General features: G+C 29.7%; 3 protein-coding genes across 3 annotated transcripts; 2 read left to right on the top strand and 1 right to left on the bottom strand.

Moving 5' to 3' along the window:
• Nucleotides 1-11,595: 11,595 nt before the first annotated feature.
• LOC124371451 (THO complex subunit 4-like) lies at nucleotides 11,596-17,368 on the bottom strand. The gene is made up of 5 exons (XM_046829779.1): nucleotides 17,171-17,368; nucleotides 14,692-14,847; nucleotides 13,412-13,559; nucleotides 12,882-13,010; nucleotides 11,596-11,714 (listed from the first exon to the last, which is right to left on the bottom strand). The coding sequence occupies exons 1-5, from the start codon at nucleotides 17,366-17,368 to the stop codon at nucleotides 11,596-11,598; spliced, it is 750 nt and encodes a 249-aa protein (XP_046685735.1).
• Nucleotides 17,369-31,545: 14,177 nt separating this feature from the next.
• Nucleotides 31,546-38,894, top strand: LOC124371452 (THO complex subunit 4-like). Its single transcript, XM_046829780.1, has 5 exons — nucleotides 31,546-31,743; nucleotides 35,223-35,381; nucleotides 36,831-36,978; nucleotides 37,383-37,511; nucleotides 38,776-38,894. The coding sequence occupies exons 1-5, from the start codon at nucleotides 31,546-31,548 to the stop codon at nucleotides 38,892-38,894; spliced, it is 753 nt and encodes a 250-aa protein (XP_046685736.1).
• A 14,549-nt stretch (nucleotides 38,895-53,443) lies between these two features.
• Nucleotides 53,444-59,151, top strand: LOC124371453 (THO complex subunit 4-like). Its single transcript, XM_046829781.1, has 5 exons — nucleotides 53,444-53,641; nucleotides 55,962-56,117; nucleotides 57,251-57,398; nucleotides 57,800-57,930; nucleotides 59,101-59,151. The coding sequence occupies exons 1-5, from the start codon at nucleotides 53,444-53,446 to the stop codon at nucleotides 59,149-59,151; spliced, it is 684 nt and encodes a 227-aa protein (XP_046685737.1).
• Nucleotides 59,152-72,089: the final 12,938 nt, after the last annotated feature.

The raw sequence follows: 72,089 nt of genomic DNA on the forward strand, positions 1-72,089 counted from the left end.
AATTCAGAAATATTTTTAATTTCTTTACAAAAGTAACAATTTTTTTCTTCTAAAGTTAATTTGTCCATTTTAACGTATAATTCCTTACAATAACAGTCTTTTCTATTCTCTTCTTGACACTTTGTACATTTCTTTTGAGACTCCATTTATATAGAACAAATTATTACACGATGAAAATGTTAAACTCTTGAATTATGATATTTTGTTTGTAAATGTTTTTGATAATTATTTAACCATTTTATAGTTCTTCCACATTCACATTGAGTATCTTCATAATATAATCTATGGTGATTCTTCTTTACACAATCTTTACAATAGGAGTCTTTCTTATCTCTACTATAGTGATCACTATTAAACTCTGAAATTTTTTTAGTTTCTTTACATTTAAGACATTCTTTATCTTCCAAAGTTAATTTTTCTATTTTATCATATAATTCTTTATGATATTCCCTTTCACAATCTTTGCAATTATAATGCATTCCATCTTTCCTATTTTTATCTTTATAAAATTCATTTAAATCTTTAAATTCTTTGCACTTTGTACATTTCTTTTGATGCGCCATTTATATATAGAAAATTTATATTACAGTTTTGACTTCTTCAATTCATATTCATAAAACTTTCCGGTTATTTCTTCATTATTTAAATCTTTTATACTATAAGTTACAGGATCTGTGTTATTAATTTGATAAATCACAAAGATTTCTCTTGACCAATTGTTCTTATATTTGTTCGAAAATGTTGTTTTTTTACTAACAATTCTTACATGATCATTGACTTTAAATTTAGTTTTCGTGTGAATTTCAGGTGGAACATACTTGAAAACGGTCTCTAATAACTCCTTTTCTGCATCCTTATCTACGTCTTTCGGTTTCATTTTGATTGTGCTGTGAACTGTATCGTTATAATTGTTTACGATTTTTTGAAGAATATCGATCCATTTAAAGTTTTTATTAATCTCAAAAATTACTTTAATTCTCTCATTTTGAGTTCTGTTATATCTCTCTACAATACTTGATTTCTCTTCGTTTTCAGTATGATAAATCTTAATGTTGTATTTCCTCAAAACATCGTTAAATTCTTTATTTTTAAACTCTAAACCCTTATCTGTATGAAGTAGGTTAGGAGGTTTGTGATTGATCCTTATGGCATCTTTTACTATATCTTCGAAAGCTTTTGAAATATCCTTGCCGTTTTTTCTTTTGATAGCTCTTGACCAAGCATATTTTGAGAAAGTATCAATAACATTTAACATATACTTAAATCCATCATTTTGATCTGAATAGTTAGACATTATAACTAAATCTGCTGCCCATAAATCGTCAATTCCTAAAGTTATAATTTTTCTCTTTTTAAACTTTTTTCGTACTGGTGCATGAATTTCTCGAGCTTCAATCTCTATCTCATCCTTAGTCTTCAATTCTTGCTTAACAGGTTTTGGATTTGGATTCTTTATAAACTTACTCTTGTTTGTCTTACATTTTGAACATTTTGCAGCAATTCTATACAATCCATTTTGAGTTTGAACGATTTTTGAATCTATATTTTTCGTTTTCTTTTTACACTTGTGACAGTGAATTAAATCATCTTCCATTTACATATCAAAGTTTCCAAGTTTATTTAATTCGTCTAATATATCAGATTTTGCTTCATAGCCATACGGTACTGTATCGATCTTATTTTCTAGGACAATTCTCTTATCATCTTTAGCGTTTAGTGCCAGTTTGTTTATGGTGATGGTATACAATTCATGTTTATAGCTTTTGATTACTGTCATCTCCCTAAATTCTTCTTTATCTTCGAACAAACATCTCTTCAAGTTTTCGATATTTATTGTTTTATTTACAACGCTTCTCTTAATTCCTTTACACCTAACTGGGTTTTTGTCTAGATATTTGTACGAGTACATCTTTGATCTTAAACCACAAAATTCTTCTAATATCTCGCCGTTCAATTCGTCTTTGAATTTCCCTATTACCTTCTTATTTTTAGTAGTGAAACATTCATGATCTTTTGGATAATCACTTGTATCAAAGTCATCTATATTTTCTTTAATAATTTTAAAGGGATCTCGTTTCAATTCTAGGAAATAACTGTCTGTATCCATGTAACACAGATTCAAATCTGGATCAAACTTCTTTAATTTGTTGTAATAAAACTCGTACATTAGCAATTTTGAGAGGTCGAGAACTGAAAATCCTATGTAAATCGGTTTGTTAAATTTAACCTTTTGTTTGTACATGTGACTCGCTATACAGTTGTCGTCAAAGATGTTAAAGCATTTGAAATTTGTTTTCTTAGCTTGTTTCATTGAAAATTCTTCATTTCCAAGCTTAATATCACATCTGTTTCTCACATTTTCCATAGATTTTCCAAAAACTGAGTTGTTCATCAGCTTATAAAAGTCCTTTTCAAAGTCGCTTGTAGCTTTGGTTCTCATGTTTGTGTTAAAATCAATGTATTCTTTCATAAAAGGCTTCTGATCGAATGCAATAACTCTATTCACATGTTTCAAAATCATACCTTGTTCCAAATAGAGCTTCAAATTTCTCGAATGAACAACGTATTCAGTTTTATCCAGTAGAGTTGTGCAAAGTTTGTTTTTAAAATGTTCTGGAGCAAGAGGTAAATCTTTGTGATGTTCATGCAAATTTGTTGGATATTCAAGATCGACTTCGAGAATATATCCATAATCTTCGTCGCCAGTGAGTTCCAAAATTGTTTCTTTCCATTCTGCTGTTGTATACGTTTTAGGATCCATCCACTTGATTTCGTTATATGGTAAATTTTGCATAAGCCCGTAACCATAAAGGTTATTGGCATCGACGTACAACAAATAGTTTTCGGGCTTTGTCTTATCAAAATCTTTTAAATATTTGTTATTTGCTTTCACATATCGTTTAATACACTGAGAAATGCCTCCGCGAATACCTTTTTCAATCATCAAATACATGTTATAATCGTTAATTAGCTGAAGCTCAATTTTCGTTAATTTTAACATAGCATCCCATGCAAGACTGGGAGCTGTTAGATAGTGTGCTGGATCAAGTTTATAGCAATTCAAACAAATGTTTCTGAAATTTTCAAAGATATCAGCGAGCAATAGAACATCTTGAATGTTATAGAGATCGGAGTAATTTCCTAGATTTTTCTCTTTTAATTTGTTCCATACATTTAAGTAGTGTTGAAAATCTTTCTCAGATATTCTCTCGTCTGTCAAAAGTGAATAGAAATCTTGAATTCTCAATTCTTCTGTGTAATCAAGTTTTTCAATACTGTCGATAAATTCATAGGGAAATATTCCTTTTCCAGATAGAATTTTAAAGATTTCTTCTTCGTCATTTGGTTGTCTATCTAGAATTGCGTTCAGACCATCTTGTATAAAATGATTTGTATGTTTGAAATCATCTTTTTTGAGGTTTTTAGCTAACTTTTCTATAGACGATGCCATAAATCTGAACGTATCTACGAAAGAAAACTTGATGAACTTTCTTGGTTTATCATCTTCAAACTCATACCCATATCCTGAATTTACTGAATAATTTATATATTTTTCATCGGTGTTTGCGATCAAATCAACATTTCCATATTGTTTAGCCAATTCTTTTATGTACAAATGAGTATCGTAACATGACATATTGTGGCAGAAAACTGGAATATTCTGAGGAAATTTGAGATTCAAGTTACAAGATAAATGAGCTGAACCTCTAAATTTACCTGTTAAATGACAATGATCTCGTACTTTTTTTCTTGTTTGATTATCAAAACCCTCACATTCACAAATATGGCAAAGATTTGAATTTTGATATGCAATTTCTTCTTCTTCGGTCAATTTCATAGGTATTTTATTCTTAGAATTATACTTTTTAGCTATGTATTTCGATAATTTATTAAGTTCTTCAAACAATTTTGCAGGAACATTTGGCAAATCTTCTTCATTTTTTGCTCGATAACATATCGGCTTGTACATACGATTGGTCACATTAGACACTAAGTATAGAGTAAAACCATATGGAATGTGCTTCTGAATCTTGGTTGTGATCGATTTTTGCGGATTGTTTTTGCATGTGGGAATCTTCTCTAATATGCTTTCAAAATCCATATAAATAACGTAAGGATGAGAAAATTTCTTTTGATAATTAATAAATGTTGTTGTTTGACCTGGAAACGGCATAATTGGCTTACAAACTTCGTGATTTTTACAAATTTCTAAATGGTCTGTTAAATCTCCAGATTTGTAGAAATGGCTTAAACATCTTCTGCATAGAAATTTTTTATTTTTACACTTAGATAACTGAGAAAATACAAGTTTGTTTAAATCTGTTATCAAAACATAATGAGATTTTTCATCTTGTTTTACATACAATAAATTGATTTCTAATTTGGCGTCATAAACTTCTGAAATTTGCAACGGAACAATATTGAGTTTTTCATCAAAACTATAGACATTTACAGACATTTTCGGATAATTATACTTTGCTTTACTGCTTCGTTTTTCAAAAAATTGTATATCTTTTAAAGACATTGGATACTCGAAACCTGAAAATATCTCGTCATTTACAAATTTTTCATATTGTTTTGATCTTTCGCAGTCTCTTTCGGGTTTTTCAATAGCACATCGGATAGAATAAATAAAGCAATAATCATCTTTATTTTTGATATTTATACAAGCTTTCTTATCTTTGATTTTCTTTGGTAAATCGATATATGATCCTGCGTTCATAAATTCGTGTTTATTAAGGCTCAAAATCAGTTGTTTACAGCGTTTTAATGTCCATCCAGAACCTCGATTTGGATGATTTGTCTGTTCTCGATGTGTTAATTTATTAAATTGTTTAGAAATAAAGTCGTTTACAGCAAAGATCTCGTCTGCTTTTATAGTAAAGTACATTGGACAAGTTTGTGTTTCACCGTTCACTAAAGTACGTTCGTATTCGCATTCTAAAGAGAGATAGCCCTTCATATTTTTAACGGTTTCTTGAAATTTTTCGATTAAACTTTTAATTTCTGGACGCAAAATAGAAAGATATTTGTAAATTGACATGAAATTTTCATTTAAATTCGTTAAAATGTATTGCTTGAAAAGACCATGGATAGAGGATAAAACTTCGACATCAATGATATTTTCTGGTTTCTCATTAAGCGTTTTGTCAATTTCTTCGATCATTTCAGACTTAGTTTTATCGTTTGTTTCAATGAACAATTTTTCAGCGATTGATTGAATTTTTTCATCTTTAAATAGATTGAGATCTTTTTTAATTTCCTTAAAATTTTTCTTTAGTTCACGCAATTTTTCTATATTGTACATCTTTTCATGATCGACAATTTGATTTTCTTTAGCCCAATTCCTCAAATAATTTAGTTCTTTCTCATAAAGTTCTTTGTTTTTTAGATGATTCTTCGAATTATAATGCCGAGTAAAGTGATGTTCAAAAACATCTTTTTTGCAGTATGGGCACTCTATCTTTTTTCCGCTCCATTTAAATAGGGAAAATTTGAATGTGCCAAGTTTTACTATTTAGTGAAATATCTTTTTATTAAGCTGAAAAATAGCAATAATTCAGTAGATTTCTAAGGATTTTTATCAAAATTTGATAAAAATCAGCACAATTTATGGTTAAACAGCCTTTGATTCTTCTATTTAAAGAAGAAAAATTTGTTTAACTAACACTTTGAAAAGTGGAGAATTTTACTAGAATTTTACACAAATCAGCACAAATTGTAGTAAAACAGCTGTAGATTCTTCTATTTATTATAGAAAAATCTGTAAACTAAGACTTAAAATTATTGAAAAAATAGTATAGTTATAGTAATAAAAGTACTTTTATTACTATATTGGTTTGTAGGGGGTAATTTAAATTCTATAATACTATTTTTTCAATATTTTTTTCTTTAACTTTTCCAAGATTTTTCATTAAGATTTTAATATATTTACAACAGAATTTTCGAGAAATATCGTTCACATTATCAACTTTAAAGCTAAAAATTCGCAATAATTAGAGAAATTCAGTAGATTTTCAGGATTTTTAAAAAAAACTCTAGTATATGCACCTTAAGAGCTGTGGTTTTGACCCTAAAAAACCGTGTTTTTAGGGTCAAAACCCCGGTTTTTTGTGTATTTTGGAAGTATAGTTTTGATTTTTCACCTTAAAAGTGTAGAAGTATTAATTTTTTTCTATGTAAATGGCGCTGTTACAAGAGTTGAATAAGGTTGGTGATTTAAAGTTCAAAGAATACAAGAGATTAATAGAATTAGAAGAAAATAAGAAATACAAAATTTTGAATCTGGAGAAAATGAAAGATAAATTCGGGTTTACAATAATTGCCGAGTTGGAAGATTATAAAGTACACTTACCGAACAGATTTTTGACTGTTTTGGATGAAAAAAAGATTAAAGAATTGAATAAAAATGAAAAATTACACTTGGTTGTTACTGGAAAGAAGACTATTAAAGATAAAGACTGTGTTACAATTAACTTCGTGGAATAAAGATTTCGAAGATTTCTGGATTTTTTCATTAAAACAGCTTATAAATGTAGAAGCCTACAATGAACAGTAAAACAGCTATAGATTCGGTTATTTTCCATTCGTGGTTTCCTGTTAGATTTCTTAGATTTGTTTATGGTTCAATGGACAGTATTTTACATTGATTTTCTGACTGTCCCAAAAGTGAGCCAGAATCGGCATATTCATATCTACTTATATATATATATATATATTACATGATTTTTACTCTTGTGGCTCTTTAAAAAAACGCGCTTTATGATAGGCTAATCTACACTATATATATATATTAATATATATATATATATATATTAAACACATATTATCATTACTATAATTAATATCATTGTTATTGCTATATTTCAAAGTGTCTTAGGTGTATGAGAAGTTGTTATATAGTTAATTACTATTCAAAATAACTAAAAATAAACTTTAAGTTCTACATTTTTCCAGTATACTTGTGTCCCAGTTTTAGGAGGGTATTTTATACTCGGTGTGTCAGCTTCTTCTTGAATTAATATTCTATGTACACATCCGTCTGAAGGGGCTTGGTTTTGGTTTAGGAATGCGTAGAAGTAAAAATTACAAAGGATTTACTCATGATATTGTTTTAGAATTCTATTAAATAAACGAATGCAATATAGGCTAGTTGAAAATTATTAAATGTGTTAGTAAATTAATCCTTGAAATACGACTATGATTCTTCAAACAAATATTTTTGGATCTGATTGTTTTATACAGGGCGTAAAAAGGGTGTGTGCTTCCGTCGTCTTAGTAAAATTATGCTAGATTCTATGTCAAAGTTACATAAGACCATACTATGATTATAAGAGTCATCTCATTGCCAGTGCTCGGTAAAATGTCCATATTAAGAGATTGATTGTATTAGTTTATTAGTGAGCTACATGCAGTGTTTCAATTAATGCCCACACAAAACTAATGTCGTGATTTCAAAGAACAATAAACTCAAAAGCCTCCAAATTTCATGTGTCATAACTATTTTAATTCTGGGTGTATTTTTTTCATGTAAGCAAGAATAAAAACCAGGTATATTAAAATGGCCTTAGGTTACTTTATATTTAAAACCTAAAGATTACTAATAATTATTAATGCAAGCGTATGCAATTTAATGTTGTGGAATCAAATTATAGGCAATGGGACGACTCTTATACTCTTAGTATGGTCTTATGTAACCTAAAAAAAATAAGATTATTCCAGGAAGACACTACAACAATATACATAATTCGGCTCCTCACCCGTTTCTTGTACAAAGAGATAAGGTAACCAGAAATAGCTTTCCCTGACCAAAGGGCAGACAGGTCGTTGACTTATTGGAAAAGATTGAACTTCGTTGTTGCGATCATTGAAGCATATGACAGGTGACACGGAAGGTAAATAGAACAAAGTCAAAGCGGCCTGCCATAAATTGTATTGTCTGCTAACGACGTTATTATGAGAGTCACCTCTACCCCGACCAAGGCCTTATGTTGGAAATCCCCACCCTTACTGACTCTCTTTCCTTTCCACAAGGAATAGTTAAATTATTTAGTAAAAAACCACATGTAATCATCTTGAACTATTTAATTCCTAATTACAACTAACGGATTTTCACTAATGGAATAAGTACTTTATTTTGTTACTATGTTAAATATATTATAAACAAATTGTACACACTGTATTTAATATAATTCACTCACGGAGAGACTAGAAATTTAAAAATGGGTTTAGAACATTAGTTAACATTTAGAAGACATAAAAGTATCTAAAATATACATACAATTTCGGGTTGGTTACAAAATATTTGACCCGAAGTCGTTTTACCGATTATAATGATGTCTGATTTATTTATTCGTTTCCACTCCAAATAAGAGAAAAACTAATTAAATATAGTACAAGTTACGGAAAAAATCAGGTAAATAGAAAAAGAAAATTATATTTCATATAATACAATAGTAGCCTACATTGAAAGAGATTCTAAAATGAAATACGTTTTATGCAAACATTGTTTTATGTCAACCCAACCATGTTTTTAATTAATACATCCTCATTCTGTTTACAATTATAAGCTTGAAAACAGTGAAAAATGTATATAACTAGTTGGAATTTAAAATTATCTTTATAAATTAAAATTTTTTCCAGTTTTCTTAAGTCTTTTATCAGCATTTTCAATATAAGTAATTAATTCAAAGAAATAGCCTATTGAACAATTATAAAATTATTATAGCACATTAGAAACGAATAGACCCCATGTATCACATTCAGTCTTTTATCCTCATGCCTTTTTGGGCAATACGTGTAAAACCAATGATTTAATCATACTTATTTTTAAAGTTTACTGATTAATTAATTGTATAAAATTGTACTAAAATCTATAAGTAACGTAATAAAATATATAAAATAGTAAATTTTCATTTTCAAACTCATTATTGGCCCACTACCTACTACCAGTTCATAGCTATTTACCCAATCCTCATTTTTACTTTTACTTACCAGCAGTTATAAAACCCAATCCTTGTAGCCAGTAACATTATTTTGTGATTGTCATACACTAAGATTGTCAATGGTTATATATTAGCAGTAAAACCACTAGATATTAAAGCTCTCTAAACTTAAAACTTGGTTTATAAGTTTTTTTTTTAATTTATACCAATAATCAGAAAACCTCTCATTGTACTTAGTCCTAAAATATTTTGCATTTGCCGAGTGACGGAGTAATCAACATGTAAGGTAAGAGGTAAGGGCCATACCATGTCGGGGTCCACAATGAAGGACCTTAGGAATTATACTTCTTTCATCCTATCTCCTTACAAGGAAAGCTTTGTACCTGCGCATCTACAGTCATAGCAGGGAGTTATACCAACTCCAACACTCATCCTACCCTGTAGGCCTATCAATATAAGCTTAGGCCCCAATGTCTCAACATTTTCGACATTTTCTGCAGCCAGTGTAGGTTTGACTGTAACGTATAAACCATCCAGAGGTTAAACATTCCTGGGGAAGCAATTAATGTTCTCTTGATTCAAGGTAGATCTGTATTGTAATTCCAAAGAACAGCCAGCCCGGCAATTATTTCGTTACTTTTGTTTAAAGTTTACATAAATTCAGCAAATAAAAGAGGAAGTACCCTACCGAGTGTAGGCTTCAATGGTCCTATGTATGGACGTGTAGAAATGAAGATTCATACAAAATGTAATGTTTTAAGTAGAATATTTTTGGAAATACCTTCCGGATGGTTAGGAACTGTCGTGTCACAATCCTTCAGAACTGGTTACAGAACGTTATAACGGAAAATTAAACGTTTCACTGAAAATCCTGTAAAACATGACAGCCTAGACAAGTACTGGTACAAGTGCGATAGTTAGAATAATGAGATAACCACGATTGAATATAATGGAATTATTGTAATCTGGCTTACTTGCTAATCTTATCCTCCTTCTGATCTTAACTTCTATCGCTGGATATTTTATTCATATAAAGCATTTTATAACCATTTAATAACAAGGGTTTAGTAATTTTAGTGATCTGTAATTTTTTTATCTGATTTTAAAACCAACGATGTAATATTGTTTCTGCATTAAGTTAATATTAATATCAATATTATTAATTAAATTCTGGATCCAACTGTCTTTTAGTAGTTTCAATATGCCATACTTGTTTAGTTTATAATATTGAACCCAAAATAAAGTAAAGATTCCATTATTCAATATTTTAATTCCTAATTTTTATTTTTTATAATACTCACTAATATGTCATCATTATTCACACTGTATAAAGAAATATCGGATGTACGCAGAGAGACGTAACAAAATGAAGATGGCGTTTCAATGTAATAGAACTGTTAGCCAGGATTACTCTACTGCTGTCGGCAACTCTATGTAACGGTTCCACAACTGGAACGGCTTGGCGTACGTCTGTTACTTAGGCTATTCGTATTATATATGACTAAAGTTAAAATATGAAGTGATCTTATTCTCAAAAGAAATAAATAATATTTACATTTGTTGAAACTATTTAAGAACTGGTAGTATTTAAAGAAAAGTGTTGTTAATTTGAAAATCCTTATATTATAAAGTGTTCAAACATTGAGTACATTATACACAGGGTTCAAAGAAAACAACATAGTTTATGGAATAGCATTTTTATTACTTAACATTTTCAAAATTGATGCTCCTCTCTTTTACAAATAATACATTGTTAATTAATAAGAGACTATGCTGATACATTTCTTTGTCAAAACAATTTATGAACAAATATGATCTAAAATAAACGAATATTAATATATATATATAAATGTTCGTGTGTTCATGTTTTGTGTGTAAATGCACAAATACTGAATTACAGATATTTAACATATCGGGTAATGTTCAATATATACATACATAAATCCTACAGGTACCAATAAAATATTGCAAAGGCAAATTACTTACTACATATTAAAGAGATATAATAGACATGTCTTTAGCCAGAATGTTTGTTTTGTAGCAAATAATATATAAATATTACGTAGGCCTATATTTCAACGTAATTCCTAATGCAAATTTTTTAGTGTATTAGCAATATAACTAGTTTATTTCTACAAACACTACTGGAATATTAAAAAATTACACTTAGAGCTTACAAGTGTAATACTGGTAACTAAAAAAAGTGTAACTAAAACAAATTTCAAGCTGTCACATCGACCAACAGGTTACCACATTTTTATTATATTATAGGTCTACAGGTCGTCTTTAATTGACAGCTAAAAGGGGTTAAGTCTACTAATTTATTTACAAAAAGTTACTAGAATATGACTGTCCAATCACAATTTACACACAGAACACCGAACAACTTTGGTTGGTAAATTAAAGATCTAAACAGAAGAATATATTGCAATATGATTTAATTATAGTAACAAAGATTTTTTAGATATATATACATACACACATAGTGAATTAAAATAATAATAAGTCTGCACATATTTCATCAACAAGATGTAAAAACATCTGTCTTTATCATAAGATCATAACAATCGACTAAATTAGTAATAGACCTATAATTTTTACAAACATGTTCTATATACAATATTTACACTTCATTCACGTTCAGGTTACACTACTTTCTTTCGCTGATGTACGCATCTAATTCTGCATCTAACTCTGCAGCAGTTGGGACTTTGTTTTTCACTGTTCGTCCGTCACCTCTTCTCTCGCCTCGACCGTTTCTTCTGAAACCTACAACATGATATATGAAACATGAGCGAACTGCTGTGGATGCAATTTGAATTAACTTCAATGTAAGTTTTATAATTTGTACAATTTAATTTACTTATAATAAATGTTTAATTAAATGATATCACAGAATGTGTTCGTAAAAGGTCCCCTAACTTTATTTTAGAATTTCATGAACTTTCAGAATACGTTTATTAGAACTGATTCATTCCATTGCCTTCTGCTAAAAATGAACGTGACATACATTAAAGAAAATAAAGTTGCGAGTTATGAAACAAAAGTTTATAAATTTAACTCAATTAGTATAAGAACCTATTAACACGTGTTAATAAATTTGTTCTCATTGTCCTCTGGGAACAGTGACTCGTATTACTCCAGGCTAATTTGGGCATTTAAAAAAGTCTCTTTCTTCTTTCTAAAATTTAAGTGAAAACATGTATATTTTTTTTAAGAGATAAAAATTTTCAGTATGTAATATATAAAGTGAGAGACCGCGAGAGAGAGAGAGAGAGAGAGAGAGAGAGAGAGAGAGAGAAGAGAGAGAGAGAGAGAGATATGGAGAATGAGTGAGTGAGGGGGAAAAGACTTCCCATGTTTAAACGGACCAACAAATTAGCTAAGTAAAAACTAATAATTTGTTTACGAATTTATCTATTGCCATTTTTGTTTATTTCTAAACACAGCCGATTTAAATTTTAAGGACAACGTAAAACTTTTTCTCCTTAAAAAAAATGTTTTATAATTTCCCCCTACAATTGCACATCACTTGATTTCATAAATAAACATAACGTCAGTATAAGAGTCGTCTGGTGGACCTTTAAACAGATAAAAGTTTAAGTACTATATGAAACATAGCGGAAACATGTAACGTTTACACTAGACAGTTATAAAAAGACTTTTTTACAAGTATGCCTGTTACAGAAGTTGAGTGGTAGACTAATTATTTTTTTTGTTATTTAATTATTATTTATTATTATTTTATTTTTATTATTATTTTTATTTAGCTATATTACTTATAGTTTTCAATACAACTAATAGGGTTACTAATGTTTATTTGGATGCAAATAAGGTGTTCTCAACAGTGCAAAATATACGAAAACCTATCTCATCGTATTGGTACGGAAAACCAGCAGTTAAAAGTAAAACAGTTTTTATACTAATGTTACTCACCTCTTCCAGTAACTCGGTGGCCAAAACCTCTAGCACTAGGTCCGCGGGTAAAGCCTTCGCTGACTCGGTTGGCTTGCTGGATCGCAACTTCAACATCAGACGTAGTCAATTCAATTTGCATTGGCCGACCTGTAAATAAACACCATAAATACATTCGCAATAGAGTGAAACATTTGATGATTACGAATACCACAACTTTAAGACAGAGGAAGTATACTGGAAAAATACACAAACCATTTGACGAAAAATAACTGTGATATACTAAAGAACATTAAAAAGTAATTGACTAAATTTGATGCTAAATAACTGTTTTGCCTCACATTATTTTTAAATTATGTAAAAATTAAGTATAATTTAGTTATTGTGTTACTAGTGCACATTCAAATAATTAAAAGGAGCAAGAGGATAAATCTAAATCCTCTAAACATAAGTATTTCATTAAACCTAACGATGACAAATAATTGACTCCTTTTCATTTTATTCCCAATTCGTTGTAACAATGAACTAACTGTTATACATACTGAACTCACCATCTAGAGGAACCCTGTTGTACTGTTTCATAGCCCTGACAGCATCTGCTTTTCGGTCAAATACGACGTAAGCCGAGCCCATGGAGCGACCAGACTTTTCATAGTTCACCGTTGCACTGCGTATAGGACCAAATTCTGAGAAGAGCACCTGGAAAAGGTAAAAAGGATACACTGTTAGGATATTACATTATTATAAAGCACGGTTTGGAGGATAAAAATATGTCTCCCTACTTTTCAAAGGGGGTCAGATGGAATTCATTATAATTTTTCAATATGCAACACCTATGTTGTTACATGTCATCTTAAAGATAAGTTCAAAACAAACACAGTGAAATAAACAAAATATCTTTTTTATGATCATAAAAAAAGTTATGGGCAAATAACCCTTTAAATCTAAGGGTGTAAATTAAGTCCTTATACGTCCGGATGTATTCCAAACGGATTGAGATATTAATGTGCAACTTTCACTATACTATAATATTACTTTTTTGATTTTGTAAGATAAAATAATATATTTTATCCTCTTTTTTAAATGTAGTAGAAGGGTGTAACATATAAGTTAAAAATCCGTACAACGATCTTAACAAAAGTTAAGGGCAAATAACAACTTACATTACAGTATTATCTAGGAAAAATACAACTGCTAATATAAATATTTACACCAGAAACATTAGATACTACGTAAATGGGTAACCTGAATCCCTCAAAAACTAACTAAATATATCACGTATGTAATGTTAGATGTGCACAAGACATTAAAATTTTGCAATGAGATTATTTTGTTTGCTGTATTTGGCAAATAACTTTTGCTAGAAACGGCACTGATATGTTTTCTTTGTGTCACTCTGATTCTATTAAATATATACCTTTAATATGACATATCACAAGATAGGGTCTGCAGTTAAAAATTTTAAGCAACCCCCTCTAACCCCATTAAAGAAGGGGACAAAACAAGTTTACCCACCTAAAGCTCAAAAAAAGTATTTTAATACGTATGATGATGTTTCACATCTATAAATCAATACGTTAGGAAAATATCCAGGCGTACCAGGACTTAACTTCAAAGTACAAATGTATGTGGTATTTAGATAAATCTACTATGACTCATTTACTTTGACAAGAGTACAAGAAACTTAATGACACTGAAATGTCTCATGTACCAAAATATACCAATGAGTACTTTACCTAGCCCTTGAATAATGAAATTTGACTTAAAATTTTACATGTACATTAATTTGAATACATTTTTTCTTAGGTGTGACCATTATACTTTCTCTTACCTGTATGTCTGAACTTAATACTCCATAGTCCAGGTTTGAGACGACCAGTTTTGTAGGACCACCTGTTATGCTTAGACCTCCTGATCTCCTCCTCTTGTTGAGAGCCGGGCCATCATAGAGATCATGCTGCCAGCGGCTGTTGATATCGCCATGAGGCTGAAATAATTACACTATTTTTTTAAAATTTTTATAATCACTTAAATATAAAATAGGCCAAAGTTTAATTGTTCTGTAGAGATAACCACAACTAGTTTCTTACACCTCGGTAAAAAAGTACCTGTACATATACCTGTAGTATTACAATATATATAATCTTCTTAACTATTAAAAAGTACTCATGGCCTATTTTACAGTATGTACTGTGGATCTCTGTACTTTCTGCCACTAGTATAAAATTGTTTTACTTTTATCATACTTATATTTATAGTTTTACTTGAAACTTTGAACTTTAATGATTTAATAACTAACGTTCACCATGGAGCAGTTCGTAGTCCTTTAAATTGGTTTTGTCAAGGTAACTTTCCACCATTTATTACGAAGAAAAGCTTTAACAAGAAATATGCTAAGTATATCTATTTGTGAAAAACTTAATAATCATTATATTTAAAATTTAGTTAACAGATTTAAGTGTACTCGTTGAGCTAAATAACAAAGTTTATTGATATAGAACAACTATATTTAGGTAAAACTTTATGCGCTTATGATTACATTATTATATATATACATATATATATATATATGTGTGTGTGTGTGTTTGTATATATTTGATTTTATTTTATTTTAATAAACATTGAAATACAAACAGTAGCCTACTTGCTTCGCCGGGACTCGAACCCGGATCTCTCACTTGCCAGGTGAATGTGTTACAAGAGGGAGTGGGAAGGTGTTGGATTCAATGTTTATTTAAATAACATTTGGCTATTGCCAATTATACAAATTATATATATATATATGTGTGTGTGTGTGTGTGTGTGTGTGTGTGTTCGGCCTAGGCTATTCTATATTGTCATAATACTTAGAAACAAATGTTTTACACATGTAAGTTGTAATAATTGACTTAATTTATAAAATAAGAGTTGTAAACTAAGAAAGAAAACAAATTATGTCCACCATAACTGAAGTAATTTATATTATTAAATTAAAACCAAGGCATGTTTAGGTTTTTTCAAGGTCCATTATCGAATGCTTAAAGTTCAAGTTTTTTTATTTACGTATTTAAACCTACCCTTTTTTATTCATACCTAAAAATTAAAATTTTATCAATTTATAAGAAATTTGTAATTTATTAAAAAACAATACTTTGCTTTCTGAACAAAATTAAGTAAAATTTAAAATATACACTACAATACTCACATCTTGCCCAGTTAGAAGTGAGCAACTGTTTTTATGTAATAGTGGTAGAGATTTGGCCCAGATAGACGCACTTTTCGACGGTACCAAAGTCAAAAATAAAACAATCAATTTCACTATTCCCTATTCCCTTTGACCCTTTGACCAATCACAGTTTTATAATTCTAAAAAAATTAGTAACATTTTGTTGTTTATATTAAACATATTGATATGTATTATTAATATAAATTCAGGTTTTAAATTAATACATTTTAATTTCGAATTATGTTTAGAGAAAAACAAACTAAAAATTCTATAAAATACCGAATAACAAGTGTAGGCCCGTCATTAAAGTCTATCTCAGAACTGAATAATCAACACCCCCTACTATGTTATTTTGGGTTCCCTATCATAAAAATAATAAAGTTATGTCCAGGTGTAGGCTTCAATAAGTCAAAACTATTAAAATCTAGCTAATACCTTTACTAATATATATCAACTAAAATTTTTAAATATATTATAAGTTACTAGTTTAAGAAATCTTATGTTGACAAAAGTATACATTGTCCTAAAATAATTTCCAATCATAGACACAGTAGTCTCAGCCTAATAAGTTAAATACTAAATAAACCCAATGTTACAAACAACACTAATTTTTCTTTAAATTTCAATAAAGGATATAACAATATATATAAACATACAAAGAAAACAACAATAATTTCAAATTATAAAGTTGACCAAACATACTTAGAGTGGTCTTCCAAGTAATGCTAAATTTAAAGTGAGATACCTTTAATCTCAATCGCTAAGGAAACTAAATTATTAAATTATTTTAAATTTCTGATAACCTGAACAACTGGCTTTAGTAACTAGTGTTGTATAGACACTTAAAATACATAGGTACATATTGTACTAGCATATCTTAAATTAGAAACCAGGTATTCAAGTAACTATTATAATTGAAAGACCAAGTTATATTATAGTGATACCTCTACTTAACCCCCATAAAAATTGGGTTTAGTCCCCGAAACTACTCTTTAAAGATAACATTTATTCTATCCCTACAAAAAAAGACTGGACATTAGAATTTGTAGGGAATTCTAGTAATTTATATTTCTTCAATAAGCTATAGCATAACAATTGTACTTACTCGAGAATAGGGAACTCTCTTCGATGAATCAAATCTGACTCTCCTGCTTCTCATGGGTCCACCACCATCTCTGGCATTGCTTTGGGTTGCTCTACCCTGAGGAAAACCTCCACGTTCACGACTTCTTCTTGTAGAGTCCTTTACTTCCTTGCTCTGATTAATTATATCGTCTAAACTCATTTCTAACTTATCCGTCATGATGAACTAAGTACCGCTCTCCTACACACAATAACGAATAAAGTGCTTGGAAAGTATTAGTTATGCTCAAAACAAGCTTTAATTTGAGAATATTAAAACGCACTCAGATGTAATTATTGTTCAAATCACTCGCTAATATAATCAAAATTAAATTGTACAGATGTTCAATAACAAACCAGAGGCTCCCGATGTTACTTAGGCGACTGTCAAACAACGAATGAACTGAATGAAGGAAACGCAGCTGAGTGGAGGGGGGTGCCCAGAAGAGAAGGTGGCGCGCGCATCGCTGCCGTGACATCACGATAAGAGCAAACCAGTTTTCCCCCTCCAGCATGCACACGGGCATCTGTGGTGGCGGGTAAAAATGACACTGTATCAAATCTGTATTTTGTACAAAATTTATAGACAATGATTGCAAATGATAGACTACCACATTATAAATATTTAATGTCTATTAATGAAATAATTTTTTAAAGTATAAAATTATTACTCAAAACATAAAAATACACTTCTATGAATAGTATTACATTGTATATGAATTGTAAAAAAGGCTACGTTTTTTATTATTGCCTGTAAAATAAATTAAAACGGTGGTACTGCACGTATATACTAATATTATATTGAATATTACACAAAAATAATAATAACGCAGGTTAAATTCATAATAGGTTTCTATTATTAGAATGTACTAAAAATACAAATAAATAAAAAGGTATGACTAAACAAGTTTTTTTTGGATTTGTCGTTACAGTCGTTTAAGAAGTTTATAAAGTTGTATTCTAAAGTAAATTTTTTATCAAACACTGTACAAATCTTTTTATGTACTTTGAAAAGAATTATCATTGGAATATAAAACTGACTGGTTAATAATACAAGTTGTTTGTTCATAACTAAATAATCTAAATAGTGTTTATTTAAGTAAAACCGACGTTATTTAGACAAAATTAAAAATGTTACCTAATATTTACTACAGTTATTATCGGAAATTGGAAGATTTTTCTTTGTATGTTTATATCAACCAGCTATAAATTGTACGATGGAATAGGGGGGAAAATTGTTAATAGACCCCTTCTACAACTATTTGTTTTTGTAATTGTAAAAGTATATCAGTCAAGGGTCGTTGCTTCAAATCGATATTTTGAAAACCTTGTGTCTATGTTGTTATCACAGCTGCCTTTTAGCGAGATAGGATCTGGTAAAATCTGGAATTTGGTCTAGTAAACTATTTCACAAAATTTAATGCCGTGATTCTAAAGCGTATAACATCGATACGGTTTCAGGAAAAGGGTGGAAATAAGGAATCAACTGAAAACACAAGTAATGCGTTCAAACTTGTCATGCTATTCTGTGATCACATTGAGAATAATACAGTCTAAGGTAAAGTTTTCTAGTAATAAAGTTTATATAAATAATGCTACATATTTTTATTTCTCTAAGTACAATATTATTGAACTCTAATGAAACTAATACTTTTACAAATTATTCACGCAACAAAGTATATATCAGCATATATTGAGCAATTGTTGAAATCCACAAACAGAATTTGATATAGACCAATAATTTGATTTTGGTCGTATTAAAATCCGCAATTTAAGTTCAAATTATTTTAAGTAGGTGAACATTCCCTGAAATTTGGACATGACAGCTCTGCTATAAATTCCTCCAGATTACTGTTTAACTTTGTACCCACACTTGACTTGCTAGTTATGCCCGGTGGATTCCTGGAAGGCCGCGGAGCGGTAACCACAGAAGAACAATACACCCTGAGGAGCCGCTGCCGCTTTGTCTGGCTACCTAGATCTCCAGGTACTCGATCTTTACCTAAAGGGATGGATGTCTGGTTATAGGCTTAAAAACTTGTTATAGGATAAAATTTCATTTATTTTAATAAGCATCACATTGATATTTTCACAATATTGAAATGTTTATTGTACAAATTATCAACGAAGTTACAATTGTATTTTTCCTGTGGATTCCTTAAAAGATTATTATTGAAAAGTGTTGTCTTTAATTTAAGTTTATGACAGATACTAATGTCATAAACTTAATCAGGGCTCTGTGGTGTAATGGTAGCACATTCACCCGGCAAGTGAGAGATCCGGGAACGAGTCCCGGCGAAGCAAGTACTTTTTGGGATTCATTGTTTATTGAAAATAAATTAGGCTATTGCCACTTATACAAAGTTAATGAATGTAAACAAGTCATTTGACAGGTATTTGGTTTTCCGAGCATATGTTAGTTTGGTTATTTAAACACATATGTAAAAGAAACAGCCAAATAGCCTACTAAATAATTGAATCGTAAAAAGTGAGGGCTCTGTGGTATAATGGTAGCACATTCACCCGGCAAGTGAGAGATCCGGGAACAAGTCCCGGCGAAGCAAGTACTTTTTGTGATTCAATGTTTATTGAAATTAAATTAGGCTATTGCCACTTACACAAATTCAATGAAAATATATATATATATTTAATTTTATCTTATTATATATATATACCTAAACTTCTGACCACAATCTTGGGTGACTTGAGCCGCTAATGAAAATATAACATGTTAAAATTTATGGTATTAAATATATATGTCTTCGTATAAAGGAAAAATTAAATTTGTTAACATCAAATAGGCCTATGTAACATAAATACATTATAGTGAAATATAAACCAATTGGTGTCGTAAGAAATCAAAAAATAACGGGACGGTAACATTTCCATGTGAATCGATGTCCCTCTGGGTAGGTAGCCGAATCGGGCTTGATGTGGTTGAATTAAGAAAAGAGTTTTAAAAAATAAGAAAAAGCAATCAATTATACACTTTTGTTGGAATGTAATTATTGATAATTGATTATTCTAATGGCAAATGCTACGGGTATATCCCATCGTAATATTGTTTAAAGAGAAGGAAAAGGTTAATAACCCTTTTCAAATAATATCCTAAATCACAGTGTGTTAAATAAGGAAAACCGCTCACATGTTGTTATTTTGAATATAGTTTAATCATCACTATATTTTTAATTTTCATTCCAGTGTTACATTTTTAAAATGAATATCTAAATAAGAAAGAAAATTTTATATTTCAAAATTTTTACACCTCATTGGTTGAAAGTCTAAGTATGGGAAATGTCTATACTTATGTTATTCTTTCTTAGTAATAAATGTTTTATACATTTTCTAAAATCATAATTCATCATTTTAGTTTTCATAGATACTTTTAATACATTGAAAACAAAACTAAACCAATTTTGTGTTTCTGTTTAAAATTGTGGTTTAGCTAATATTTAATAGCCTAAATCTATACGCAAGTGCATTAAAAAAAATTAATTGAAAATTAATAGTAGTGCTTGAGAAATAAAAACTGTAATGTCATATAATTAGGTATTACTCAACTCAAGCGATACTCATTGAATGTCTGTTGCTACAAAACATTTTAAATTTAGATTTTGATATCGTGATATAATCGTTTGATACATATACCTCAGCAATTAAAAAAAAATATCAGATCATATCATTGTCCTTCAGTTACGATAATACAGTACAAAATATGTTTTACATTATTTTCAGACTCAAGACATTCTTTATTTATTTCATTAAGTTCTGCTGAACAAAGTCAAAGTCAATACAAATCAAGCAATAAGAGAAATTTACCAAAAACATAGTTGCCTAATAAACATTATAGCAAAGTAAGCCCTAGCGAGATATATTAAATTGCAATCTAGTTGCAGTACAGAAGATACAGAAAAACACGAAAAAAGAGTAAGTGTAGGGTAAAGGAAAATGGCAGAATGTTATTTTGTTTCAATAGAGATCATTCAATAGGAAAATTATCAAGGTTTTTTTATATGACTCTGTGGTTCTTTCATGGATGTTTAACAAAGTGTTCTACTGTTTGCGTGACTCAAATCGCAATTCCGTTTACCTACCAAGAGATTATCAGTACGTAATAAGTAGTTAAAAAATGTGGAGTAAACGTACCTAAATAAGCGTAGAAAGTGCCGGAGTTCTACATCTCCTATCTTCGTAATGACAAAATTTAAAATTTAGATCACTGTCAATTTCTAAAAACAATAAGGAATTCATTTCAAGACTTTTACAAGACTGCCGTACTGTAAAGGTAACCGTGGATGGACAGAATTTCCAAACCACCCGCTCTAAACAGAGTACAGCCCTTCTTTGCATACGTCTACAAACTAGATTTTGTGTATAAGCTTGCTATACATTATTCTATCAGGACTTGTCAGTAATACCTTAAATAACAACAATATTAGTGGCCTTTCTATCTTGGTCTAGTGATAGACGATGAGCCGTTTGAAAGAGGGACCGACTGGGGAAGCTGCCATGGGCGCCGCGATTTTAGGCTAAAGTAAGCAGGATAACAATAACAACACAGCCTAAATTTACGCATATTTCTATGAATATATAAAACTGAAAATGTATGCTACTTAATAAATATTGTATATGTATTGTATTGTATAAGGTTATTTTTTATTTTATGATATTTATGGAGGGTTAGTCCTCTTTAACACCATTAATCCTTGTAAGTATATTTTTCTTTCACATTAGTGATTTTAGGCCAAATTTGTTAGTAATGTAAACTAAATACAAAACTTAAAATTTCTTAAATTTGAGTAGGTTAACAAAATAATTGCAATATTTTAATTCTTTGGTGTGATAATTAATTAAAATATGTGAGCTTGCTCATTTATAACTGCACTTTTATCTAAAGTGGTCTTACACTGTTCGCTATTTTTAACGCTCATAAAAAAATTAAAAGTAAAAAAAAAAATAATGTTTATGACTACGGTTTAATGTGTGAATAGCCTACATATTCGCAAAAGTAATTACAATGTAGTATATTTAATTCTAAACACAGAGGATACAAGTTAATAATTGGTTTATGAAAGGAATATTTATTGACGGTTTTTAAAACAGGGATATAGTGACAGGGTAGTTATGTATATTTAACTTTTATTTGTATATTTTACTTAATGCAATGTTGCTTGGAAGTTAAGCGATTTGAGAGTTCATTGAGCAGCCGCCGACTGCGGTATTTCATTATCCGTGTTAAAAATCAAATGTTTCAAATAGTGGTTTACACAATAACACGTCCAAAATAATTACTTTAAGTGCTCAATAAAGAGACTATTTCAGAAATATTAGGACCAGACGGTTAAGAATAAAAATTAAAGTAGTAATCTAAAATCAACATTTTAAGTGGTCGTAAAATTTAAAATTACATACTGAAAAGCAGTATTATTGTACGTATTAAGCGTGATGTGTATTTGGGTGACAAATGTATGACATGAATGTTTAAATTAGCAGTTTTGTTCATAATTAACAAAACTGGAACCTTTCTCTTTGTTATCTGTATAAAACTAGAAGTCGCTTAGTAATTCTTTACTTTGCATGTATAAACGGAAATTCAAACTAGCTACGTTTTAACTTAACTCTCGTTATTGTATTACTATTGGTTAGTTTGTAATTAAATTTTAAACTCCTGTATCTACCTGTTGAATATGAGTAATATTAACAATTTATTTAGCTTAAATCATATAAACACAAAATAAATTGTAGTGATAGTTGACAATACGATTGGATTAGTAGACAGTAGCCTGTTCATCTACTTATGGGACTTTTTTCAGAGTGTAAACAGTGGTGAAAATGACTAATGATCGAAAAATAAGATTATTCCAGGAAGACACTACAACAAAATACACAATTCAGCTCCTCGCCCGTTTCTTATACAAAGAGGTAAGATGGCCAGATATAGCTTTCTCTGACCAAAGTTCAGACAGGGCGTTGACTTCTTGACAGTGAATCATCTTGGCTCGTTGTTGTGATCATTGATGCATTTGACAGGTGACACGGAAGGTGAATAGACCAAAGTCAAAGCCGCCTGCCATAAATTCTGTTGTCAGCTAACGACGTTATTATGAGGGTCACCTCTACCCTGACCTAGGCCTTATGTTGGAAATCCCCAACCTTACTGAGTCTCTTTCCTTTCCGCAAGGTGTAGTTAAATGAATTAGTAAAAAACCACATGTAATCATCACAGAGTATTTAATTTCTAATTGAAACTAACGGTTATTTATTAATGGAATAAGTCGTTTATTCTGTTACTATGTTAAATATATTACATACTAATTGTACACACTGTATTTACTATACTTCACTCAGGCAGAGACCACATATTACAAAATAGGTTTAGAGCATATTATGCATAATATTAAAATTATAAAATCTCAATTCTTATTTAGAAGACATAAGAGTATCTAATATATATATATATATATATATATATATATATATATATATATATACAATTTCAGGTTAGTTACAAAATTTGTAACCTGAAGACGTTTTACTGATTATAATCATGTCTGACTTGTTTGATTCGTTTCCATCCCAAATATGAGAAAATTCATTAAACATAGTACAAGTTTAAATATTATTAAATATTAATAAAAACACTACTTTTCCAAATTGTTTATTATTTCGGGCGAGGCCTTTCAAAACCAAAGGTTTCATCTTCAGGCAACTCCACAAATAAATATTTACATATTGTTTGTTAAAATTAATATTAAATTAACATATGGTGTAAAATGTAAATACAAAAATTTTGGAAATATTTCAGCCAGTATGAAAAAATTGTATTTGACTAGAGTTTAATTTTTGAATAAATTCAGAAGAAAGAAGATTGGAATTTTCAATAGGGCCCTCTTCATTGTTCATGAGTTTTTCTTTACTTCTGTTTATGTATAGTGTTTCCCAAGCATTCAAGTTCATTGGTTTTGTTATTTCTTTTATTAATTTTAGATTTGTAATTGATGTTCTGTGTCCTGATTCAATGCAGTGCTTGGCTACAGCAGATTTGTCAACTCTTCCATATTTTGTGTGTGATAAATGCTCTTTAAATCGTGTTTTTATTGTTCTTTTTGTTTGTCCAATATAAATTTTGTCACAGTCATTGCATCCAATTTCATAAATTCCCGATTTACTATCATTTGAAATTTTGTCCTTAGGGTTTCCTAAAATTTGGGATAATTTGTTGCTTGTTCTGTGAGTGACAGTTTTATTTGTATGCTTTTTAAAAGTTTTGCATATTTGGTTTGAAAAAGTGCTGTATGTTGTGCAAATAAATTCATGTTTTGTGTCTTCAGGTGGTCTTAATGTTGTCTTATCTTTTCTACTTTTTCTTTTTAAAGCTTGTTTTAGTATATTGTCAATGAGTTGTGTAGTGTAACCATTGAACATAGCAATAGATTTGATGTAATTTAGTTCTTTCTTGTAGTTTTCTGTTGAAAGTGGTGTATTTAACAGTCTATAAATCATTGAATTAAATGTTGCTCTTTTTTGTGCAGAAGGATGGTTAGATTCATTGATGATGAACCTATCTGTATGAGTTGGTTTTCCGTAGATATCAAATTCAAATTTTGTTTCATTTCTAATAACTAATACGTCTAAAAATGGGATACTATTGTTTTGTTCAATTTCATATGTAAATTTAATAGTAGGGTAAAACGAATTTAGAGTTGTGATAAAATCTTGTATGTTTTCATTTTTATTAAATATTGCAAAAATATCATCGACGTATCTTATCCATTTTCTTGGGAAATATGTCATTTTAGATTTGGCTGTAGTTTCAAAATAGCTCATAAAAATATTGGCAATAAAACATGAGAGAGGATTTCCCATAGCTGTTCCATCAATTTGGGTATAATAAGATTCTCTATATTTGAATGTGCTCTGATTCATACATAAATTTATCATACGGGAATATTCATCAATTATTTCCTTTTGTAAATTTTGAGAAGTTAACCAATCTGTAATTATTTTAATTGTGTCCTTAATAGGAACATTAGGATAAAGCGATGTTACATCAAAAGAAACGAGATATTCATCTTCATATAGAACAATGTCTTTAATTGATTCTATAAAATCGTATCTGTTCTTGATGGAAAATGAAGGAAAACTTTCTAAAGTTTGAAGATTTTTCGTGCAAAATAGGTACAATAGTACTGCTTTTTCGCTATGTAATTTTAATTTTAGGACCACTTAAGGATGGTTGTTTTTCGACACATACTTAAATTTATTCTTAACTGGGTGGTCCTAAGAATTCTAAATTGGTCTCATTATTGAACACTTAAAGTAATTATTTTGGGCGAGTTATTGTTTTAAACCACTATTTGAAACATTTGATTTTTAACACAGATTTAATTGAAGCTTTTGTTAATGAAATGCGGTCGGTGGTTGCTCAATGAACTCTCAAATCGCTTAAATTCCGAGCAACACTGCCTTAAGTTAAATATTAAAATATATATTATATATTAAAAGTTAAATGTTTAAAATTTAGATTTAATGCACAATTTTAAGTTTGAGAAATATGGAAAACTTCTAAAATGGCTTCCAGTAAAATGATTCCTTCTAAAACTTTAAGGAATATGCGTATACAATGCCTGAGAGTAATCTCACTGAAATGTTTAAAAACTAAGATTTAAAATGCTTTTAGTAGTTTTTTAAGATACGCCAGAAATCAAAGTAAGAACATAATATGAGCATAATAGTCGTCTCATCGCCAGTGCCCGGTGAAATGTCCATATTAAGAGAGTGATTATATTGTTTTATTGTTGGGCTATATGCAGTATTTAATTAATTAAATCCAGCCCATAAACTTAACTAATGTCGTGATTTCAAAGACATATAAACTCAAAAGCGTCAAAAACCTGTGTGTTATAAATATTTTAATTCAGGGTGTATTTTGTTTTCCTAGAAAAGAATAAAACACCAGGTATATTAAAATGGCCTTAGGTTAATTTATAGTTAAAACCTAAGGCTTACTAATATTTATAATACCAACGTATACAATTTATTATCTAGGAATCAAATTATACGCATTAAAAACCAAGGTATGTATAACGTAATACTTTCCGAAATTATGTTAATCTAAAAAACATTTGACTAAACAATTGGTACAGTACTATATTTGTCTAAAAAATAACTATGAATGCTTAATAAGCCAAAGAGAATAAGAAAGGTGAATGATTGATACTATATTCTTCACAGACATGATTTTAAAACGTGGTATTATTTTGACGATATATAGTTAAGATGTTAAATAAAAAATAAATACATATATGTTGAACATGATTGAATTTTAATGAAATTACCTATACATTGTGACAATGTTGTAATATTTAATAAATTCTTATGTACAGACAATAGGTATAGTGCAGTACTGTAAGGGGTTATCTAACTACCCTATGTTCCTTTTTTAATCCAATTATTAACTTGTATTCTCTGTCTTCAGAATTAAACATACTACATTGTAATTACTTTTGCGAATATGTATTCACACATTAAACTGTACTCATGAAAAACATACATAAAAATTAATGTTTTTTACTTTTAAGTTTTTTATAAGAGGTACGTTAAAAATAGCGAACAGTGTAAGACCACTTTAGATAAAAGTGCAGTTATAAATGAGCAAGCTCACATATTTTAATCAATTGTCACACCAAATAATTCAAATATTGCAATTATTTTGTCAACCGATTTAAATTTAAGAAATTTTAAGTTTTGTATTGGGTTTATAATACTAAGAAATTAGCCTAAAAGCACTAATGTGAAATACAAATATACTTATAAGGATTAATGGTAGGGTAAATACTTTTAAAAGTCTTCAGTTCCAATACATAATTACAATTCTGTTAAAGAGGACTAACCCTCCATAAATAACATAAAATCAAAAAAATAACCCTATACAATACAATACATATACAATATTTATTAAGTAGCATACATTTTCAGTTTTATATATTCATACAAACAAGCGTAAATTTAGGTTGTGGTGTTATTGTTACGCTGCTTACTTTAGCCTAAAATCGCCGCGCCCAGAGCAGCATCCCCAGTCGCCCATTTTTTCAAAGGGCTCATTGTCCATTACCAGACCAATAAAGGTAGGTCAATATAATAGTGGTTTTGTTTTTGTTATTTAAGGTATTAATAATTTAAGTCCTGATAGAATCATGTATAGCAAGCTTATACACAAAATCTAGTTTGTAGACGTATGCGAAGAAGGGCTGTACTCTGTTTAGAGCGGGTGGTTTGGAAATTCTGTCCATCCACGGTTACCTTTACAGTACGGCAGTCTTGTAAAAGTCTTGAAATGAATTCCTTATTGTTTTTAGAAATTGAAATTGAGTGATCTAAATTTTAAATTTTGTCATTACGAAGATAAGAGATGTAGAACTCCGGCACTTTCTACGCTTATTTAGGTACGTTTACCCCACATTTTTTAACTACTTATTACGTACTGATAATCTCTTAGTAGGTAAACGGAATTGCGATTTGAGTCACGCAAACAGTAGAACACTTTGTTAAACATCCATGAAAGAACCACAGAGTCATATAAAATAAACCTTGGTAATTTTCCTATTGAACGATCTCTATTGAAACAAAATAACATTCTGCCATTTTCCTTTACCCTACACTTACTCTTTTTTCGTGTTTTTCTGTATCTTCTGTACTGCAACTAGATTGCAATTTAATATATCTCGCTAGGGCTTACTTTGCTATAATGTTTATTAGGCAACTATGTTTTTGGTAAATTTCTCTTATTGCTTGATTTGTATTGACTTTGACTTTGTTCAGCAGAACTTAATGAAATAAATAAAGAATGCTTTGAGTATGAAAATAATGTAAAACATATTTTGTAATGTATTTCGTAACTGTAGGACAATGATATGATCTGATATTTTTTTTTTTTAATTGCTGAGGTATATGTATCAAACGATTATATCACGATATCAAAATCTAAATTTAAAATGTTTTGAAGCAACAGACATTCAATGAGTATCGCTTGAGTTGAGTAATACCTAATTATATGACATTACAGTTTTTATTTCTCAAGCACTACTATTAATTTTCAATTAATTTTTTTTAATGCACTTGCGTATAGATTTAGGCTATTAAATATTAGCTAAACCACAATTTTAAACAGAAACACAAACTTGGTTTAGTTTTGTTTTCAATGTATTAAAAGTATCTATGAAAACTAAAATGATGAATTATGATTCTAGAAAATGTATAAAACATTTATTACTAAGAAAGAATAACATAAGTATAGACATTTTCCATACTTAGAGTTTCAACCAATGAGCTATAAAAATTTTGAAATATAAAATTTTCTTTCTTATTTAGATATCCATTTTAAAAATGTAACACTGGAATGAAAATTAAAAATATAGCGATGATTAAACTATAGTCGAAATTTAACAACATGTAAGCGGTTTTCCTTATTTCACACTGTGCTTTAGGATATTATTTTAAAAGGGTTATTAACCAATTCCTTCTCTTTTAACCATATTACGATGGGATATACCCGTAGCGTTTGCCATTAGTATAATCAATTATCAATAATTACATTCCTACAAAAAGTGTATAATTGATTGCTTTTTCATATTTTTCAACTCTTTTCTTAATTCAATCACATCAAGCCCGATTCGGCTACCTACCCAGAGGGACATTGATTCACATGGAAATGTTACCATCCCGTTATTTTTTGATTTCTTACGACACCAATTGGTTTATATTTCACTATCATGTATTTATGTTACATATTTGATGTTAACAAATTTAATTTTTCCTTTATACGAAGACACATATATTTAATACCATAAATTTTAACATGTCATATTTTCATTAGCGGCTCAAGTCACCCAAGGTTGTGGTCAGAAGCTTAGCTATATGTATGTATATACATATATATATATATATATATATATATATATATATATATATATATAATTAAATAAAATTAAATATATATATATTCATTAAATTTGTATAAGTGGCAATAGCCTAATTTAATTTCAATAAACATTGAATCACAAAAGGTACTTGCTCCGCCGGGCCTCGAACCCGGATCTCTCACTTGCCGGGTGAATGTGCTACCATTACATCACAGAGCCCTCACTTTTTACGATTCAATTATTTTGTATTTGGCTGTTTCTTTTACATAGGTGTTTAAATAACCAAACTAACATATGCTCGGAAAACCAAATACTTGTCAAATGACTTGTTTACATTTATTAACTTTGTATAAGTGGCAATAGCCTAATTTAATTTCAATAAACATTGAATCCCAAAAAGTACTTGCTTCGCCGGGACTCGTTCCCGGATCTCTCACTTGCCGGGTGAATGTGCTACCATTACACCACAGAGCCCTGATTAAGCTTATAACATTAGTATCTGTCATAAACTTAAATTAAAACAAAACTTTTCAATAATAATCTTTTAAGGAATCCACAGGAAAAATACAATTGTAACTTCGTTGATAATTTGTACAATTAACATTTAAATATTGTGAAAATATCGAGGCGATGCTCATGAAAATAACTAACATTTTATCTTATCATAAGTTTTTAAGCCTATAATCAGACATCCCTTCAGGTAAAGGTCGAGTACCTGGAGATCTATATAACCAGACAAAGCGGCAGCGGCTCCTCAGGGTGTATTGTTCTTCTGTGGTTACCGCTCCGCGGCCTTCCAGGAATCCACCGGGCATAATTAGTAAGTGGGTACAAAGGTAGACAGTAATCTGGAAGGATTTATAGCAGAGCTGTCATGTCCAAATTTCAGGGAATGTTCACCTACTTAAAATAATTGGAACTTAAAATGCTAATTTTAAGGCGACCAAAATCAAATTAATGGTCTATATCAAATTCGGTTTGTGGAATTTTAACAATTGCTCAATATATGCTGATATATACTTTGTTGCGTGAATAATTTGTAAAAGTATTAATTTCATTAGAGTTGAATAATATTGTACTTCGAGAAATAAAAATATGTAGCTTTATTTATATAAACATTAGTACTTAAAAACGTTAGCTTAGACTGTATTATTCTTAATTTGATCACAGAATAGAATGACAAGTTTGAACGCAATTAATTGTGATTTCAGGAAATTCTTTAATTCCACCCTTTTCCTGAAACCGTATCAATGTTTTATGCTTCAGAATCACGGCATTAAAACTTACTAAATAGCTTAATAGACAAAATTCCATATTTTACCAGATCCTATCTCGCTAAAAGGCAGCTGTGATAACAACATAGACACAAGGTTTTTAAAATATCGATTTGGAGCAACGACCCTTGACTGATATACTTTCACAATTACAAACAACATTAATGTAGAAGGGGTCTATTAACAATTTTCCCTCTATTTCATTGTTTAACAGCTTATAGCTGGTGAAGTCTATCAAGTAAATATTAGGCAACATTTTTAATTTTGTCTAAATAACATCGGTTTTACTGAAATATAAACTCCTTAGATTGTTTAGTTATAAACAAACAACTTGTATTAGTAACCAGTCAGTTTTATATTCCAACGACAGTTCTTTTCAAATTACATACCAAGATTTCTACAGAGTTTTATAAAAAATTAACTTTATACCACGACATTATAAACTACTTAATCAACTGTAACGACAGATTAAAATTAAACCTTGTTTAGTGGTAAATTTTTATTTTGTTGTATTTTTAGTACAGTCAAATAATATTAACCCATTTCGATTTTAAACTACGTTGAATTTTTTGGGTAATATTCGATATCACACTTTATAAAGTGCAGTGCCACCACTTCATCTACGTCATCACTAATTTACAGAAATGTATTTTTATGCTTTAAATGATATTTTCTTAGCCTATTTTAAAATTTAAATTAATTATTTCATTAACAGACATTAAATATTTATAATCTGGTAGTCTATAATTTGCTATCATTGTCTACAAATTGTCCAAAATAAAGATTTGATACAGTTTAAATTTTCCTTGCCGCCACAGTTGCCCGTGTGCACACTGGAGGGGGCAAACTGGTTTGCTCTAAACGTGACGTCACGGCAGCGATGCGCGCGCCACCTTCTCTTCTAGGCAACCCCTTCCACTCAGCTGCATTTACTGCATTCAGTTCATTCGTTGTTTGACAGTCGCCAAAGTAACATCGGGAGCCTATGGTTTGTTATTAAACAATTATAAAATTCAATTTCGATTATATTAGCGAGTGTTTTGTACAATAATTATATCTGAGTGCGTTTTAATATTACACATTAAAGTGTGTTTTGAGCATAACTAAAACTTTCCAAGTAGTTTATTCGTTATTGTGTGTAACAGAGCGGAACTTAGTTCATCATGACGGATAAGTTAGAAATGAGTTTAGACGATATAATTAATCAGAGCAAGGAATTAAAGGACTCTACAAGAAGAAGTCGTGAACGAGGAGGTTTTCGTCAGGGTGGAGCAGCTCAGAGCAATGCCAGAGATGGTGGTGGACCCATGAGAAGCAGGAGAGTCAGATTTTATTCATCGAAGAGAGTTCCCTATTCTCGAGTAAGTACAATTTTTATACTATTTCTTATTAAGGATTATAAATTACTAGACCACCCTACAATTTCTAATGTCCGGTATTTTTATTGTAGGCTTAGAATAAATTTTATCTTTAAAGAGTAGCCTCGGGGACTGAACCCAATTTTTAAGGGGGTTAAATAAAGATATCACCTGTGTTTTAATTATGATAGTTACTTGCATACCTGGTTTCTAATTTAAGATATGCTAGCACAATTATTGATGTATTTTAAGTGTCCATACAACACTAGATACTAAAGCCAGTTGTTCAGGTTATCAGGAATTTAAAATAATTTAATTAATTATTTTCCTTTGCTAATGAGATTAATGGTATCTCGCTTTAAATTTGGTATCACTTGGAAGACCACTATAAGAATGTTTAATCAACTTTATTATTTGAAATTATTTTTGTTTCCTTTGTATGTTTATACATAGGATATTGTTATATCCTTTATTGAAATTAAAAAAAAGTTTCGTTTGTAACATTGGTTTATTTATTTATTTATTTTCCAACGGCAGCAGCCAATTTACAAATACAAACATAGATAGTAGATACAGCGGAAAATAAAATTAATACGAACAGATGAAAAATCTACATAAAGTAACAAAATAGGTATCATACAAAATTTGATAATAAATAATTAGTATTCAAAGATGTAACAAGTTATAAATATCCAAAACATAACAAAAAATAAAAATAAAGATTAACAACAACAATAATTATTCAAGTATGGAGCGAACATAAATAAATTATGCTAATAAATTAAAATATAATATATAACATTTAACAAATAACAGTGAAATTAAATAAATACAACATATAATACAATGAACATGCATTTAGTATTTAACTTGGTAGGCTGAGACTACTATGTCTATGATAGGAAATTATTTACGGACAATGTATACTGCCGTCAAATTAATTGTTTCTTAAACTAGTAACTTATAATATATTTCAAAATTTTAGTTGACATATATTAGTAAAGGTATTAGCAAGATTTTAACAATTGTTACTTATTGAAGCCTACATCTGGACAAAACTTTATTATTTTAAAGACTGGGAATCCAAAATAACATAGTAGAGGGTGTTGATCATTCAGTTTTGAGATAGGCTTTTATGAGGGGCCTACACTTGTTATTCAGGTATTTTATAGAATTTTTAGTTTGTTTTTCTCCAATAAATAATTTGAAATTAAAATGTATTAGTTTAAAACCTGAATTTATATTATTAATACATATACAATATGTTTAATATAAAAAACAAAATTTTACAACTATTTTTAGAATTTGAAAATTGTGATTGGCCAAGGGTCAAAGGGAATAAGGAATAATGAAATAGTGAAATTAACTGTTTTCTTTGTGACTTTGGTGCCGTAGAAAAGTGCGTCTATCTGGGCCAAATCTTTACCACTATTATGTAAAAACAGTTGCTCATTTGTAACCGGGCAAGATGTGAGTATTGTATTGTATATTTTAAATTTAAGGCTAGATTAAAGTTGTTTTAATTATTTTAATAAGATTGGTAAGTATTACTTGGGATTGCAATGTGTTATATGTATTGTTGTTAATGTAGACAATATTATTTATTTCCTTTAAGACATTTTACAATGTAATTTGATACGTCAAATACAAGAAGACAAACAGCATTTTTGAGATCATTAGGTTACTTATAATAAGATCTTACAATTTATAGAACTTATAGGCTATAGTATAAAAATAGTAATCAGTTGCCTAGCTAATTTCGGAAAAATTATAGTCCTTGTACTCTGCCACAGTATAAAAGGCTTGGTCTTTAATCCAGTCTGATACAAAACATTTAAACTTGTTAAAAGGCAGATTTCTAATAGGCAATGGTAGTTTGCTATACAATATGAGCTGTTGATAAACATGACTATTTAAAGTTTTTGAGAGTCTTACATATGGAGTTATAAGGTTGTTTCTATTTCTAGTTAAATGGTCATGATTCAAGTTTTGAGCAGCAAAGGAGTCTATATTCTGTTTAACATGAAGCAAAGTACTATTGTCTATTGTCTATTGTATTATGATTCTTTTTTCGTATGATTATTGTATAATATACCGAATAATTTGATAATAACAATCAAACCACTAGTGTAGGCCACATATTAAAGTCTCACCCATACCCGTATTCCATAACTATATTGTATATTATTTTTATTGTGTGCTGTATATCTTGGTATCTGAGAATTGTGTGGTTTTGGTATTGTGGCTAGTGTGGCATTGCCAGCGACTAACATAGTACAGTAACAAGTTCCATAACTTTGAACCAAAACAGGTTTTCTGTTTTTGAGTTTAATGTAGATATTAGTGAGATTTGTTTACGAATGCAAGTATTGTTTTTCTTCAAAATTACAAATTTCTTATAAATTGAGAATATTTTTAATTTTTAGGTATAATTTAAAAAGCTTAGGCTTAAATACATAAATAAAAAATTGCTTGTACTTTAAGCATTCAAAAATGGACCTTGAAAAATCCTAAACATGCCAAGCTTTTAATTTAATAATCTCAATTATTTTCGGTTATGGTGGACATACCTGTAATTTGCTTTCTTTCTTCATTTATAACTTCTCACTCAACAAATTAAGTCAATTATTACAACTTACATTTGTGTAAAACATTTGTGTCTAAGTATAATCACAATATCGAATAGCCTATCGAAACACACACACACACACACACACACACACACCCCGGATCTCTCACTTGCCGGGTGAATGTATGCGCGTAATGGTAGCACATTCAACAGACTAGTAAGAGATCCTGGTTCGAGTTCCGGCGATACAAGCACTGTTTGTGTTTCAACGTTTATTAAAATAAAATAAAATATATATATATATATATATATATATATATATATATATATAGGTTATAAAGAAAATAAAATATTCATAAGCGCATAAGGTTTTACCTAAATATAGTTGTTCTATATCAATAAAAATTGTTATTTAGCTGATCAAGTAGACTTAATTCAGTTAACCAAATTTTAAATATAAGGATTATTAATTTTTTTAACCATTACATATACTTGGCATATTTTTTGTTAAAGCTTTTCTTTGTAAAAAATTGTGGTATAGTTACCTTGTGAAAACCAAATTGAATAACGGCAGTTATGAAATTATTAAAGTTCAAAATTTCAAGTAAAACTTTAAAGTAATCTGTATAGAAACAATTTTATACTAGTGGCAGAAAGTACAGAGATCCACAGTACATACAATTAAATAGGCCATGAGTACTTTTTAATTGTTAAAAGACTGTATATTATGTAAAATGACAAGTGTATGTACAGGTACGTTTTTACCGAGGTGTAAGAAACTAGTTGCGGTTATCTGCACAGAACAATTAAATTTTGGCCTAATTTATATTTAAGTGATTATATGTAGAAAACTTATACACGATGAACTTTGCTAATTGACTAATTCCTGTCTTTAATAGTGTAATTATTTCAGCCTCCCGGCGATATCAACACTCGCTGGCAGCATGATCTCTATAATGACCCGGCTCTACACAACAAGAGGAGGAGATCAGGAGGTCTAAGCATAACAGGTGGTCCTACAAAACTGGTCGTCTCAAACCTGGACTATGGAGTATTAAGTTCAGACATACAGGTAAGAGAAAGTATAAAGGTCACACCTAAGTAAATATTTATTCGAATTAATGTACATGTAAAATTTTACGTCAAATTTTATTATTCAAGGACTAGGTAACGTACTCTTTAGTATATTTTGGTACATGAGACATTTCAGTGACAATAAGTTACTTGAACTCTTGTCAAAATAAATGAGTTATATTATATTTATCTAAATCTACATACATTTAAAAATTGTAAGTTAAGTCATGATACGCCTGGATATATTCCTAACGTATTATTGTGTCGATGTGAAATCATCATGTTGCATATTAAAATACTTGTTTTACTTTTTGGAGGATACAGATATTCAACCCCTCTTTTAAAGGGGTTAGAGGGGTCATTTAATATTTTTAAACTGCACCTTTCAGTTCAAATAATATATAATAATATCGTAATTTAGGTATTAAATATGTCATAATATCATATGACATGTTGTATTAAAGTTATATGTTTTAATAGAAATTGAATGACAAAAAGAAAACATCTCTGTGCCGTTTCTTGCAAAAGTTATATGCAAATACAGCAAAAAACGTATTCACTTAGCACAATTATAATTTTTTGTGCACATCAAACTATACATATGCAATATCTTTTAGTAAGTCTTTGAGGGATCCAGCCTACCCAGTTATGTAGTATATCATGTTTCTGGTGTACATATTTTTATTAGCAGTCGTCTTTTTCTAGATGAAATTGGAATGTAAGCGATTATTTGCCCTTAAATTCTGTTAGGATCGTTGTACGGATATTTTACTGATAGATTACAACTTCTACTACCTTTTGAGAAGGAGGTAATATATTTTTGTATCCTACAAAATCCCACAAGTAAATTTATAAGTATGGTGAAAGTTGTACATTAATATCTCAATCCGTTTGGAATACGGTACATCCAGACGTAACTAGACTATATTTACAGTCTTAGATATAAAGGGTTTGTTTGCTCATAACTTTTTCTATGATCGTCAATGAGATGTTTTGTTAACTTAACTGTGTTTGTTTTGAAGTTATTTTTAAAATGACATGTTACAACATAGGGGTTGCAAATTGAAAATTTATATTGGTTTCCCTATGCCCCCTTTGAAAAGGAGGGGGAAATGTTTTTATCCTGAAAAACGTCCAAAAGAGTATTTTATTAGATGAGATGAAGCTTGTACTTTGATATCTCAATCCGTTTGGAAAATAACCAAGCGTAGTAGGACCCAGATTTCACCCTGTATGTATAAAGCATAACACCTATAAAATATTATTTTTAGTATATTCAGAACCGAAAACACAGTTTTTTATAATTATTATGGTGAATTCACAGGAACTTTATGTATAAAGTTCCTTTAAACTTTAAACTTTAATTAAACAGTTCCTGTGAATATATATATATATATATATATATATATATATATATATATAATAGTGTAATATCGTTTTCTCCCAGGTGCTCTTCTCAGAATTTGGTCCTATACACAGTGCAACGGTGAACTATGAAAAGTCTGGTCGCTCCAAGGGCTCGGCTTACGTCGTATTTGACCGAAAAGCAGATGCTGTCAGGGCTATGAAACAGTACAACAGGGCTCCTTTAGATGGTGAGTTCAGTATGTATAACAGTTAGTTCATTGTTCCAATGAATTGTTAATGAATGGAAAAAAGTGAAATACTTGTCACCGTTCTGTTAAAAGAAATACCCTATGTTTGAAGGATTTAGATTTACCCTCTATCTCCTTTTACATTTTTGAATGTGCACTAGTAACACAGTAACTAAATTATATTTATTTTTACATAATTAAAAAATTACACGAGGCAAATAATTATCTAGCAGCAAATGCAGTGAATTACTTTTTAAATGTGTTTGAATAACATAGTTGTTATTTTGTGCCAAATGGAGTGTGTATTTATCCTTTATACTTCCTCTGGCTTAAAGTTGTTGTATTCATAATCATCTCATGTTTTTTTTTAATATTATTAATGTATTTATTCTGTGTATTTGCAGGTGGCCCTATGCATATTGAATTGACTACCTCTGATGTTGAGTTTGCGATGCAGCAAGCCAACCGAGTCAGCGAAGGCTTTACTCGCAGGCCCAGTGCTGGAGGTTTTGGCCACGGAGTTACTGAAAGAGGTGAGTGACGTTGGTATTGAAACTGTTTTACTTTTAAATTCTGATTTTCCGTACCAATACGATGTGAGATAGGTTTACGTATCATTTGCTCTGTTGAGAACGCCTTATTTTGTATTCAAATAAACTTTAGTAGACCTTTTAGTCGTATGTAAAACTATAAGTAATGACGTTTAGGATATAAAATGTTTTAGAAATAAATTTAGAAAGATTTTAAGTTGATGTTTTTAAAAGTACTGGAATAACTAAAAGGATTTCAAATGTCATGATAGGAACATTTATAAAATTCATGGAATTAGATGTACTTGTTTTAAGAAACAAAATTATAAGCCTAATTAATAGTCTACCACTAAACTTCTGTAACAGGCATACTTGTAAAAAAGTTTTTATAACTGACTAGTGTTAACGTTACGTGTTTGCCACTATGTTTCATAGAGTACTTAACCTTTTATCCGTTTAAAGGTCCACCAGACGACTCTCATACTGACGTAATGTTTATTTCTGAATCCAAGGTATATGCAGTTGTATAGGGAAAATATAAAACATTTTTTTTAAGAAGCAACAGTATTTCGTTGTCTTAAACATTTAAATCGGCTGTGGTTAGTAATAAACAAAAATGGGTTTTTGCGAATTAGTAAACAAATTGTCAGTTTTTTCCTTAGCTAATCACTCTTCATCTCTCCCTCTCTCTATCTATCTATCTATGTACCTATCTATCTATCTATCTTTCTATCTATCTATCTATCTCTATCTCCCCATCTTCCTCTCTAGCGGTCTCTTACTTTATATATTACATACTTAAAATTGTTGATCTGTTTAAACAAATATACAAGTTTTCACTCAAACTTTAGAAAGAAGAAAGAGAATTTTCTAAAAAATACCCAAATTTGCTTGGAGTAACACGAGTCACTGTTCTTAGAGGTTAATGGGAACAAAATTATTAACGCGTGTTAACAGGTTCTTTTACTAATTGATTTTAAGTTATTAACTTTTCTTTCATAATTCGCAACTTTATCTTCTTTAATGTATGTCACGTTCCTTTTTAGCAGAAGGCAATGGAATAAATCAGTTCTGGAATAAACGTGTACTGAAAGTTCATGAAATTCTAAATCAAAGTTAGGGGACCTTTTAGGAACACTTTCTGTGATTTCATTTAATTAAAAATTTATTTTAAGTTAAATAAATAGTACAATTATAAAACTTACTTTGAAGCTAATGCCAATTACATCCACAGCAGTTCGCTCATGTTTCATATATCCTGTTGTAGGCTTCAAAAGAAACGGTCGAGGCGAGAGAAGAGGTGACGGACGAACAGTGAAAAACAAAGTCCCAACTGCTGCAGAGTTAGATGCAGAATTAGATGCGTACATTAGCGAAAGGAAGTAGTGTAACCTGAACGTGAATGAACTGTAAATATTGTATATAGAACATGTTTTTTAAATTATAGATCTATTACTAATTTAGTCAATTTATATGATCTTAATGATAAAGACAAATATTTTTTTACATCTTATTCATGAAATATGTGCAGACTTATTATTATTTTAATCCACTATTAGTAAATTTTATTTCAAATAAAAGATGTTTTCCTATTTTGTACTTAGGATTTTATATATATATATATATATATATATATATATATATATATATATATGTATAGGAATAAGTATGTATATATATCTACAAAATCTTTGTTACTTTAATAAATCATATTGGAATATATTTTTCTGTTTAGATCTTTAATTTCCCAACCAAAGTCATATTCTAGTAACTGTTTGTAAATAAATTAGTAGACTTACCCGCTTTTAGCTGTCAATTAAAGAAGACTTGTAGGCCTAAAATATAATAAAAATGTGGTAACCTGTTGGTCGATGAGACAGCATGTAATTTGTTTTTAGTTACACTTGTAAGCTCTAAGTGTAATTTGTTATAGTACAGTAATGTTCGTACACATAAACTAGTTATATTGCTAATGCACTGCTAAGTTAGCATTATGAATTACGTTGAGCTATTGGCCAACGTAATATTTATATATCATTTTCTACAAACCAAATATTCTGACAAAAGACATGTCAAATATATTTTTATTATTTATTAGGTATTTTGGCATTGCAAGTTTTTATTGGTACCTATAGTTTATAAATAATAAAAGATGTTAACACGATTAAAAATTTAAGTTATGATAAATTCGTTTCTAATAGTAACAACTGTCTTGATGAGATTGTATATATGTATGTATATATATTGAAAATCACCCAATACGTTATATATTTTTAATTCGGCATTTGTGCATCTACACAAAAATCATGAACATATATATACATATAATAATTTTGTTTATTTTATATTATATTTGTTCTTAATTTGTTTTTACAAAGAAATGTATCAGCATAGTCTTTTAATAATTTACAATTTATTATTTGTAAGAGAGAGGAGTATCAATTTTGAAAATTTTAAGTAATAAAAAGACTATTCTATAAACTATGTCGTTTTCTTTGAACCTGCGTATAATTTACTTAATGTGAGATCACTTCATAATATTTGGATATATTCAAATTAACAACACATTTATAGAAATACTATACCGGTTCCTTAATAGTTTCAATAAATCTAAACATTAATTGTTACGTTTGAGAATATTATCAGTTCATATTTTAACCTTTGCCATAATATTAACGTATAGCCTAAGTAACAGACGTACAGTTCTATTACATTGGAACGCCATCTTCATTTTTTTACGTCTCTTTACGTAAATCCTATATTTCTTTAAACAGTGTGAATAATTATGACATATTGGTTAGTAATAAGTTGTTAAAAATTATAACAATTAAAAAAGTAGGAATTACAATATTGAATAATGTAATCTTCAATTTAATTTGGGTTCAATATTATAAACTACTAACAAACAGTTGGATCCAGAATTGAATTAACGATATTGATATAAGTAATACCTTAATACCGAGACAATATTACATCGTTGGTTTTAAGAGTATATAAAAAATTAATGATAAATAAAAATTACCAAAACCTTGTTATTAAATGTTTATAAAATGCTTTTTATGAATAAAATCTCCAGTGGTAAAAGTTAACATTGGAAGGAGAAGAAGATAGCAAGTAGTAGTAAATAAAGCCAGATTACATTAATTCCATTCTATTCAATCGTGGAAATCCCAATATTTTAATCTTGTACTAGGACTTGTCCAGGCTGTCACGTTTTTTACAAGATTTTTCAGTGAAACGTTTAGTTTTCCGTCATAACGTTCTGTAATCAGTTCTGAAGGATTTTGCCAAGACAGTTCCAGTTCCAAAATATCCGGAAAGTATCTCCAAAAATATATTATCTGAAGACATTACATTTTACATGTATCATGAATCTTCATTTCTACACGTATATACATAGGATTATTGAAACCTACACTCGGTAGGGTAATACACTTCCTCTTTTATTTGCTGGATTTGTGTAACTTTTAAACAAAGTAACGAAAGAATTACCGGGCTGGCTGTTCTTTGGAATTACAGTACAGATCTACCTTGGATCAAGAGAACATTTATTGATTCTCCAGGAAGTTTTGACTTCTGGGTGGTTTATACGTTACAGTCAAACCTACACTGGCTGGAGAAAATTCTGCAAATGCTGAAATATTGGGCCTACGCTTAGATTGATAGGCCTTTAGGGGAGGATGTGTGTTGGGGTTGGTATTGCTCCCTGCTTTGACTGGTACAAATCTTGCCTTCTAAGGAGATAGGATGGCAGAAATATATATATGTTTACAGAGCCTTTATATCAAGTGTTGTTACGTAATGGATTGTTCACAACAAGATTTTATAAGGGCCTTAAGGGTTCTTAATACATACTGCTAATAAATAACCATTCACAATATTAGTATATGAGGAACAGAAAATAATGTTACTGGACAGCAGGATTGGGTTTTATAACTGCTGTTAAGGAAGAGTGAAATTGAGGATTGGATAAGTAGCTATGAACTAGTAGTAAGTATATATATATATATATCGTATGGGGGACAAAGGCAGCTATCCATAAATAAATAAATTAATAATTACAATTATTAAAAAGTACGTAGTAGTAGTACATAAGTAGTACACCACTAATGAGTTTCAAAAAGGAAAATTTTTCATTTCATAAATTTTATTACATTACTTGTAGATTTGGAATACAATATACGATTATTAAATCAGCAAACGTTAAAAATAGCTATGATTATTTCATTGGTTTTACACATATTGTCCAAAAAACATAATGTTAAAACACTGAATGTGATACATGGGCTCTATGTGTTTTTAATGTCCTATAATAATCTCATAATTGTTAAATATTTCTTTAAATGAATTACTGATGTTGAAAAGACTGTTGAAAGACTTGTGAAAACTGGTTGGAGTTTTTAATTGTTCATCCAAATCCATATTGTATTTCTGTTTTGTAAAAACTTCAAAGAAAACAAACACAGAAGGCAACGGTTACCAATGTTCTATCTATTATAACCGCTACTCATTCTGGCGCTGTCAAATTGAAATTACATTAACCGTCATTGGTGTGTTGGTCGATTTCTTTTTAAGGATAATTCTTATCTACTTAAAAAATATCGCTATTTGCTTGTATATTGCAAAATTGACTCTCGGTTATTATTCTAAAAATGTTGTGTTGTCATTGTAAACACGTTTATAAAGTTATGATGAAGTAAAATATTAGATATATACTCTAAGCCTAGAATTGGTTTTAGGTTTTATCTGTATATCTTATTGTGTAGTTTATACGGAGAGGGATTTCGTCATTACCATAACGAACTTATATTGCTGGTAGCACATACATCACGTTGTCAAAAACGGTGTTTCTAAACTTGAATAGAAATCATGAGTATTTGAACAGAATACATTTATTATGATATATATTGAATCGATAGATTGAACACATATTGAAAAATTTGTTCTTTTCAACTGAAATACCAAATGAATATACGGATACAATAGAGTATCGAAGGATACGTTAAAATTTACTACTTTTTTAATTGAAAAGATGTTATTGAAAGGCGCAAATATTCAGACTGCTGAGGGGCTGTTGGTTGGCATCGAGGAAGGATTAGTAACAACAGTAGTTTTAGTATATATATGATTAATTATTATAAAGATTAGGGCTAGCAGTGGCAGATTAAATATTACATGCTTTTTGAAAGCAGTTTTAAAACGTCTTACATTATTCACCGTATTTTATATTTGTATTGACGATTTTTCTACAGGCAAGCTAGAAGAAAATCTTATTTAACAAAGCTGAAATAATTGTTTTAATTTAAAAAGATAATTTTAAATTCCAACTAGTTATATACATGTTTCACTGTTTTCAAGCTTATAATTGTAAACAAAATGTGGACGTATTAATTAAAAATATGGTTGGGTTGTCGTAAAACAATGTTTACACAGAACGTGTTTTATTTTAGAATCTCTTTCAATGTAGGCCACTATAGTATTACATGAAATATAATTTTCTTTTTTTATTTACCTGATTTTTTCAGTAAACTTGTACTATTGTAGACTCTTGGAGCAATTGGAAATTCTTTAAATATTATTAAATATTAATAAAAACACTACTTTTCCAAATTGTTTATTATTTCGGGCGAGGCCTTTCAAAACCAAAGGTTTCATCTTCAGGCAACTCCACAAATAAATATTTACATATTGTTTGTTAAAATTAATATTAAATTAACATATGGTGTAAAATGTAAATACAAAAATTTTGGAAATATTTCAGCCAGTATGAAAAAATTATATTTGACTAGAGTTTAATTTTTGAATAAATTCAGAAGAAAGAAGATTGGAATTTTCAATAGGGCCCTCTTCATTGTTCATGAGTAAGTTTTTCTTTACTTCTGTTTATGTATAGTGTTTCCCAAGCATTCAAGTTCATTGGTTTTGTTATTTCTTTTATTAATTTTAGATTTGTAATTGATGTTCTGTGTCCTGATTCAATGCAGTGCTTGGCTACAGCAGATTTGTCAACTCTTCCATATTTTGTGTGTGATAAATGCTCTTTAAATCGTGTTTTTATTGTTCTTTTTGTTTGTCCAATATAAATTTTGTCACAGTCATTGCATCCAATTTCATAAATTCCCGATTTACTATCATTTGAAATTTTGTCCTTAGGGTTTCCTAAAATTTGGGATAATTTGTTGCTTGTTCTGTGAGTGACAGTTTTATTTGTATGCTTTTTAAAAGTTTTGCATATTTGGTTTGAAAAAGTGCTGTATGTTGTGCAAATAAATTCATGTTTTGTGTCTTCAGGTGGTCTTAATGTTGTCTTATCTTTTCTACTTTTTCTTTTTAAAGCTTGTTTTAGTATATTGTCAATGAGTTGTGTAGTGTAACCATTGAACATAGCAATAGATTTGATGTAATTTAGTTCTTTCTTGTAGTTTTCTGTTGAAAGTGGTGTATTTAACAGTCTATAAATCATTGAATTAAATGTTGCTCTTTTTTGTGCAGAAGGATGGTTAGATTCATTGATGATGAACCTATCTGTATGAGTTGGTTTTCCGTAGATATCAAATTCAAATTTTGTTTCATTTCTAATAACTAATACGTCTAAAAATGGGATACTATTGTTTTGTTCAATTTCATATGTAAATTTAATAGTAGGGTAAAACGAATTTAGAGTTGTGATAAAATCTTGTATGTTTTCATTTTTATTAAATATTGCAAAAATATCATCGACGTATCTTATCCATTTTCTTGGGAAATATGTCATTTTAGATTTGGCTGTAGTTTCAAAATAGCTCATAAAAATATTGGCAATAAAACATGAGAGAGGATTTCCCATAGCTGTTCCATCAATTTGGGTATAATAAGATTCTCTATATTTGAATGTGCTCTGATTCATACATAAATTTATCATACGGGAATATTCATCAATTATTTCCTTTTGTAAATTTTGAGAAGTTAACCAATCTGTAATTATTTTAATTGTGTCCTTAATAGGAACATTAGGATAAAGCGATGTTACATCAAAAGAAACGAGATATTCATCTTCATATAGAACAATGTCTTTAATTGATTCTATAAAATCGTATCTGTTCTTGATGGAAAATGAAGGAAAACTTTCTAAAGTTTGAAGATTTTTCGACAACTATTGAGACAGAAAATATGTTGGGGAGTTTATACATGACACTATTGGTCGCATTCCATTCCCAGGTTTGTGTATTTTTGGGAGACAGTGTAATTTTGGAATGGTAGGATTAGGAACTATGAGTTTTCTATATAATTGGTTGTTAATTAAATTTTTACAGTTTTTTAAGGTTTCTGATACTGATTTAGTGTACTTTTGGATTGGATTTTTTTGAAGGATATTATATTGTCCAGTGTTTAAAATTTGTTTAACTCTTTTATGATATTCTTCTTTGTTCATAATGACAATAGTATTACTTTTGTCGGCCTTCAAATAAAATACATTCTTCTGTTTAAGACGTTTTAATGTTCTATTGTATTTTGTGTTATGTAAATGTGAGGAACGTTTTTCTTTTAGATTCTTGGAAAAGGTAGAGTATATGTCGGATCTTATGGCAGTTTTTGTACTCTCATCTAAATATTGAATGTTACTTTCTATATCAACAATTACATTTTCACTGTCATTTCTACTTGTTAGGTTAAAATTTAAACATTTGTTTAAAAGATTCATTTCCTCTTCGTTAAATGTTTCTGATGACAAGTTACACACTAGTTGTTGGTTTTTGATAGGAAATTTGGTTTCTTGATGAAGAAATGGCTCATTGGAATTTAGAAGTAATTTAAATTTGTTTTCTAACTTTTCCTGTTTCTTTTTGTATTTAAAATCAATACTATCCAGCATATTACAATATTTTTCTTGAAAAAGTTCATGATAGATCGTTGATAAATTTTTACTTATGTCCAATGGTTGTCGAAAAATCTTCAAACTTTAGAAAGTTTTCCTTCATTTTCCATCAAGAACAGATACGATTTTATAGAATCAATTAAAGACATTGTTCTATATGAAGATGAATATCTCGTTTCTTTTGATGTAACATCGCTTTATCCTAATGTTCCTATTAAGGACACAATTAAAATAATTACAGATTGGTTAACTTCTCAAAATTTACAAAAGGAAATAATTGATGAATATTCCCGTATGATAAATTTATGTATGAATCAGAGCACATTCAAATATAGAGAATCTTATTATACCCAAATTGATGGAACAGCTATGGGAAATCCTCTCTCATGTTTTATTGCCAATATTTTTATGAGCTATTTTGAAACTACAGCCAAATCTAAAATGACATATTTCCCAAGAAAATGGATAAGATACGTCGATGATATTTTTGCAATATTTAATAAAAATGAAAACATACAAGATTTTATCACAACTCTAAATTCGTTTTACCCTACTATTAAATTTACATATGAAATTGAACAAAACAATAGTATCCCATTTTTAGACGTATTAGTTATTAGAAATGAAACAAAATTTGAATTTGATATCTACGGAAAACCAACTCATACAGATAGGTTCATCATCAATGAATCTAACCATCCTTCTGCACAAAAAAGAGCAACATTTAATTCAATGATTTATAGACTGTTAAATACACCACTTTCAACAGAAAACTACAAGAAAGAACTAAATTACATCAAATCTATTGCTATGTTCAATGGTTACACTACACAACTCATTGACAATATACTAAAACAAGCTTTAAAAAGAAAAAGTAGAAAAGATAAGACAACATTAAGACCACCTGAAGACACAAAACATGAATTTATTTGCACAACATACAGCACTTTTTCAAACCAAATATGCAAAACTTTTAAAAAGCATACAAATAAAACTGTCACTCACAGAACAAGCAACAAATTATCCCAAATTTTAGGAAACCCTAAGGACAAAATTTCAAATGATAGTAAATCGGGAATTTATGAAATTGGATGCAATGACTGTGACAAAATTTATATTGGACAAACAAAAAGAACAATAAAAACACGATTTAAAGAGCATTTATCACACACAAAATATGGAAGAGTTGACAAATCTGCTGTAGCCAAGCACTGCATTGAATCAGGACACAGAACATCAATTACAAATCTAAAATTAATAAAAGAAATAACAAAACCAATGAACTTGAATGCTTGGGAAACACTATACATAAACAGAAGTAAAGAAAAACTCATGAACAATGAAGAGGGCCCTATTGAAAATTCCAATCTTCTTTCTTCTGAATTTATTCAAAAATTAAACTCTAGTCAAATACAATTTTTTCATACTGGCTGAAATATTTCCAAAATTTTTGTATTTACATTTTACACCATATGTTAATTTAATATTAATTTTAACAAACAATATGTAAATATTTATTTGTGGAGTTGCCTGAAGATGAAACCTTTGGTTTTGAAAGGCCTCGCCCGAAATAATAAACAATTTGGAAAAGTAGTGTTTTTATTAATATTTAATAATATTTAAACTTGTACTATGTTTAATGAATTTTCTCATATTTGGGATGGAAACGAATCAAACAAGTCAGACATGATTATAATCAGTAAAACGTCTTCAGGTTACAAATTTTGTAACTAACCTGAAATTGTATATATATATATATATATATATATATATATATATATATATATATATATATATATATATATATTAGATACTCTTATGTCTTCTAAATAAGAATTGAGATTTTATAATTTTAATATTATGCATAATATGCTCTAAACCTATTTTGTAATATGTGGTCTCTGCCTGAGTGAAGTATAGTAAATACAGTGTGTACAATTAGTATGTAATATATTTAACATAGTAACAGAATAAACGACTTATTCCATTAATAAATAACCGTTAGTTTCAATTAGAAATTAAATACTCTGTGATGATTACATGTGGTTTTTTACTAATTCATTTAACTACACCTTGCGGAAAGGAAAGAGACTCAGTAAGGTTGGGGATTTCCAACATAAGGCCTAGGTCAGGGTAGAGGTGACCCTCATAATAACGTCGTTAGCTGACAACAGAATTTATGGCAGGCGGCTTTGACTTTGGTCTATTCACCTTCCGTGTCACCTGTCAAATGCATCAATGATCACAACAACGAGCCAAGATGATTCACTGTCAAGAAGTCAACGCCCTGTCTGAACTTTGGTCAGAGAAAGCTATATCTGGCCATCTTACCTCTTTGTATAAGAAACGGGCGAGGAGCTGAATTGTGTATTTTGTTTGTAGTGTCTTCCTGGAATAATCTTATTTTTCGATCATTAGTCATTTTCACCACTGTTTACACTCTGAAAAAAGTCCCATAAGTAGATGAACAGGCTACTGTCTACTAATCCAATCGTATTGTCAACTATCACTACAATTTATTTTGTGTTTATATGATTTAAGCTAAATAAATTGTTAATATTACTCATATTCAACAGGTAGATACAGGAGTTTAAAATTTAATTACAAACTAACCAATAGTAATACAATAACGAGAGTTAAGTTAAAACGTAGCTAGTTTGAATTTCCGTTTATACATGCAAAGTAAAGAATTACTAAGCGACTTCTAGTTTTATACAGATAACAAAGAGAAAGGTTCCAGTTTTGTTAATTATGAACAAAACTGCTAATTTAAACATTCATGTCATACATTTGTCACCCAAATACACATCACGCTTAATACGTACAATAATACTGCTTTTCAGTATGTAATTTTAAATTTTACGACCACTTAAAATGTTGATTTTAGATTACTACTTTAATTTTTATTCTTAACCGTCTGGTCCTAATATTTCTGAAATAGTCTCTTTATTGAGCACTTAAAGTAATTATTTTGGACGTGTTATTGTGTAAACCACTATTTGAAACATTTGATTTTTAACACGGATAATGAAATACCGCAGTCGGCGGCTGCTCAATGAACTCTCAAATCGCTTAACTTCCAAGCAACATTGCATTAAGTAAAATATACAAATAAAAGTTAAATATACATAACTACCCTGTCACTATATCCCTGTTTTAAAAACCGTCAATAAATATTCCTTTCATAAACCAATTATTAACTTGTATCCTCTGTGTTTAGAATTAAATATACTACATTGTAATTACTTTTGCGAATATGTAGGCTATTCACACATTAAACCGTAGTCATAAACATTATTTTTTTTTTACTTTTAATTTTTTTATGAGCGTTAAAAATAGCGAACAGTGTAAGACCACTTTAGATAAAAGTGCAGTTATAAATGAGCAAGCTCACATATTTTAATTAATTATCACACCAAAGAATTAAAATATTGCAATTATTTTGTTAACCTACTCAAATTTAAGAAATTTTAAGTTTTGTATTTAGTTTACATTACTAACAAATTTGGCCTAAAATCACTAATGTGAAAGAAAAATATACTTACAAGGATTAATGGTGTTAAAGAGGACTAACCCTCCATAAATATCATAAAATAAAAAATAACCTTATACAATACAATACATATACAATATTTATTAAGTAGCATACATTTTCAGTTTTATATATTCATAGAAATATGCGTAAATTTAGGCTGTGTTGTTATTGTTATCCTGCTTACTTTAGCCTAAAATCGCGGCGCCCATGGCAGCTTCCCCAGTCGGTCCCTCTTTCAAACGGCTCATCGTCTATCACTAGACCAAGATAGAAAGGCCACTAATATTGTTGTTATTTAAGGTATTACTGACAAGTCCTGATAGAATAATGTATAGCAAGCTTATACACAAAATCTAGTTTGTAGACGTATGCAAAGAAGGGCTGTACTCTGTTTAGAGCGGGTGGTTTGGAAATTCTGTCCATCCACGGTTACCTTTACAGTACGGCAGTCTTGTAAAAGTCTTGAAATGAATTCCTTATTGTTTTTAGAAATTGACAGTGATCTAAATTTTAAATTTTGTCATTACGAAGATAGGAGATGTAGAACTCCGGCACTTTCTACGCTTATTTAGGTACGTTTACTCCACATTTTTTAACTACTTATTACGTACTGATAATCTCTTGGTAGGTAAACGGAATTGCGATTTGAGTCACGCAAACAGTAGAACACTTTGTTAAACATCCATGAAAGAACCACAGAGTCATATAAAAAAAACCTTGATAATTTTCCTATTGAATGATCTCTATTGAAACAAAATAACATTCTGCCATTTTCCTTTACCCTACACTTACTCTTTTTTCGTGTTTTTCTGTATCTTCTGTACTGCAACTAGATTGCAATTTAATATATCTCGCTAGGGCTTACTTTGCTATAATGTTTATTAGGCAACTATGTTTTTGGTAAATTTCTCTTATTGCTTGATTTGTATTGACTTTGACTTTGTTCAGCAGAACTTAATGAAATAAATAAAGAATGTCTTGAGTCTGAAAATAATGTAAAACATATTTTGTACTGTATTATCGTAACTGAAGGACAATGATATGATCTGATATTTTTTTTTAATTGCTGAGGTATATGTATCAAACGATTATATCACGATATCAAAATCTAAATTTAAAATGTTTTGTAGCAACAGACATTCAATGAGTATCGCTTGAGTTGAGTAATACCTAATTATATGACATTACAGTTTTTATTTCTCAAGCACTACTATTAATTTTCAATTAATTTTTTTTAATGCACTTGCGTATAGATTTAGGCTATTAAATATTAGCTAAACCACAATTTTAAACAGAAACACAAAATTGGTTTAGTTTTGTTTTCAATGTATTAAAAGTATCTATGAAAACTAAAATGATGAATTATGATTTTAGAAAATGTATAAAACATTTATTACTAAGAAAGAATAACATAAGTATAGACATTTCCCATACTTAGACTTTCAACCAATGAGGTGTAAAAATTTTGAAATATAAAATTTTCTTTCTTATTTAGATATTCATTTTAAAAATGTAACACTGGAATGAAAATTAAAAATATAGTGATGATTAAACTATATTCAAAATAACAACATGTGAGCGGTTTTCCTTATTTAACACACTGTGATTTAGGATATTATTTGAAAAGGGTTATTAACCTTTTCCTTCTCTTTAAACAATATTACGATGGGATATACCCGTAGCATTTGCCATTAGAATAATCAATTATCAATAATTACATTCCAACAAAAGTGTATAATTGATTGCTTTTTCTTATTTTTTAAAACTCTTTTCTTAATTCAACCACATCAAGCCCGATTCGGCTACCTACCCAGAGGGACATCGATTCACATGGAAATGTTACCGTCCCGTTATTTTTTGATTTCTTACGACACCAATTGGTTTATATTTCACTATAATGTATTTATGTTACATAGGCCTATTTGATGTTAACAAATTTAATTTTTCCTTTATACGAAGACATATATATTTAATACCATAAATTTTAACATGTTATATTTTCATTAGCGGCTCAAGTCACCCAAGATTGTGGTCAGAAGTTTAGGTATATATATATAATAAGATAAAATTAAATATATATATATATATTTTCATTGAATTTGTGTAAGTGGCAATAGCCTAATTTAATTTCAATAAACATTGAATCACAAAAAGTACTTGCTTCGCCGGGACTTGTTCCCGGATCTCTCACTTGCCGGGTGAATGTGCTACCATTATACCACAGAGCCCTCACTTTTTACGATTCAATTATTTAGTAGGCTATTTGGCTGTTTCTTTTACATATGTGTTTAAATAACCAAACTAACATATGCTCGGAAAACCAAATACCTGTCAAATGACTTGTTTACATTCATTAACTTTGTATAAGTGGCAATAGCCTAATTTATTTTCAATAAACAATGAATCCCAAAAAGTACTTGCTTCGCCGGGACTCGTTCCCGGATCTCTCACTTGCCGGGTGAATGTGCTACCATTACACCACAGAGCCCTGATTAAGTTTATGACATTAGTATCTGTCATAAACTTAAATTAAAGACAACACTTTTCAATAATAATCTTTTAAGGAATCCACAGGAAAAATACAATTGTAACTTCGTTGATAATTTGTACAATAAACATTTCAATATTGTGAAAATATCAATGTGATGCTTATTAAAATAAATGAAATTTTATCCTATAACAAGTTTTTAAGCCTATAACCAGACATCCATCCCTTTAGGTAAAGATCGAGTACCTGGAGATCTAGGTAGCCAGACAAAGCGGCAGCGGCTCCTCAGGGTGTATTGTTCTTCTGTGGTTACCGCTCCGCGGCCTTCCAGGAATCCACCGGGCATAACTAGCAAGTCAAGTGTGGGTACAAAGTTAAACAGTAATCTGGAGGAATTTATAGCAGAGCTGTCATGTCCAAATTTCAGGGAATGTTCACCTACTTAAAATAATTTGAACTTAAATTGCGGATTTTAATACGACCAAAATCAAATTATTGGTCTATATCAAATTCTGTTTGTGGATTTCAACAATTGCTCAATATATGCTGATATATACTTTGTTGCGTGAATAATTTGTAAAAGTATTAGTTTCATTAGAGTTCAATAATATTGTACTTAGAGAAATAAAAATATGTAGCATTATTTATATAAACTTTATTACTAGAAAACTTTACCTTAGACTGTATTATTCTCAATGTGATCACAGAATAGCATGACAAGTTTGAACGCATTACTTGTGTTTTCAGTTGATTCCTTATTTCCACCCTTTTCCTGAAACCGTATCGATGTTATACGCTTTAGAAATCACGGCATTAAATTTTGTGAAATAGTTTTATACTAGACCAAATTCCAGATTTTACCAGATCCTATCTCGCTAAAAGGCAGCTGTGATAACAACATAGACACAAGGTTTTCAAAATATCGATTTGAAGCAACGACCCTTGACTGATATACTTTTACAATTACAAAAACAAATAGTTGTAGAAGGGGTCTATTAACAATTTTCCCCCCTATTCCATCGTACAATTTATAGCTGGTTGATATAAAACATACAAAGAAAAATCTTCCAATTTCCGATAATAACTGTAGTAAATATTAGGTAACATTTTTAATTTTGTCTAAATAACGTCGGTTTTACTTAAATAAACACTATTTAGATTATTTAGTTATGAACAAACAACTTGTATTATTAACCAGTCAGTTTTATATTCCAATGATAATTCTTTTCAAAGTACATAAAAAGATTTGTACAGTGTTTGATAAAAAATTTACTTTAGAATACAACTTTATAAACTTCTTAAACGACTGTAACGACAAATCCAAAAAAAACTTGTTTAGTCATACCTTTTTATTTATTTGTATTTTTAGTACATTCTAATAATAGAAACCTATTATGAATTTAACCTGCGTTATTATTATTTTTGTGTAATATTCAATATAATATTAGTATATACGTGCAGTACCACCGTTTTAATTTATTTTACAGGCAATAATAAAAAACGTAGCCTTTTTTACAATTCATATACAATGTAATACTATTCATAGAAGTGTATTTTTATGTTTTGAGTAATAATTTTATACTTTAAAAAATTATTTCATTAATAGACATTAAATATTTATAATGTGGTAGTCTATCATTTGCAATCATTGTCTATAAATTTTGTACAAAATACAGATTTGATACAGTGTCATTTTTACCCGCCACCACAGATGCCCGTGTGCATGCTGGAGGGGGAAAACTGGTTTGCTCTTATCGTGATGTCACGGCAGCGATGCGCGCGCCACCTTCTCTTCTGGGCACCCCCCTCCACTCAGCTGCGTTTCCTTCATTCAGTTCATTCGTTGTTTGACAGTCGCCTAAGTAACATCGGGAGCCTCTGGTTTGTTATTGAACATCTGTACAATTTAATTTTGATTATATTAGCGAGTGATTTGAACAATAATTACATCTGAGTGCGTTTTAATATTCTCAAATTAAAGCTTGTTTTGAGCATAACTAATACTTTCCAAGCACTTTATTCGTTATTGTGTGTAGGAGAGCGGTACTTAGTTCATCATGACGGATAAGTTAGAAATGAGTTTAGACGATATAATTAATCAGAGCAAGGAAGTAAAGGACTCTACAAGAAGAAGTCGTGAACGTGGAGGTTTTCCTCAGGGTAGAGCAACCCAAAGCAATGCCAGAGATGGTGGTGGACCCATGAGAAGCAGGAGAGTCAGATTTGATTCATCGAAGAGAGTTCCCTATTCTCGAGTAAGTACAATTGTTATGCTATAGCTTATTGAAGAAATATAAATTACTAGAATTCCCTACAAATTCTAATGTCCAGTCTTTTTTTGTAGGGATAGAATAAATGTTATCTTTAAAGAGTAGTTTCGGGGACTAAACCCAATTTTTATGGGGGTTAAGTAGAGGTATCACTATAATATAACTTGGTCTTTCAATTATAATAGTTACTTGAATACCTGGTTTCTAATTTAAGATATGCTAGTACAATATGTACCTATGTATTTTAAGTGTCTATACAACACTAGTTACTAAAGCCAGTTGTTCAGGTTATCAGAAATTTAAAATAATTTAATAATTTAGTTTCCTTAGCGATTGAGATTAAAGGTATCTCACTTTAAATTTAGCATTACTTGGAAGACCACTCTAAGTATGTTTGGTCAACTTTATAATTTGAAATTATTGTTGTTTTCTTTGTATGTTTATATATATTGTTATATCCTTTATTGAAATTTAAAGAAAAATTAGTGTTGTTTGTAACATTGGGTTTATTTAGTATTTAACTTATTAGGCTGAGACTACTGTGTCTATGATTGGAAATTATTTTAGGACAATGTATACTTTTGTCAACATAAGATTTCTTAAACTAGTAACTTATAATATATTTAAAAATTTTAGTTGATATATATTAGTAAAGGTATTAGCTAGATTTTAATAGTTTTGACTTATTGAAGCCTACACCTGGACATAACTTTATTATTTTTATGATAGGGAACCCAAAATAACATAGTAGGGGGTGTTGATTATTCAGTTCTGAGATAGACTTTAATGACGGGCCTACACTTGTTATTCGGTATTTTATAGAATTTTTAGTTTGTTTTTCTCTAAACATAATTCGAAATTAAAATGTATTAATTTAAAACCTGAATTTATATTAATAATACATATCAATATGTTTAATATAAACAACAAAATGTTACTAATTTTTTTAGAATTATAAAACTGTGATTGGTCAAAGGGTCAAAGGGAATAGGGAATAGTGAAATTGATTGTTTTATTTTTGACTTTGGTACCGTCGAAAAGTGCGTCTATCTGGGCCAAATCTCTACCACTATTACATAAAAACAGTTGCTCACTTCTAACTGGGCAAGATGTGAGTATTGTAGTGTATATTTTAAATTTTACTTAATTTTGTTCAGAAAGCAAAGTATTGTTTTTTAATAAATTACAAATTTCTTATAAATTGATAAAATTTTAATTTTTAGGTATGAATAAAAAAGGGTAGGTTTAAATACGTAAATAAAAAAACTTGAACTTTAAGCATTCGATAATGGACCTTGAAAAAACCTAAACATGCCTTGGTTTTAATTTAATAATATAAATTACTTCAGTTATGGTGGACATAATTTGTTTTCTTTCTTAGTTTACAACTCTTATTTTATAAATTAAGTCAATTATTACAACTTACATGTGTAAAACATTTGTTTCTAAGTATTATGACAATATAGAATAGCCTAGGCCGAACACACACACACACACACACACACACAATATATATATATATAATTTGTATAATTGGCAATAGCCAAATGTTATTTAAATAAACATTGAATCCAACACCTTCCCACTCCCTCTTGTAACACATTCACCTGGCAAGTGAGAGATCCGGGTTCGAGTCCCGGCGAAGCAAGTAGGCTACTGTTTGTATTTCAATGTTTATTAAAATAAAATAAAATCAAATATATACAAACACACACACACACATATACATATATATATGTATATATATAATAATGTAATCATAAGCGCATAAAGTTTTACCTAAATATAGTTGTTCTATATCAATAAACTTTGTTATTTAGCTCAACGAGTACACTTAAATCTGTTAACTAAATTTTAAATATAATGATTATTAAGTTTTTCACAAATAGATATACTTAGCATATTTCTTGTTAAAGCTTTTCTTCGTAATAAATGGTGGAAAGTTACCTTGACAAAACCAATTTAAAGGACTACGAACTGCTCCATGGTGAACGTTAGTTATTAAATCATTAAAGTTCAAAGTTTCAAGTAAAACTATAAATATAAGTATGATAAAAGTAAAACAATTTTATACTAGTGGCAGAAAGTACAGAGATCCACAGTACATACTGTAAAATAGGCCATGAGTACTTTTTAATAGTTAAGAAGATTATATATATTGTAATACTACAGGTATATGTACAAGTACTTTTTTACCGAGGTGTAAGAAACTAGTTGTGGTTATCTCTACAGAACAATTAAACTTTGGCCTATTTTATATTTAAGTGATTATAAAAATTTTAAAAAAATAGTGTAATTATTTCAGCCTCATGGCGATATCAACAGCCGCTGGCAGCATGATCTCTATGATGGCCCGGCTCTCAACAAGAGGAGGAGATCAGGAGGTCTAAGCATAACAGGTGGTCCTACAAAACTGGTCGTCTCAAACCTGGACTATGGAGTATTAAGTTCAGACATACAGGTAAGAGAAAGTATAATGGTCACACCTAAGAAAAAATGTATTCAAATTAATGTACATGTAAAATTTTAAGTCAAATTTCATTATTCAAGGGCTAGGTAAAGTACTCATTGGTATATTTTGGTACATGAGACATTTCAGTGTCATTAAGTTTCTTGTACTCTTGTCAAAGTAAATGAGTCATAGTAGATTTATCTAAATACCACATACATTTGTACTTTGAAGTTAAGTCCTGGTACGCCTGGATATTTTCCTAACGTATTGATTTATAGATGTGAAACATCATCATACGTATTAAAATACTTTTTTTGAGCTTTAGGTGGGTAAACTTGTTTTGTCCCCTTCTTTAATGGGGTTAGAGGGGGTTGCTTAAAATTTTTTAACTGCAGACCCTATCTTGTGATATGTCATATTAAAGGTATATATTTAATAGAATCAGAGTGACACAAAGAAAACATATCAGTGCCGTTTCTAGCAAAAGTTATTTGCCAAATACAGCAAACAAAATAATCTCATTGCAAAATTTTAATGTCTTGTGCACATCTAACATTACATACGTGATATATTTAGTTAGTTTTTGAGGGATTCAGGTTACCCATTTACGTAGTATCTAATGTTTCTGGTGTAAATATTTATATTAGCAGTTGTATTTTTCCTAGATAATACTGTAATGTAAGTTGTTATTTGCCCTTAACTTTTGTTAAGATCGTTGTACGGATTTTTAACTTATATGTTACACCCTTCTACTACATTTAAAAAAGAGGATAAAATATATTATTTTATCTTACAAAATCAAAAAAGTAATATTATAGTATAGTGAAAGTTGCACATTAATATCTCAATCCGTTTGGAATACATCCGGACGTATAAGGACTTAATTTACACCCTTAGATTTAAAGGGTTATTTGCCCATAACTTTTTTTATGATCATAAAAAAGATATTTTGTTTATTTCACTGTGTTTGTTTTGAACTTATCTTTAAGATGACATGTAACAACATAGGTGTTGCATATTGAAAAATTATAATGAATTCCATCTGACCCCCTTTGAAAAGTAGGGAGACATATTTTTATCCTCCAAACCGTGCTTTATAATAATGTAATATCCTAACAGTGTATCCTTTTTACCTTTTCCAGGTGCTCTTCTCAGAATTTGGTCCTATACGCAGTGCAACGGTGAACTATGAAAAGTCTGGTCGCTCCATGGGCTCGGCTTACGTCGTATTTGACCGAAAAGCAGATGCTGTCAGGGCTATGAAACAGTACAACAGGGTTCCTCTAGATGGTGAGTTCAGTATGTATAACAGTTAGTTCATTGTTACAACGAATTGGGAATAAAATGAAAAGGAGTCAATTATTTGTCATCGTTAGGTTTAATGAAATACTTATGTTTAGAGGATTTAGATTTATCCTCTTGCTCCTTTTAATTATTTGAATGTGCACTAGTAACACAATAACTAAATTATACTTAATTTTTACATAATTTAAAAATAATGTGAGGCAAAACAGTTATTTAGCATCAAATTTAGTCAATTACTTTTTAATGTTCTTTAGTATATCACAGTTATTTTTCGTCAAATGGTTTGTGTATTTTTCCAGTATACTTCCTCTGTCTTAAAGTTGTGGTATTCGTAATCATCAAATGTTTCACTCTATTGCGAATGTATTTATGGTGTTTATTTACAGGTCGGCCAATGCAAATTGAATTGACTACGTCTGATGTTGAAGTTGCGATCCAGCAAGCCAACCGAGTCAGCGAAGGCTTTACCCGCGGACCTAGTGCTAGAGGTTTTGGCCACCGAGTTACTGGAAGAGAGGTGAGTAACATTAGTATAAAAAACTGTTTTACTTTTAACTGCTGGTTTTCCGTACCAATACGATGAGATAGGTTTTCGTATATTTTGCACTGTTGAGAACACCTTATTTGCATCCAAATAAACATTAGTAACCCTATTAGTTGTATTGAAAACTATAAGTAATATAGCTAAATAAAAATAATAATAAAAATAAAATAATAATAAATAATAATTAAATAACAAAAAAAATAATTAGTCTACCACTCAACTTCTGTAACAGGCATACTTGTAAAAAAGTCTTTTTATAACTGTCTAGTGTAAACGTTACATGTTTCCGCTATGTTTCATATAGTACTTAAACTTTTATCTGTTTAAAGGTCCACCAGACGACTCTTATACTGACGTTATGTTTATTTATGAAATCAAGTGATGTGCAATTGTAGGGGGAAATTATAAAACATTTTTTTTAAGGAGAAAAAGTTTTACGTTGTCCTTAAAATTTAAATCGGCTGTGTTTAGAAATAAACAAAAATGGCAAATAGATAAATTCGTAAACAAATTATTAGTTTTTTACTTAGCTAATTTGTTGGTCCGTTTAAACATGGGAAGTCTTTTCCCCCTCACTCACTCATTCTCCATATCTCTCTCTCTCTCTCTTTTCTCTCTCTCTCTCTCTCTCTCTCTCTCTCTCTCTCTCTCGCGGTCTCTCACTTTATATATTACATACTGAAAATTTTTATCTCTTAAAAAAAATATACATGTTTTCACTTAAATTTTAGAAAGAAGAAAGAGACTTTTTTAAATGCCCAAATTAGCCTGGAGTAATACGAGTCACTGTTCCCAGAGGACAATGAGAACAAATTTATTAACACGTGTTAATAGGTTCTTATACTAATTGAGTTAAATTTATAAACTTTTGTTTCATAACTCGCAACTTTATTTTCTTTAATGTATGTCACGTTCATTTTTAGCAGAAGGCAATGGAATGAATCAGTTCTAATAAACGTATTCTGAAAGTTCATGAAATTCTAAAATAAAGTTAGGGGACCTTTTACGAACACATTCTGTGATATCATTTAATTAAACATTTATTATAAGTAAATTAAATTGTACAAATTATAAAACTTACATTGAAGTTAATTCAAATTGCATCCACAGCAGTTCGCTCATGTTTCATATATCATGTTGTAGGTTTCAGAAGAAACGGTCGAGGCGAGAGAAGAGGTGACGGACGAACAGTGAAAAACAAAGTCCCAACTGCTGCAGAGTTAGATGCAGAATTAGATGCGTACATCAGCGAAAGAAAGTAGTGTAACCTGAACGTGAATGAAGTGTAAATATTGTATATAGAACATGTTTGTAAAAATTATAGGTCTATTACTAATTTAGTCGATTGTTATGATCTTATGATAAAGACAGATGTTTTTACATCTTGTTGATGAAATATGTGCAGACTTATTATTATTTTAATTCACTATTGTGTATGTATATATATCTAAAAAATCTTTGTTACTATAATTAAATCATATTGCAATATATTCTTCTGTTTAGATCTTTAATTTACCAACCAAAGTTGTTCGGTGTTCTGTGTGTAAATTGTGATTGGACAGTCATATTCTAGTAACTTTTTGTAAATAAATTAGTAGACTTAACCCCTTTTAGCTGTCAATTAAAGACGACCTGTAGACCTATAATATAATAAAAATGTGGTAACCTGTTGGTCGATGTGACAGCTTGAAATTTGTTTTAGTTACACTTTTTTTAGTTACCAGTATTACACTTGTAAGCTCTAAGTGTAATTTTTTAATATTCCAGTAGTGTTTGTAGAAATAAACTAGTTATATTGCTAATACACTAAAAAATTTGCATTAGGAATTACGTTGAAATATAGGCCTACGTAATATTTATATATTATTTGCTACAAAACAAACATTCTGGCTAAAGACATGTCTATTATATCTCTTTAATATGTAGTAAGTAATTTGCCTTTGCAATATTTTATTGGTACCTGTAGGATTTATGTATGTATATATTGAACATTACCCGATATGTTAAATATCTGTAATTCAGTATTTGTGCATTTACACACAAAACATGAACACACGAACATTTATATATATATATATTAATATTCGTTTATTTTAGATCATATTTGTTCATAAATTGTTTTGACAAAGAAATGTATCAGCATAGTCTCTTATTAATTAACAATGTATTATTTGTAAAAGAGAGGAGCATCAATTTTGAAAATGTTAAGTAATAAAAATGCTATTCCATAAACTATGTTGTTTTCTTTGAACCCTGTGTATAATGTACTCAATGTTTGAACACTTTATAATATAAGGATTTTCAAATTAACAACACTTTTCTTTAAATACTACCAGTTCTTAAATAGTTTCAACAAATGTAAATATTATTTATTTCTTTTGAGAATAAGATCACTTCATATTTTAACTTTAGTCATATATAATACGAATAGCCTAAGTAACAGACGTACGCCAAGCCGTTCCAGTTGTGGAACCGTTACATAGAGTTGCCGACAGCAGTAGAGTAATCCTGGCTAACAGTTCTATTACATTGAAACGCCATCTTCATTTTGTTACGTCTCTCTGCGTACATCCGATATTTCTTTATACAGTGTGAATAATGATGACATATTAGTGAGTATTATAAAAAATAAAAATTAGGAATTAAAATATTGAATAATGGAATCTTTACTTTATTTTGGGTTCAATATTATAAACTAAACAAGTATGGCATATTGAAACTACTAAAAGACAGTTGGATCCAGAATTTAATTAATAATATTGATATTAATATTAACTTAATGCAGAAACAATATTACATCGTTGGTTTTAAAATCAGATAAAAAAATTACAGATCACTAAAATTACTAAACCCTTGTTATTAAATGGTTATAAAATGCTTTATATGAATAAAATATCCAGCGATAGAAGTTAAGATCAGAAGGAGGATAAGATTAGCAAGTAAGCCAGATTACAATAATTCCATTATATTCAATCGTGGTTATCTCATTATTCTAACTATCGCACTTGTACCAGTACTTGTCTAGGCTGTCATGTTTTACAGGATTTTCAGTGAAACGTTTAATTTTCCGTTATAACGTTCTGTAACCAGTTCTGAAGGATTGTGACACGACAGTTTCCTAACCATCCGGAAGGTATTTCCAAAAATATTCTACTTAAAACATTACATTTTGTATGAATCTTCATTTCTACACGTCCATACATAGGACCATTGAAGCCTACACTCGGTAGGGTACTTCCTCTTTTATTTGCTGAATTTATGTAAACTTTAAACAAAAGTAACGAAATAATTGCCGGGCTGGCTGTTCTTTGGAATTACAATACAGATCTACCTTGAATCAAGAGAACATTAATTGCTTCCCCAGGAATGTTTAACCTCTGGATGGTTTATACGTTACAGTCAAACCTACACTGGCTGCAGAAAATGTCGAAAAATGTTGAGACATTGGGGCCTAAGCTTATATTGATAGGCCTACAGGGTAGGATGAGTGTTGGAGTTGGTATAACTCCCTGCTATGACTGTAGATGCGCAGGTACAAAGCTTTCCTTGTAAGGAGATAGGATGAAAGAAGTATAATTCCTAAGGTCCTTCATTGTGGACCCCGACATGGTATGGCCCTTACCTCTTACCTTACATGTTGATTACTCCGTCACTCGGCAAATGCAAAATATTTTAGGACTAAGTACAATGAGAGGTTTTCTGATTATTGGTATAAATTAAAAAAAAAACTTATAAACCAAGTTTTAAGTTTAGAGAGCTTTAATATCTAGTGGTTTTACTGCTAATATATAACCATTGACAATCTTAGTGTATGACAATCACAAAATAATGTTACTGGCTACAAGGATTGGGTTTTATAACTGCTGGTAAGTAAAAGTAAAAATGAGGATTGGGTAAATAGCTATGAACTGGTAGTAGGTAGTGGGCCAATAATGAGTTTGAAAATGAAAATTTACTATTTTATATATTTTATTACGTTACTTATAGATTTTAGTACAATTTTATACAATTAATTAATCAGTAAACTTTAAAAATAAGTATGATTAAATCATTGGTTTTACACGTATTGCCCAAAAAGGCATGAGGATAAAAGACTGAATGTGATACATGGGGTCTATTCGTTTCTAATGTGCTATAATAATTTTATAATTGTTCAATAGGCTATTTCTTTGAATTAATTACTTATATTGAAAATGCTGATAAAAGACTTAAGAAAAACTGGAAAAAATTTTAATTTATAAAGATAATTTTAAATTCCAACTAGTTATATACATTTTTCACTGTTTTCAAGCTTATAATTGTAAACAGAATGAGGATGTATTAATTAAAAACATGGTTGGGTTGACATAAAACAATGTTTGCATAAAACGTATTTCATTTTAGAATCTCTTTCAATGTAGGCTACTATTGTATTATATGAAATATAATTTTCTTTTTCTATTTACCTGATTTTTTCCGTAACTTGTACTATATTTAATTAGTTTTTCTCTTATTTGGAGTGGAAACGAATAAATAAATCAGACATCATTATAATCGGTTTAAAACGACTTCGGGTCAAATATTTTGTAACCAACCCGAAATTGTATGTATATTTTAGATACTTTTATGTCTTCTAAATGTTAACTAATGTTCTAAACCCATTTTTAAATTTCTAGTCTCTCCGTGAGTGAATTATATTAAATACAGTGTGTACAATTTGTTTATAATATATTTAACATAGTAACAAAATAAAGTACTTATTCCATTAGTGAAAATCCGTTAGTTGTAATTAGGAATTAAATAGTTCAAGATGATTACATGTGGTTTTTTACTAAATAATTTAACTATTCCTTGTGGAAAGGAAAGAGAGTCAGTAAGGGTGGGGATTTCCAACATAAGGCCTTGGTCGGGGTAGAGGTGACTCTCATAATAACGTCGTTAGCAGACAATACAATTTATGGCAGGCCGCTTTGACTTTGTTCTATTTACCTTCCGTGTCACCTGTCATATGCTTCAATGATCGCAACAACGAAGTTCAATCTTTTCCAATAAGTCAACGACCTGTCTGCCCTTTGGTCAGGGAAAGCTATTTCTGGTTACCTTATCTCTTTGTACAAGAAACGGGTGAGGAGCCGAATTATGTATATTGTTGTAGTGTCTTCCTGGAATAATCTTATTTTTTTTAGGTTACATAAGACCATACTAAGAGTATAAGAGTCGTCCCATTGCCTATAATTTGATTCCACAACATTAAATTGCATACGCTTGCATTAATAATTATTAGTAATCTTTAGGTTTTAAATATAAAGTAACCTAAGGCCATTTTAATATACCTGGTTTTTATTCTTGCTTACATGAAAAAAATACACCCAGAATTAAAATAGTTATGACACATGAAATTTGGAGGCTTTTGAGTTTATTGTTCTTTGAAATCACGACATTAGTTTTGTGTGGGCATTAATTGAAACACTGCATGTAGCTCACTAATAAACTAATACAATCAATCTCTTAATATGGACATTTTACCGAGCACTGGCAATGAGATGACTCTTATAATCATAGTATGGTCTTATGTAACTTTGACATAGAATCTAGCATAATTTTACTAAGACGACGGAAGCACACACCCTTTTTACGCCCTGTATAAAACAATCAGATCCAAAAATATTTGTTTGAAGAATCATAGTCGTATTTCAAGGATTAATTTACTAACACATTTAATAATTTTCAACTAGCCTATATTGCATTCGTTTATTTAATAGAATTCTAAAACAATATCATGAGTAAATCCTTTGTAATTTTTACTTCTACGCATTCCTAAACCAAAACCAAGCCCCTTCAGACGGATGTGTACATAGAATATTAATTCAAGAAGAAGCTGACACACCGAGTATAAAATACCCTCCTAAAACTGGGACACAAGTATACTGGAAAAATGTAGAACTTAAAGTTTATTTTTAGTTATTTTGAATAGTAATTAACTATATAACAACTTCTCATACACCTAAGACACTTTGAAATATAGCAATAACAATGATATTAATTATAGTAATGATAATATGTGTTTAATATATATATATATATATTAATATATATATATAGTGTAGATTAGCCTATCATAAAGCGCGTTTTTTTAAAGAGCCACAAGAGTAAAAATCATGTAATATATATATATATATATAAGTAGATATGAATATGCCGATTCTGGCTCACTTTTGGGACAGTCAGAAAATCAATGTAAAATACTGTCCATTGAACCATAAACAAATCTAAGAAATCTAACAGGAAACCACGAATGGAAAATAACCGAATCTATAGCTGTTTTACTGTTCATTGTAGGCTTCTACATTTATAAGCTGTTTTAATGAAAAAATCCAGAAATCTTCGAAATCTTTATTCCACGAAGTTAATTGTAACACAGTCTTTATCTTTAATAGTCTTCTTTCCAGTAACAACCAAGTGTAATTTTTCATTTTTATTCAATTCTTTAATCTTTTTTTCATCCAAAACAGTCAAAAATCTGTTCGGTAAGTGTACTTTATAATCTTCCAACTCGGCAATTATTGTAAACCCGAATTTATCTTTCATTTTCTCCAGATTCAAAATTTTGTATTTCTTATTTTCTTCTAATTCTATTAATCTCTTGTATTCTTTGAACTTTAAATCACCAACCTTATTCAACTCTTGTAACAGCGCCATTTACATAGAAAAAAATAAATATTTCTACACTTTTAAGGTGAAAAATCAAAACTATACTTCCAAAATACACAAAAAACCGGGGTTTTTGACCCTAAAAACACGGTTTTTTAGGGTCAAAACCACAGCTCTTAAGGTGCATATACTAGAGTTTTTTTTAAAAATCCTGAAAATCTACTGAATTTCTCTAATTATTGCGAATTTTTAGCTTTAAAGTTGATAATGTGAACGATATTTCTCGAAAATTCTGTTGTAAATATATTAAAATCTTAATGAAAAATCTTGGAAAAGTTAAAGAAAAAAATATTGAAAAAATAGTATTATAGAATTTAAATTACCCCCTACAAACCAATATAGTAATAAAAGTACTTTTATTACTATAACTATACTATTTTTTCAATAATTTTAAGTCTTAGTTTACAGATTTTTCTATAATAAATAGAAGAATCTACAGCTGTTTTACTACAATTTGTGCTGATTTGTGTAAAATTCTAGTAAAATTCTCCACTTTTCAAAGTGTTAGTTAAACAAATTTTTCTTTCTTTAAATAGAAGAAATCAAAGGCTGTTTAACCATAAATTGTGCTGATTTTTATCAAATTTTGATAAAAATCCTTAGAAATCTACTGAATTATTGCTATTTTTCAGCTTAATAAAAAGATATTTCACTAAATAGTAAAACTTGGCACATTCAAATTTTCCCTATTTAAATGGAGCGGAAAAAGATAGAGTGCCCCATACTGCAAAAAAGATGTTTTTGAACATCACTTTACTCGGCATTATAATTCGAAGAATCATCTAAAAAACAAAGAACTTTATGAGAAAGAACTAAATTATTTGAGGAATTGGGCTAAAGAAAATCAAATTGTCGATCATGAAAAGATGTACAATATAGAAAAATTGCGTGAACTAAAGAAAAATTTTAAGGAAATTAAAAAAGATCTCAATCTATTTAAAGATGAAAAAATTCAATCAATCGCTGAAAAATTGTTCATTGAAACAAACGATAAAACTAAGTCTGAAATGATCGAAGAAATTGACAAAACGCTTAATGAGAAACCAGAAAATATCATTGATGTCGAAGTTTTATCCTCTATCCATGGTCTTTTCAAGCAATACATTTTAACGAATTTAAATGAAAATTTCATGTCAATTTACAAATATCTTTCTATTTTGCGTCCAGAAATTAAAAGTTTAATCGAAAAATTTCAAGAAACCGTTAAAAAATATGAAGGGCTATCCCTCTTTAGAATGCGAATACGAACGTACTTTAGTGAACGGTGAAACACAAACTTGTCCAATGTACTTTACTATAAAAGCAGACGAGATCTTTGCTGTAAACGACTTTATTTCTAAACAATTTAATAAATTAACACATCGAGAACAGACAAATCATCCAAATCGAGGTTCTGGATGGACATTAAAACGCTGTAAACAACTGATTTTGAGCCTTAATAAACACGAATTTATGAACGCAGGATCATATATCGATTTACCAAAGAAAATCAAAGATAAGAAAGCTTGTATAAATATCAAAAATAAAGATGATTATTGCTTTATTTATTCTATCCGATGTGCTATTGAAAAACCCGAAAGAGACTGCGAAAGATCAAAACAATATGAAAAATTTGTAAATGACGAGATATTTTCAGGTTTCGAGTATCCAATGTCTTTAAAAGATATACAATTTTTTGAAAAACGAAGCAGTAAAGCAAAGTATAATTATCCGAAAATGTCTGTAAATGTCTATAGTTTTGATGAAAAACTCAATATTGTTCCGTTGCAAAATTTCAGAAGTTTATGACGCCAAATTAGAAATCAATTTATTGTATGTAAAACAAGATGAAAAATCTCATTATGTTTTGATAACAGATTTAAACAAACTTGTATTTTCTCAGTTATCTAAGTGTAAAAATAAAAAATTTCTATGCAGAAGATGTTTAAGCCATTTCTACAAATCTGGAGATTTAACAGACCATTTAGAGAAATTTGTAAAAATCACGAAGTTTGTAAGCCAATTATGCCGTTTCCAGGTCAAACAACAACATTTATTAATTATCAAAAGAAATTTTCTCATCCTTACGTTATTTATATGGATTTTGAAAGCATATTAGAGAAGATTCCCACATGCAAAAACAATCCGCAAAAATCGATCACAACCAAGATTCAGAAGCACATTCCATATGGTTTTACTCTATACTTAGTGTCTAATGTGACCAATCGTATGTACAAGCCGATATGTTATCGAGCAAAAAATGAAGAAGATTTGCCAAATGTTCCTGCAAAATTGTTTGAAGAACTTAATAAATTATCGAAATACATAGCTAAAAAGTATAATTCTAAGAATAAAATACCTATGAAATTGACCGAAGAAGAAGAAATTGCATATCAAAATTCAAATCTTTGCCATATTTGTGAATGTGAGGGTTTTGATAATCAAACAAGAAAAAAAGTACGAGATCATTGTCATTTAACAGGTAAATTTAGAGGTTCAGCTCATTTATCTTGTAACTTGAATCTCAAATTTCCTCAGAATATTCCAGTTTTCTGCCACAATATGTCATGTTACGATACTCATTTGTACATAAAAGAATTGGCTAAACAATATGGAAATGTTGATTTGATCGCAAACACCGATGAAAAATATATAAATTATTCAGTAAATTCAGGATATGGGTATGAGTTTGAAGATGATAAACCAAGAAAGTTCATCAAGTTTTCTTTCGTAGATACGTTCAGATTTATGGCATCGTCTATAGAAAAGTTAGCTAAAAACCTCAAAAAAGATGATTTCAAACATACAAATCATTTTATACAAGATGGTCTGAACGCAATTCTAGATAGACAACCAAATGACGAAGAAGAAATCTTTAAAATTCTATCTGGAAAAGGAATATTTCCCTATGAATTTATCGACAGTATTGAAAAACTTGATTACACAGAAGAATTGAGAATTCAAGATTTCTATTCACTTTTGACAGACGAGAGAATATCTGAGAAAGATTTTCAACACTACTTAAATGTATGGAACAAATTAAAAGAGAAAAATCTAGGAAATTACTCCGATCTCTATAACATTCAAGATGTTCTATTGCTCGCTGATATCTTTGAAAATTTTCAGAAACATTTGTTTTGAAATTGCTATAAACTTGATCCAGCACACTATCTAACAGCTCCCAGTCTTGCATGGGATGCTATGTTAAAATTAACGAAAATTGAGCTTCAGCTAATTAACGATTATAACATGTATTTTGATGATTGAAAAAAGGTATTCGCGGAGGCATTTCTCAGTGTATTAAACGATATGTGAAAGCAAAATAACAAATATTTAAAAGATTTTGATAAGACAAAGCCCGAAAACTAATTTGTTGTACGTCGATGCCAATAACCTTTATGGTTACGGGCTTATTGCAAAATTTACCATATAACGAAATCAAGTGGATGGATCCTAAAACGTATACAACAGCAGAATGGAAAGAAACAATTTTGGAACTCACTGGCGACGAAGATTATGGATATATTCTCGAAGTCGATCTTGAATATCCAACAAATTTGCATGAACATCACAAAGATTTACCTCTTGCTCCAGAACATTTTAAAAACAAACTTTGCACAACTCTACTGGATAATAAAACTGAATACGTTTGTTCATTCGAGAAATTTGAAGCTCTATTTGGAACAAGGTATGATTTTGAAACATGTGAAATAGAGTTATTGCATTCGATCAGAAGCCTTTTATGAAAGAATACATTGATTTTTAACACAAACATGAGAACCAAAGCTACAAGCGACTTTGAAAAGGACTTTTATAAGCTGATGAACAACTCAGTTTTTGGAAAATCTATGGAAAATGTGAGAAACAGATGTGATATTAAGCTTGGAAATGAAGAATTTTCAATGAAACAAGCTAAGAAAACAAATTTCAAATGCTTTAACATCTTTGACGACAACTGTATAGCGAGTCACATGTACAAACAAAAGGTTAAATTTAACAAACCGATTTACATAGGATTTTCAGTTCTCGACCTCTCAAAATTGCTAATGTACGAGTTTTATTACAACAAATTAAAGAAGTTTGATCCAGATTTGAATCTGTGTTACATGGATACAGACAGTTATTTCCTAGAATTGAAACGAGATCCCTTTAAAATTATTAAAGAAAATATAGATGACTTTGATACAAGTGATTATCCAAAAGATCATGAATGTTTCACTACTAAAAATAAGAAGGTAATAGGGAAATTCAAAGACGAATTGAACGGCGAGATATTAGAAGAATTTTGTGGTTTAAGATCAAAGATGTACTCGTACAAATATCTAGACAAAAACCCAGTTAGGTGTTAAAGGAATTAAGAGAAGCGTTGTAAATAAAACAATAAATATCGAAAACTTGAAGAGATGTTTGTTCGAAGATAAAGAAGAATTTAGGGAGATGACAGTAATCAAAAGCTATAAACATGAATTGTATACCATCACCATAAACAAACTGGCACTAAACGCTAAAGATGATAAGAGAATTGTCCTAGAAAATAAGATCGATACAGTACCGTATGGCTATGAAGCAAAATCTGATATATTAGACGAATTAAATAAACTTGGAAACTTTGATATGTAAATGGAAGATGATTTAATTCACTGTCACAAGTGTAAAAAGAAAACGAAAAATATAGATTCAAAAATCGTTCAAACTCAAAATGGATTGTATAGAATTGCTGCAAAATGTTCAAAATGTAAGACAAACAAGAGTAAGTTTATAAAGAATCCAAATCCAAAACCTGTTAAGCAAGAATTGAAGACTAAGGATGAGATAGAGATTGAAGCTCGAGAAATTCATGCACCAGTACGAAAAAAGTTTAAAAAGAGAAAAATTATAACTTTAGGAATTGACGATTTATGGGCAGCAGATTTAGTTATAATGTCTAACTATTCAGATCAAAATGATGGATTTAAGTATATGTTAAAATGTTATTGATACTTTCTCAAAATATGCTTGGTCAAGAGCTATCAAAAGAAAAAACGGCAAGGATATTTCAAAAGCTTTCGAAGATATAGTAAAAGATGCCATAAGGATCAATCACAAACCTCCTAACCTACTTCATACAGATAAGGGTTTAGAGTTTAAAAATAAAGAATTTAACGATGTTTTGAGGAAATACAACATTAAGATTTATCATACTGAAAACGAAGAGAAATCAAGTATTGTAGAGAGATATAACAGAACTCAAAATGAGAGAATTAAAGTAATTTTTGAGATTAATAAAAACTTTAAAATGGATCGATATTCTTCAAAAAATCGTAAACAATTATAACGATACAGTTCACAGCACAATCAAAATGAAACCGAAAGACGTAGATAAGGATGCAGAAAAGGAGTTATTAGAGACCGTTTTCAAGTATGTTCCACCTGAAATTCACACGAAAACTAAATTTAAGGGGAGGCGGTACCACCAGAAAAATATTTTTTTTCACATTTTTTTTTTTATTTTTTTAAAATGTTTAAGCGGCTTTTTTCTGCACACAATGATATATAATACATGTATATTTGAAAATTGTAAACCTACAGAAAAAAAGTTTTAAAATATGCTTACATCATGTTTCAGGAAGAAGAAATTTGTGACAGCGCTTGCGTTTATTCACACATGTACTATTATACATATGACCTTTTATTTTTGTGTGCTATTAATTTGCTTTTGTTGTGTTGGCAGGCCTGAACTAACTTCTATTTCATCAGCTTTGAGTTCTGCTTCTGACTTTATACTGTTTGTTTATTGTTTTGCTTAGTGTTTTGGTGCTTTGTGAAGTGATATAGTGAGTGTTAGTTAGTAATTTATATTTATTATTGCTAACAAGATTGTTTATGTATAAATATGCCTCGTGTTAAAAGTAGTTATGCTAAACCCCGTAAAGGAGTTGGTGGTAGGAAAAAGAAAACCAGCCAGTCCTAACCCTAATGAGATGTCAAAAGATGAGTCTACCCCTAGGCCTGAAATGTCAACACAATCTCAGTCAAGCTCTTCAAAGAAAATAAACATAGATAAGTATGGAGATGTTTAATTGTGATGAAAACTATGACAATGAAATTATTAACATGCAAATTTTATCAGATCAACTTTTTAGTTCATCACTTTGTAAAAATTGCAAGAAAAGTGGTTTACAAGTGCGTGCTGCTCAACATTTTGGCCTGGCTTTTGAGATGGAGATTTATTGTTGCCATTGTAAATATGTACATAAATTTAATAGTTCTAGGAATATTAATTTAGAAAAAAAGACTCTATTTGATTGTAAATATTAGACTAGTGTATGGACTGAGGTCTATCGGGAAAGGTATGGCTGCAGGCAAAATGTTATGTGGCGTAATGAATCTTCCGCAACCTCCAACAAAACCGTTTCGATATAATAAATTTTTTAAAAGACAAGGGCCTAAACAGGTAATGGGATGAATCCATGAAAACTGCTGTGGATGAGGCTGTTGAGGAAAATAAAACCTTAGGTAAGAACGAACGCGACTTAAAAGTAGGTATTGATGGCACTTGGCAACGGCGTGGCTTTAGCTCTCTAAACGGAATTGTTTACTTGTACAAGTGTTGACACAGGAAAAGTTATGGACATAGAAGTGTTATCTAAATTTTGTAATTGTTTGGACAAACAACAACATGAGGCTATTTGTTCGGCAAATTATCAAGGCTCGAGCGGAGGTATGGAGTCAGCTGGAGCCTTAGCTATTTTTCACCGATCAGTAAATAAGTATAATGTTAGGTACTTAGAGTATTTAGGTGATGGAGATACAAATAGTTTCAAAAACTATTGCAGACAGTAAACCTTATGGTGAAGTGGAAATACAGAAACTGGAGTGTATAGGCCATATTCAAAAGAGAATGGGGTCTAGGCTAAGGAAACTAAAAAGAGACTCAAAGGCGTAACACTTTCTGATGGCGGCAAACTAGGTGGAAAGAATAGACTAACAGATGGCATAATTGATCAATTGCAAAACCTATTATGGAAATGCTATTAGGAAAAATACTGATAACCTACAGAACATGAAGGCAGCGGTTTGGGCCATATATTTTCATAAACTTTCGACGGACGACAATCCTCAGCATGGCCTTTGCCCGTCAGGAGAAAAATACATGGTGTAAATACAACAAGGCAAAGCCACACTAAAGAGCCATATTCTCATAAGAACAGCATTCCTTCAGCTATAATGTTAGCCTTGAAACCAATCTTTCAGGCTTTAGCAAATCCTGACCTTCTTCGAAAATGTTTACACGGTAAGACGCAGAATGTCAATGAAAGCATCAATAATGTCATCTGGTCTAGAGTGCCAAAAAAAAGATTTTGTGACATTGAACACACTTGAGTTTGGTGCTTATGATGCTATTTCTACTTTTAATGATGGCAACATAGCAAAATGCAAAATGCTTAGAGCAGTAGGCATTTGAACCTTGCAAGAGGACAATT

The sequence above is a fragment of the Homalodisca vitripennis genome, unplaced genomic scaffold (assembly GCF_021130785.1).
Source record: "Homalodisca vitripennis isolate AUS2020 unplaced genomic scaffold, UT_GWSS_2.1 ScUCBcl_1433;HRSCAF=5060, whole genome shotgun sequence".
In the NCBI taxonomy this organism is placed as follows: domain Eukaryota; kingdom Metazoa; phylum Arthropoda; class Insecta; order Hemiptera; family Cicadellidae; genus Homalodisca; species Homalodisca vitripennis.

What these genes read in the sequence shown, in the direction of transcription:
- LOC124371451 (XM_046829779.1), bottom strand. Translation starts at nt 17,368, where the DNA reads ATGACGGATAAGTTAGAAATGAGTTTAGACGATATAATTAATCAGAGC. An exon ending in AGAGAGTTCCCTATTCTCGA is followed by an intron (nt 14,848 to 17,170) that starts GTAAGTACAATT and finishes TAATTATTTCAG; the next exon opens with CCTCATGGCGATATCAACAG. An exon ending in CAACAGGGTTCCTCTAGATG is followed by an intron (nt 13,011 to 13,411) that starts GTGAGTTCAGTA and finishes GTTTATTTACAG; the next exon opens with GTCGGCCAATGCAAATTGAA.
- LOC124371452 (XM_046829780.1), top strand. Translation starts at nt 31,546, where the DNA reads ATGACGGATAAGTTAGAAATGAGTTTAGACGATATAATTAATCAGAGC. An exon ending in TATTAAGTTCAGACATACAG is followed by an intron (nt 35,382 to 36,830) that starts GTAAGAGAAAGT and finishes GTTTTCTCCCAG; the next exon opens with GTGCTCTTCTCAGAATTTGG. An exon ending in CCACGGAGTTACTGAAAGAG is followed by an intron (nt 37,512 to 38,775) that starts GTGAGTGACGTT and finishes ATCCTGTTGTAG; the next exon opens with GCTTCAAAAGAAACGGTCGA.
- LOC124371453 (XM_046829781.1), top strand. Translation starts at nt 53,444, where the DNA reads ATGACGGATAAGTTAGAAATGAGTTTAGACGATATAATTAATCAGAGC. An exon ending in AGAGAGTTCCCTATTCTCGA is followed by an intron (nt 53,642 to 55,961) that starts GTAAGTACAATT and finishes TAATTATTTCAG; the next exon opens with CCTCATGGCGATATCAACAG. An exon ending in TATTAAGTTCAGACATACAG is followed by an intron (nt 56,118 to 57,250) that starts GTAAGAGAAAGT and finishes TACCTTTTCCAG; the next exon opens with GTGCTCTTCTCAGAATTTGG.